The 72,089-nt window shown below is 40.5% G+C and overlaps 3 protein-coding genes across 3 annotated transcripts; all 3 read left to right on the top strand.

The window, feature by feature from the left end:
- Window positions 1-439: 439 nt before the first annotated feature.
- col4a3 (collagen, type IV, alpha 3) lies at window positions 440-37,737 on the top strand. Its single transcript, XM_067365259.1, has 50 exons — window positions 440-522; window positions 827-871; window positions 961-1,005; window positions 1,212-1,274; window positions 1,963-2,016; window positions 3,100-3,126; window positions 3,249-3,323; window positions 3,490-3,552; window positions 3,642-3,677; window positions 3,877-3,924; window positions 4,101-4,175; window positions 4,293-4,337; window positions 4,437-4,499; window positions 4,583-4,627; window positions 12,345-12,398; window positions 12,508-12,549; window positions 12,721-12,802; window positions 13,472-13,507; window positions 13,588-13,752; window positions 13,884-13,973; window positions 14,260-14,355; window positions 14,466-14,536; window positions 14,699-14,887; window positions 15,012-15,180; window positions 15,454-15,546; window positions 15,636-15,740; window positions 21,873-21,967; window positions 24,719-24,869; window positions 25,032-25,145; window positions 25,237-25,404; window positions 25,525-25,614; window positions 25,720-25,854; window positions 25,996-26,094; window positions 26,172-26,261; window positions 26,350-26,489; window positions 26,600-26,726; window positions 26,853-26,933; window positions 27,106-27,207; window positions 27,285-27,332; window positions 27,423-27,608; window positions 28,965-29,095; window positions 30,012-30,084; window positions 30,196-30,267; window positions 30,393-30,518; window positions 30,603-30,701; window positions 31,136-31,336; window positions 31,474-31,651; window positions 31,798-31,912; window positions 33,793-33,965; window positions 34,925-37,737. The coding sequence occupies exons 2-50, from the start codon at window positions 833-835 to the stop codon at window positions 35,007-35,009; spliced, it is 4,749 nt and encodes a 1,582-aa protein (XP_067221360.1). The 5' UTR covers window positions 440-522; window positions 827-832; the 3' UTR covers window positions 35,010-37,737.
- Window positions 37,738-39,193: 1,456 nt separating this feature from the next.
- On the top strand, window positions 39,194-41,060 carry sst1.2 (somatostatin 1, tandem duplicate 2). The gene is made up of 2 exons (XM_067365827.1): window positions 39,194-39,408; window positions 40,683-41,060. The coding sequence occupies exons 1-2, from the start codon at window positions 39,256-39,258 to the stop codon at window positions 40,890-40,892; spliced, it is 363 nt and encodes a 120-aa protein (XP_067221928.1). The 5' UTR covers window positions 39,194-39,255; the 3' UTR covers window positions 40,893-41,060.
- A 23,917-nt stretch (window positions 41,061-64,977) lies between these two features.
- Window positions 64,978-66,365, top strand: sst1.1 (somatostatin 1, tandem duplicate 1). Its single transcript, XM_067365528.1, has 2 exons — window positions 64,978-65,199; window positions 65,846-66,365. Exons 1-2 carry the CDS (start codon window positions 65,062-65,064, stop codon window positions 66,050-66,052), a joined length of 345 nt encoding a protein of 114 aa, XP_067221629.1. The 5' UTR covers window positions 64,978-65,061; the 3' UTR covers window positions 66,053-66,365.
- The last annotated feature ends 5,724 nt before the right edge of the window (window positions 66,366-72,089 follow it).

A 72,089-nucleotide genomic window follows, 5' to 3' on the forward strand; every position in this document is an offset into this window, starting at 1 on the left:
TCACAGACACATTCAGGGGACACCTTAGACTTATATTACATCTTTTTAAAAAAGTTCTAGGGCACCTTTAAGACTCGAGTGAAACAGATTTTAAAGGGGTCATGACATGGATTTTTTTTTAAGGTTTAGTTCAAAAATGAATATTCTGTCATTTATTACTCACTGTTACTCATATGCGTTTCCACACCTGTAAGACTCATCTTCGGAACACAAATTAAGATTTTTTTGATGAAATCTGAGAGGAATCTGACTCCTCCATAGACAGCAATTGAACCACGGTCCAGAAAGACATTGTTAAAAAAGTTGACGTGACTGCAGTGGTTCAACCTTAATATTAAACGATGAGAATACTTTTTATGCATAAAGACAAAACAAAAATAATTACTTTATTTAACAATATCTTCTCTCTCAATGATTCTTTCTTCCTCTCAGGGTCAAAGCGGGTCACGTGGTATAGATGGTGTAATTGGAAATCAGGGGCATCAAGGAAAGGAAGGCCCTTCTGGATATCCTGGTCCATATGTATGTTACATACGGCTGCTTTACAAGCACACAGTTTCAAAATATATCAAATGTACAAAATATAATACTAAATCTTACACAAGCTTTTAGAGAAACAATATAGAATTTCCCCTATATTTCGTCTCCACTGCTTATAGAGTTTTTCAGTCTTTGCTAGTCGCCTACAGACAAATATATTAAGGCATAATTTTCTTTTACCTGAACTGCTAAATGAGGACCAGAATTTGAGACATTATTATTGCAATACTTTGTGAAATTTGCTATATAACTAAAATTAACTTGACTTTTTTTTTTTATTACACAGGGAAATATGGGAAGGAAAGGCATCAATGGACCAAAAGGTTCTAGGGTACGGAGTGTGTGAGTGTTAATATATTTCCTGTGACACTTGCAGTATAATTGAACACTAGCCAATTTCTCTCTCGTTCTCTCAATAAGGGAACTTCAGGGAGCCCTGGATTCTTTGGCTCACCGGGACTACCGGTAAGTTTTTAGAATAGTTTTGGGAGCTTTTTACTTAATAACTTGCATTGGAATGTATCCAGTATCCATTTCTGTCCAAAATGCCTAAAAGAGGAAGACAGATGCTACTTATATGTCAAAAACTACTGTTTTGACTCCATCATTGCTGCTTTGACTAACATTTACAAAGAATATCATTTTGTGAATATCATGTTTTCTTCTTTCAGGGGATCCCTGGGAAAGAGGGGCCAAGGGGACTTCCTGGTGTCCCAGGATGCAATGGAACAAAGGTAATGCAGAAGTATGGTAAATGATAAATGTCATTATTTGTGAATAAATTGTGATAATTCCTTTAAAGGTGCTAAAGAGGATGTTTTGTTTTATAAATTTTTGCAATATTACTTGAAACTGTCTTTACTAACTGATATAAGACTATTTATTAGGTGCACTGAAAGTAATAATATTAATATTCATCATCTGTGCACGAGGTAGGGCCTTAAAAACATCAGCCAATCGTTTACGTGATCATCACGTAAACGATTGGCCCTCTGGCTTATCAATCACTGTCATTACGTTCCTTGTGAGAGACGTGCGCGGCTGCGCACTCCAGTAACTTTCCACACTCTACAGGCGCCGCATGCAATGTTTTTGTCAGGAGACAGGAGTAACAACTGCAGATTATGAGTTACCTGCGGTGAGTCCGACATAATGAATCCACTAACACGACACAGCGAATGCCAGTGGTAAACACTCGTGTTCCAATACTCGTGCACGAGTTTTGGGAGGCGTTCCCTCGAAACAAGCTGTGAAGGAGGAGGGTTGTTCTTACGCATGCGCTCATTTAAAAAACTCACTAACAGTCTTTGGATTCTCAGTCGACGAAAAGATCCTCTTTAGCACCTTTAACTGTACTAAAGCCTACCAACTGTCACTGTACCAATGGTCACTGTCTTTAATTGACTTGTGTTTTTCTTCCAGGGTGAGCCTGGTCCCCCAGGCTTTATAGGGAAGATGGGACCTCCTGGATTTCAGGTGAGTTCTGAAAACGAGTAAGCAAATGTAGTCAATAACTGATATCAAATCAGATATTAATATAACGTTTGGCTGAGGTAACGAAGGTTATATTCTAATATTTACAGAACGAACTCGGCGCGAGTTTCGTTTTTTTTTTCGTTAATAGAATAGGGAAGGAGTAGGATATACAGCGTAAGCGTTTTGAAGAATGCGGAAACCGGAAGTACGTTCAAGGCAATATTTTGTGTTTATAAAGCATATACAGTTGTATTTTTTTTTTTCGAAAATGACAGATCGTTTCTCTTGATAAGACCCTTATTCCTCATCTGGTATCGTTTAAAGCCCTTTGAAGCTGCACTGAAACTGTAATTTTGACCGTCTGGAGGCCATTGAAGTCCACTATAAGGAGAAAAATCCTGCAATGTTTTCATCAAAAACCTTCATTTCTTTTCGACTGAAGAAAGAAAGACATGAACATCTTGGATAAATTATCAGCAAAAGTTTATTTAAAAGTGGACTATTCCTTTAAGTACTTGCAATATCCCAAATGTTTGCAAATATTTAATATAATATTAATATAAGTTGTCTGTCAATTGCGTCACACCTGCGTTACATGATGATGGTTGATAATCTCATCCATGAACATGATTTTTTCCCGAGTCCTATCTCAATTCTTTTCCACCGGCTGTGAGGTGAAGACCACATGTCCGAAAATTCCATGCTCAAACTTGGCGTCATCAAGCTACGCCCTTGTTTTGGATAGGCCTCTACCGACCTCTAGCGGACAGAAAATATTACATATTGCACCTTTAATGAAAATGTTTAATGCACAACATGTAATGCACAACATATTAAAAAGATAATTATCAAGACGAATTTTGAAAATTCTGAAACCTCCACCTAAGTATGAACCTCTCGTAAAATGCCACAGAATGAATACTGACATGCTATAAATGTTTTGTACATTATATTTTCATTCATTAAAGATTAAAATGTGGGTGCTTTGGGAAATGAAAAAACGAAATGCTCTTGTATTTGGACCTTATTCTGATTTAGGCTGCTAATTTAAACCACAAACTTTTTTGTTGTTGTTGTCTTTAGGGGAGACCAGGAATCCAAGGACCTAAGGTGTGGTTTATTCGATAACTTCAGTACTTTAAGAAGTGTTAACATGCTTAATTGATTATTTAAACTAAAATGCACATGTAAATTATAATACTATGGTGACCATAAATTATTGTTAATTTTAGGGAGATAGCTATTTCTTCCTGGCCTCTGAACAAGTGAAAGGACTTTGTGGTCTTCCAGGCAGAGCTGGAGATAAAGTAAGATAATTCATTATAAGAATAAAGTGAAAAATTCAGATTGCTCATTTGGACAAGCACTTTTTTTTATAACTTTATGTAACATTAGTCTTATTCTCCATTCATTCTTGTTGTATTCTGTGTGAGTTTTTTGACTGAGATTTCTCTTTTGGTTGTGTATCTACAGGGTCAATCAGGGTTGCCAGGGTTCCCAGGACCAGATGGACCAGAAGGTCCTAGAGGTGCACCAGTAAGTTGTTCAGTGTTTTTATATCTCATTATGATTAGCATCATAATTACATTATTGTCATATTTTTTTAACTGTTTAATGATTTTTAGGGAATAGATGGCATTCCTGGATTACAAGGAGAGAAGGTTAGTTCTAACATGTCAGGCCAGTATTAAAGGCACAATATGTAAGATTTTTGGATTAAAAATGAATTAAAACCTCATCCCACCTTGCTTCATACTACAGTAATGTTAATAAATCTTTAATGCATTAACTCAATACTTTGGTATTTAGTATGTATGTATGTATGTGTGTGTGAATCTAGCATTTTTGTGTTACGTTTAGGGTCTCGAGGGTCGAAGCGTGGGAATACGTGGACCCACAGGTCAAAAGGTCAGAATTTTCATCTGTACTTTTAAGTTTGTGTACTATTACAAAACAAGTATGTCTGTCAACTACAGTATATGAATGTGCAGGATAAACCAGATGGATCATTTGATTTAAATTTAATAATGGTCTCTATAAGCTGATTTTATGAACTTGAAATGCATTGTGGGACTCTTTTGTAGGGGGAGAGGGGACCACCTGGTATACCAGGACAAAAAGGTGTAAAGTTATTTGTATCAGGACCAAAGGAGCCTAAGGTAACATTTCCCTTAAAAGTCATTCATTGTGGGTTTTATTTTATCTTATCTTATTAGACTGTAATATGAATTAATGTTTTGGGTTTTGTGAAAAATCACATCTCTTTTTGGTTTCAGGGTGACACTGGGGATCGTGGAGACACTGGATTCCCTGGGCAGACTGTGAGTAAACAAGACTGTTTTTGTTTTTTTGGTTTTTGCTATTGTTTAATTGGGATTGCTTTAAGTTCAATTTTAAAGCCCAACTACTCTATTCTACAGGGTCTTTGTGGTCCTCCTGGTCCTAAGGGGAAGAAAGGGGAAAGGGGAGAGCCTGGGGCTCCGGTAAATAACTAAAAAAAACTAAAAAACTAAATCTCACTCCTTTCACACTTTCAAACAATTTGTAAAGATGTATTGATTTTCAGGGGAAACCTGGAAAGGATGGGCTGCAAGGAGAGTTAGGCCTTAAGGTAAGCATAAAATCTTTTACAGTGGCCCCGCCAGAGAAATGCAAGGAAGTTTTTGGTTCCTAAATATTCTAATGTTATTTAAAGGGGTCATGCCATGGATTTTTTTTTGTTATCTTAAAGGTGCCCTAGAATGCTTTTTCACAAGGTGTAATATAAGTCTAAGGTGTCCCCTGAATGTGTCTGTGAAGTTTCAGCTCAAAATACCCCATAGATTTTTTTTTTTTTAATTCAGTTTTTTAACTGCCTATTTTGGGGCATAATTATAAATGTGCCAATTCAGCGCGTGTCTCCTTTAAATGCTCGTGCTCCCCGCCCCCAAGCTCACAACTCTATAATACATTGCATAAACAAAGTTTACACAGCTAATATAACCCTCAAAATGGATCTTTACAATTCCCTTTCGATACTTCACTCGTACTGCGTATGGGGAAAGGTCTCCTTTTTCCCCGTTACTGAAGCCTTTTTCAATAACGCAGTGTAACTGCATCGTCATTGGTTCACTCATAGACAAGTTGTTAAACCAATGACGGTGCGGCATAGCTGCGCGACCTATGGCGACAGAGCGCGCGAATATTCTCGCTGAAATGGGTGGGGTTTAGGGCTATATAAGCGGGTGTTTCGCCAAAGGATTTCAGTTTTCTCTCCTTCAGCGACGACTTCACATCGCTCCTCGCTGATCTCCGGCTGAAGCCTTCGCCGCCTGGAAGAAGCTCGCCTGGAAAGAAGCTCTCGCCGCCGTCGAAGAGGCTCCCGCAGCGGACTGCTGAGCTCGACGACAGACACGGTGAGTGCGTCGGCTGCCTGGGCAGACCCCATGCAGAGGCCGCGCTCACCGGGACCTAGTGTTCTCACTGTGAGAACATGAGTCTCGCCTCTCTGCGCTCGCGGATCGCTTTCTTCAGTGAAGGCGATCTCGCCGCTCGTGCCCTCCCGTCTTCTTCCTCCCGCGAGCCGGCTAGGAAGAGACAGCGGGGCAGAGCGGCCCAGTGCATGGAGTTGGATGACGTCACGCCGGCTTCCCCGCGTGCCTCACCCTCTCCCCCGAGAGAGCGTTCCCCCGTCCTGTTCTCCTGCCCTGAGCTGCGTCCCTCGGCAGATTCGAGCGACCTCATCTCTTTTGGCGGTTCTGAGGATGAGCCGCTTGATGACTTCATGTCTCTCGCGGCCTCTGAAACCGAAGGTTGGGCTGGTGATTCTGACCCTGCCCGCCTTCCCTCGCTGGAGCCCATTGACTGCAAGCCGGGTATGGATGCCGAGCTCTTCCGCATCCTCTCGAAAGCAGTAGAGGTTTTGGACCTCGAATGGGCGTTGCCAGAGGAGCCATCATGGAGCAGGCTCGATGAGTGGTTCCTGCCGAGTTCCCGCCAGGCCCTTCGTCAACGCGCGGCACCGTTTTTCCCAGAGGTTCACAACGAGCTGACGAAGTCGTGGTGCGCCCCATATTCTGCCCGCCTATGTACTACACATTATTCAGCTCTTACCTCTGTGGATGGCTCTGAAGAGAAGGGTTACGAGCATCTACCGCCCCTGGACGAAGCGGTGTCCACTCACCTCTGTCCCCCCACAGCTGTGGGTTGGAAAACTAAGAGGGCCCTTCCATCTAAGCCCTGCAGGACCACTTCTGCCCTGGCTGGCAGAGCATATACGTCCGCGGGCCAGGCTGCCTCAGCGCTGCACGCCATGGCTATTCTCCAGGTGTTTCAAGCGAAGCTCCTCCGTTCTCTGGATGAGTCCGGCATCGATGCACCTGCCTTCCATGACCTCCGCAGCGCCACTGACTTAGCCCTGTGTGCCACAAAGGCCACAGCTCAGGCCATTGAACGATCCATGGCCAGCCTGGTCGTGCTTGAGCGCCATTTGTGGCTCAACCTGATCGAGATTAAGGAGATGGACAAGACGGCCTTTTTGGATGCCCCGGTCTCTCCTTCTGGTCTCTTCGGGCCAGCAGTAGAGGGCTTTACGGAGCGTTTTACTGCAGCACAAAAGTCATCTCAGGCTATGTGACACTTCCTGCCTAAACGCTCTAGCTCCACGTCTGCTTCCAGCCGCCCCAAGTCTGCGCCAGCTCAGCAGAACAAACCTGCTCAATCAACACGGACGATGTTCATGTCCTCCGAGCCGAAGTCACGTCTCTTCTGAGGAAAGGAGCTATAGAAATAGTCTCCCCCTCAGAGAGCAATTCGGGGTTCTACAGCCGTTATTTTCTAGTTCCCAAAAAAGATGGCGGTCTCAGACCCATCTTAGATCTCAGGCTCTTGAACCTCTCCCTCATGAGACGGAAGTTCAAGATGCTAACGCTGAAGCAGATCCTCACGCAGGTTTGCCCCGGGGACTGGTTCTGCTCACTGGACCTGAAAGATGCATACTTTCACATCCAGATAGCCCCCCATCACAGGCGAATCTTGAGATTCGCATTCGAGGGTGTGGCTTACCAATATACGGTCCTTCCATTCGGACTGTCCCTAGCTCCTCGCACTTTTACCAAGTGCATGAACGCGGCGCTTTCCCCACTGAGACAGATGGGAATCCGGGTTCTCAATTACCTCGACGACTTGCTCATCCTAGCCCAGTCACGAGCTGAGCTGGAGCATCACAGATCCGTGATACTTGGAGTGCCTGGGTCTCAGGGTCAACTTTGCCAAGAGCTCACTGCTCCCCAGCCAGCGTATAACATTCCTGGGTGCGGTTTTTGACTCAGTCCGTATGACGGCTGTAGTCTCTCCAGAGCGCGCTCTGGCCATTCAGCAGCTCGCGGCATCGGTCAGGAACAGAGCCTATTTCCCTCTGAAGTTTTTCCAGAGAATGCTAGGGCTGATGGCTTCCGCCTCCCCGGTTCTGCAGCTCGGCCTTCTTCGGATGCAGCCTCTGCAGTACTGGTTGAAGTTCCGGGTCCCTCCTCACGCCTGGCAGCACGGCCGCCTGCGTCTCAGGGTCATTCAGGCCTGTTTGGCAGCTCTGAAACCGTGGATGAACGCTGTATGCTTCAGCCAAGGGGTACCCCTACAGGCGGTGTCTAGAAGGACGGTGCTCTCAACGGATGCGTCCAACACAGGTTGGGGCGCTCTTTGCAAGGGCAGACCGGCCTTAGGCTCGTGGTCTCACGAGGAATGCCATCTGCACATCAACTGCCTCGAGATGTTGGCAGTGATTCGAGCCCTTCATGCATTCCAGGCACACCTGACAGGGCGCCACGTCTTAGTCCAGTCGGACAGCATGACAGTGGTGTCATACATAAATCACCAGGGCGGTCTTTCGTCCAGCCGCTTATGCGCTCTGGCGAAGCGTCTTCTGGAATGGGCATCACCAAGGTTTCAGTCCCTCTGGGAGACTCGCATACCCGGGAGAACAAACTTGGGAGCAGACATGCTATCTCGGAGCAATGTCCCCTCAGACGAGTGGATGCTCCACCCCCAGACGGTTCTCATGATCTGGGAGTTCTTCGGAAAGGCACAGGTAGACCTCTTCACTTCAGAAGGCAACTCTCACTGCCCAATTTATTTCTCGAAGGAGGAAGATGCGCTGGCCCATGTCTGGCCCAGCACCCTCCTTTACGCTTTTCCCCCGATCACTCTGATCCCACAGGTCATCAGACGAATCAGGGAAGACAAGCACAGAGTCCTCCTGGTGGCCCCGCTCTGGAGGAGCCAAGTTTGGTCCTCAGAACTGTTCAGGCTTTCCAAAAAAGCTCCGTGGCCGATCCCCCTGAGATGGGACCTCCTCTCTCAGGCGAACAGGACGATTTGGCATCCCCAGCCAGAACTCTGGGCTCTGCACCTCTGGTCCCTCGACGGGAGCCTGTTAACCTCCCCAGGGACGTGTTGAATACCATTTCTCAGGCGAGAGCTCCATCCACGAGACGCCTCTACGCCCAGAAATGGTCGGTCTTTGTTGACTGGTGTTCTACACGCAACATAGACCCAGTGGAGTGTGACGTATCTCCGATACTGTCTTTCCTCCAGGAGCGTTTGGATCTGGGTCGCACCCCTTCAACCCTCAAAGTTTACGTAGCAGCCATTGCAGCGTTTCACGCTCCTATTGCTGGCCAGTCAGTGGGACGAAACAACCTCGTGGTGCGTTTCTTGAGAGGTTCTAGGCGATTAAATCCTCCTCGTCCTCTCACTGCTCCCACCTGGGACCTCTCTTTGGTCCTCAGAGCTCTTAAAGGGCCTCCCTTTGAGCCACTGCGTTCAGCTGACCTCAGGCCCCTGACGCTCAAAACCGCTCTGCTACTTGCACTAGCGTCGGTTAAGTGAGTTGGTGACTTGCAGGCCCTCTCCGTGAGCCCTGCATGCCTTGAGTTTGGGCCCAACGACTCCAAAGTCGTTTTGAAACCTAGGCATGGCTACGTCCCTAAGGTGCTCTCGACTCCATTCAGAGCACAGGTTATTTCCCTCTCAGCGCTTCCTCCCTCGTCGGACGAGCGAGAGTTGGAACTACTCTGCCCTGTCAGGGCATTAAGGACCTACGTTGATCGATCACAGCCTTTTCGGCAATCTGATCAGCTCTTTATCTGCTTTGGTAGCCGCACCAAGGGGTCTTCGGTCTCAAAGCAACGTCTTTCGCGTTGGTTAGTCGACGCTATTGCTCTTTGTTACTCCTCTATGGGCCTCGACTGCCCCATAGGAGTTAGAGCTCACTCTACTAGAGGAATGGCTTCCTCTTGGGCCTGGTCTAGTGGAGTTTCGATTAAAGACATCTGTGAGGCGGCCGGCTGGTCCTCGCCGTCCACTTTTGTCAGATTTTATCATTTGGACATCCCGACCTTACAAGCTCGGGTCCTCTCGGTATGATCCAGCGGCCTCTATCAAGCTCCACTTCATGCCACTCTGGGAGTTAACTCCCTTTTTGTAGTGTAACGAGGGTTTGACGGCTCCGGCCTTCTCACTTGTCCTCTGGTTCCCTCACGGTGCCCAAGACAAGTCCAGTCGTTCCCTGCCGTGGCACAGCGCGGTTGAATTCGTTCCCCATACGCAGTACGAGTGAAGTATCGAAAGGGAACGTACTCGGTTACTAATGTAACCTCGGTTCCCTGAGATACGGAACGAGTACTGTGTTACATGCCGTGCCACGAGGCTGCGGCTTCAGTGTCGTCGCTTCAGTCAAATGACCTGAAATCCTATGGCGAAACGCCCGCTTATATAGCCCTAAACCCCGCCCATTTCGGCGGGAATATTCGTGCGCTCTGTCGCCATAGGTCGCGCAGCTATGCCGCGCCGTCATTGGTTCAATCATAGACAAGATGCAATTACACTGCGTTATTGAAAAAGGCTTCAGTAACGGGGAAAAAGGAGACCTTTCCCCATACGCAGTACTCGTTCCGTATCTCAGGGAACCGAGGTTACGTTAGTAACCGAGTACGTTCATCATGCAGCATCAGATCATGTTAGTATAGTGTTTATTTGGATGTTTACATTTGATTCTGAATGAGTTTGAGGCTGTGCTCCATGGCTAAAGCTAACATTACACACTGTTGGAGAGATTTATAAAGAATGAAGTTGTGTTTATGCATTATACAGACTGCAAGATGGAAATAACGACAGTCTTGTCTCCGTCAATACACTAATAAACGATGGTAACTTCAACCACATTTAACAGTACATTAACAACATGCTAACGAAACATTTAGAAAGACAGATTACAAATATCACTAAAAATATCATGATATCATGGATCATGTCAATTATTGCTCCATCTGCCATTTTTCGCTGTTGTTCTTGCTTGCTTATCTGCATTACGTCTGATGATTCGGCTGTGATGCTCCAGACATTAATACTGGCTTGTCTAATGCCTTGAACATGGGCTGGCATGCAAAAGTTGGGGTCATACATATTAATGATCCTGACTGTTGCGTCACAGTCGGTGTTATGTTGAAATTCACCTGTTTTTAAGAGGTCTTTTGCACAAATCAAATTTACATAAGAAGGAGGAAACAATGGTGTTTGAGACTCACTGTATGTCATTTCCATGTACAGAACTCTAATTATTTAACTATGCCGATGTAAATTAAATTTTCAATTCTAGGGTACCTTTAATATATTCCTTGAGGTTCACTTATACTGTTAGTACAAAAAACTAATATGCAGAAAAATGTTCTTATTTAGTTATTTATTTTCACAGCGAGTACCACCGTAGGTACACCGTCCGAGACATATCATAATTTACAGGAAAAAATTAAAAATGAAGCTAAAATTAACTTATTCATATTTCTATTTATTTGCATAAAGTTAAACATATCACTGGACACACCTATATTCTGTCACCATCTGTCACTGTTGCTTGTGTCACCGGAAATCGCCAGCTCTCCATTGAAATGAATGGGATTGCTGGTAGTGTGAACGTAGCTTACGTGGCTGAACGCCATTGTGTCTTGCTCTAGAAGCAGTCATTTTCAAATGTATTTGTCCATGTGCTTTCATAGATCCCACAATATCCAAACAAACCATTTTTGGAGCTTGGTTATTTTGAATGCTTTGATTATTATAAGGAGTAAGTTTTAAGCTTTGAAACTGACAGGATGTTTTAATGGTACAAAGTAGGGATACACCGATATCAGCCGCCGATATTTATCAGCCGATTTTTATCAGCCGATTTTTGCTCAATTTACAACCATCGGCATATAGGCTGTAGCAGGAAAAAGGCAGATATAACAAACCAATGGTTTATAATTAACCGCGTGAAGGCGCTGAGCTTTATAATGTCTGTTGCTGATCCTAGCGCTGCTGTCTTTGCTTTAATGTTAAACACATAACAAAAGCTCACACACTATTCTTGACTAAATATCTTCTGTAACGTTCATGTAGCGGACCCCATCCGAATGATGACCAAAAATTTACTGATGTTTTATAAAGTTTTTTGCGTCTGTTTTAACTCCAAACAAATCACCACAAAAGCTAAACAATACAGAGCACAAGAAGTGCGCATTAAACTCTCTCTCCGTTGCATTATCATCAACATACAGCGAATTACTCAAAACACTTATTACAACTAACAGTTAACAAATACATACAGATCTCATACCTTTTCGGGGATGCTTAATAAACAGACAAACTTTAAATCTGCAAAACTACGTGCACTTCTTATCAGACCGTATGAGAACATCAATCAAAATAAGAGTCCCGCCTTAGTAAGGGAGATCTCATACATATTTAAACTTACAAAAAATGTTAAAAAATGTTTACAAAAACAAATTAAAAGATTAATCACAAAGTCTGTTACAATAAAGAAGGATTAGTATGTATGTAATTTATACAGTGAAGAATGTGCAGTGCTATTTTACATTTGTTTACTTTATTTCTGTACCTGAAAACTATTAAACCTACCTAGAAATCACTGTTTATTTCATATGTATCTATGTAGGCCTGCTGAATGTTAAATGGATCCAATCCATGTTCATTAAAAAATATTTGATGCTGCAATAAACCTGCTAGTATATTTTAATGCAGGTATTTTTGAACTTTTCTTATTTAAAACACAATCTATTTTGATGGGAAAATTTCAAAAAGAGGAAGTGACAAATATCGGTAACCGGTATCAATAACTCTTTGTTAATATCGGTGTCGGACCCGAAAAATCATATCGGTGCATCCCTAGTACAAGGATCAAAAGATCAAGGAAAAATTTATTTCTTTTTTCATGACCTCTTTAAATTCAATAAAATATTTTGATAGATCGATAATAGATGTTTATTATGACCAAGAGTTTTGTTTTGACCTCCTAGGGAGAGCTTGGAGATGTTGGATATCCAGGAGCTATTGGGATAGAAGGGGAAATGGTATCTATCTGTCTGTTTGTAAATAAAAAAAAATATTATTATTATTAACCTTCCTTTCAATTCTCTTTTACTTGAATTCATTCATCTGTTTCTTTTTTTGTGTCTTCAGGGACCGAAGGGTGACCCCGGTGCCCCTGGTGTTCCTGGAGAGGTAGTGATACTTTCACTCATGGCAATCTCCAGATGTTTAATCTCACTTTGCCTGTGACATTGAAACTGTTTATTGTACTTCATTAGCTGATGAAGTAATAATAATATCTGTCTCTTTATATTAATAAAAACTTATTTATGAAGTGTTATTTAAATATGATTTGTATTTTAGTTCATTATAATAAATGAGATGATCAAAGGTCAAAAAGGTAATCCCGGGCCACCAGGACCTCCTGGTCTACAAGGTAGTGAAGGTTAGTAACCAAATTAATAAAAAATAACTTTCATGCTAAAAAGGACCACCAACAAAACCAGCTAAATATGCCATGAAATGGTTTTATTTCTTTTGTTAATAGGCTCAAAACTTTTGACTGTAAATGCAATATTCAAACACAAAACATGGCTTAGTTAATGTAATAATGTACTTTACTGTTCAAAAGTTTGTTGTTGCTTTGTTGTTGTTGTTGTTTTGAAGAAAAAGAAGGAAATAATGCTTTTATTCAGCAAGGATGCATTACATTGATTAAAAATGTCAGTAAGCAACTATTTTCAACCTTGATAGTAATAAGAAATATTTCTTATTGTGACACTGAAGACTGAAGCAATGATGCTGAAATTGCAGCTTAATTATCACAAGAATAAATTATTTTAAAATATATTAGAATAGAAAACTGGTATTTAAATGATAAGAATACTTCACCATATTGCTGTTTTACTGTATTTTCAATCAAACGAATGCAGCCTTGTTGAGCATAATTTATGTTTTTTGAAAAAAAAAAATACAAAAAAAAAAAAAAAACTAAATCCACCCTAAACTTTCCAATGGAAGTGTATATAATAATAAATTATAACTAATAATAATTATTCTATTTTTACTAAGTCAAAGTATATAACCAAATGTTATCTTTGATATCATTTTAAAGGTTTCAGTGGTTTTCCTGGATCTCCAGGTCCCCCAGGTAAAATTGATGTATCTCTCTCTCTTTTTTGCACACACACATACACAAATGCTAAATTCCTCTTCGTTCAAATATGTCAGGGATCGCCATCCCAGGACCTAAAGGAATACAAGGTTTCCCAGGATTTAGAGGTTTGAAAGGGGAAAAAGGTGAACCTGCACCTGTCATCTCAGGACCCACAGGACATGATGGCCTACCAGGGGAACGAGGACCCCCTGGTGACCCTGGACCTCCAGGATCTAACCGTAACTGTTTTTTGTCAAAGACTGCCATCTTAAATGTATTTTATTAATCGAGCTTGACTGTTGTACATGACCGTTTGACAAGACACTGTTTGTTTGACATGACTGTTTGTGCTCCTCTCCTGCATCCCCAGAAGTCAAAGGTCGCTTGGGACTAAAAGGGCTCAAGGGTGACAAAGGCCTAACAGGCCCTGAGGGTCTGCGTGGAGATCCTGGAACACAAGGTGAGATTAACTCTTTTCATGGTGTACTGTATGTTAAAGGAATATTTCAGGTTCAGTGGTTAAATTAAGCTCAAGTTAACCTTTATTTATTACCACTGAAAATAATTTAGATCATTTGCAATCTCTTTCCTAGAGGACTTATTTTAAGGTAAGCATGGCACAAATGTTGTTCATATAGTTGAACCTAAAACATTCCTTTAAATAAAGCGTAGGTTACGTGAATGCATACAGTACAACCAATAAACGTGTTATTCACATAATGCTGTTTTCCGTCATTTTAATACAGGAGACCATGGAGAACTTTGCAGACTGTGTGCTGCTACTGCTGCTGACCCTGGACCTCCAGGACCACCTGGAGATCCAGGCGAACCTGGAGAGCCAGGTGATGTCATCATTATGTTGGCCTGAACACACTAGCAATCACATAACAATGCCTTTGCATTTGCCCAAAACACCTTAACAACAGACCTTAAATTCAAATTATTTGTGCAGGTCTTGGAGGAGTTCAAGGCAATAAAGGATCCAGAGGCTTCAGAGGTCCAGAGGGTCCACCAGGTCCTCCGGTCAGTTTCGCTACATACTGCCACTAAACCCAATCATCATCCTGATACAATAACTCAGCAAAAACTATTATTTGTCCACTCCAATTATTCAGTTGGTATTGCAAATAAAGGTTTCATATTCTCAAGAATAGTTACCTATGATGAATTATAATGTTTTCATAGGGTTCCTTTGGTCTTCCTGGATTTCCAGGGCCTCCAGGGCCCAAAGGAGATGTAGGGATGAGATCTGAGATTGGGGAGAAAGGAGATAAAGGAAACACAGGTGCAGTAGGACCATTGGGGGTAAATGGGCAAGATGGTATGCCGGGCACCCCTGGCTTCAAAGGACCACCAGGAGCAAAAGGAAACCCAGTTAGTACTTGGAACTTGTTGTAACCATAAACTCTTAGATAACTGCTATAACCTTGGTCTAAATTTGTGTAGCCAATTTTAAAGCCACAAGTTTGGATGTTGACAGAACTTAAACTTTTTCCAGAGTCCTCTAGGGCCTAAGGGCAATCAAGGAGATCCAGGGATTTGTGGGGAGCCTGGCTGCCCAGGTCCAATGGGCAGCCAAGGGTCAATGGGTGTTGGACAAGTAGGGGCACCTGGAGAGAAAGGAAGTTTGGGAGTTGTGGGCCGGCAAGGAAATCCTGGAGAACCAGGTATGAACTGATGTAATGTATGTTTAAATATGGGATGTTACTGAATGGTTTAACCTCAGGAAATATGCAGAGGGTGTTGAGGAACCTAAAGCTCACAGCGAGCTTCATCTAACTCTGGCTAGTAGACAAACTGTTAAAGCCCATCATCAGTAAGTTGGAATACAAATACAAAGCAGACACAGGCCTTCAAACAGTAGTAAAACCCAGTAGCAGGTGACCACTAGTGGTATGGAGGAGAAATTACAGACTAAATATTACAGTTGCATCCTACAGGTGAGAAAGGATCTCCAGGACCAGTACAAATGACACCTGGAAACCCGGGTGAGCCTGGATTGCCTGGTCTTCCTGGTCTACCAGGACCTCCAGGTAAGCAGAGGGGATAAAAGTCTTGAACAAATAGACTGAGAGCAGGATGTAGAATGGATAACCATGCATTAATGTACTGTATGTTTTAGGTAATGAAGGTTGTGCTGGGGTTCAAGGATTCCCGGGATTGTGCGGGTTAAAAGGAGAGAAAGGACTGTCAATGCCAGGAGTTCCTGGACTTACTGGTCCCAAAGGTGGGTGAGAAACTTAAACAAATAAAATAAGCCAACATAACAGCAAAGTTTGTTTCTGCTAACCCTATAAACTGCATTCCTTAGTTTCAAAATAAGATTCAAAATTATGGTTTTGCATCCGGTTTTTCCTTGGCTGTTTAAAGGTGCCCTAGAATTGAAAATTGAATTTACCTTGGCATAGTTAAATACCGTAAAAAACTTCAAATAATAGCCCAGGCTTCTATTTACCCAAATCGCCGAACTGCACCGGCTTGTATTTGAGACAGGCGTCTATAAGAGACAGGCCTTTAATTTAGTGTTGAGATGTTCAAGCATGACAGTAGGAGGTTACCACATTATATTACGTTTTATTTATAATTAATTTTAATGTGTTTAACAAATCATTTAATGTAAGAAATGTCTTTGGCTATTGGCAGCATAAAAACAAACAAACAACAACAAAAAAAAAAAAAAAAAAAACGAAACGATGTGACAGCAATGGGCAGAACAATATAAGTTACCGCTAAAATCCATCGAGCATATGAACTTTTTGCCCGAAACATATCAACAATAAAGAATGAAGGCTACCCTGTAAAACAACTGCAATCATGTGATAGAAAATTACTCTATTCATCACTATCATCATCCCCGCGATCCTCAATTACAAGTTCATTGGCGAATTCCTCCTCCACGTCGCTCTCCTCCACTTCTCCCTCTCCAGCCTCCGCTAACTCTGCCGGCCTTGCTTGCACTAACAGCTCTCGCCCAGATGCGCACGGCTCTCCCTCTTTGAAACAATGGATAAGGTGATCCTCACTTCCATCAGAAGCTACTGTCAGGCCACATACCTAAGGATAACATCCCGAAGTTAATGAAATATATTATCTCCTCATTCTCCCTCGCACACACACGCGCGCGCAAGCATACCTTAAAGGAATTTTTCAGCCGCTCCGTATCCAGCTTTTCCCACGCTTGAAGTACCCAGGAAACCAACAAGCGACGAGCTGGGGCCCTCATATTTCCTCCAGCTGTGTACTCTTTGTCCACATCCCCTGCCATCCAGTTGTCATAGGACTCATGCAGGCTGGCTTTGAATGGTTGGTTCCATACAACGTCAGGGGCCTGTATGTACTTTGTACAGCCACCGGGTATCACAGCCGTGGTTATGTTGTAGCCCCTTTTGAGCTCAGCTTTGGTCGCTGCGCTGATATGACAGCGATATGAATCCCAGGCTAGGAGACGAGGGGCGAAGTTGAGCTTTCCCACCACTCTCTGAAGCCAGTCTGCAGTCAGCTCCTCGTTCATCCATCCATTTTTGGACGTGGCCACCACCACCCCACTGATATTTTGCATTAATTTCACCTCCTTGATCCCCCCTTTGAAGACAATGTACGGTTTCAATTTGGTCCCGTCTGCTTTCGCAGCCAACACCACAGTTAAGTGGCTCTTCTCATGGCCTGTGGTTTTCAGTGGAACACTGCGTGCACCTCTTGCATCCACCGTTGTAGAGCCCACCATATCAAACCACACCGCTGTTTCGTCCATGGCTATAATGTTTTTCGGTTGTATTTTCTTTGCCTTAATAATCCGCGTTGTATATGTGACAAAATTTACCAGTTTCTCAGTGAAGTGCTTGGCGTCTTTCTGGGCCACAGTTGTGCGTCTTCTGACTGAAAAGTCGTTGCGCCTCAGGAATTTGTCCAGCCAGCCAGCGCTCGCAGTAAAACTCTCCTCATCCCTGCCGTCACTCACTGTTGCATACACTTCTTTTGCCTTGGCCCTGATCATTTTACGTGAGACTCTGAGATGCTTTGCCCGCATGCTGTGGATCCACTCACACACGCTCACCTCCAGCTCTTCACTGGCCTTCTTCCTCCCTCCACCTCGCAGTCTGGCCCTTTTGTCGTCTTCCTCGGACAGACGTTGCAGTTCAGCTTTATTTTTACGCCATTCTCGCACTCTCTTTGGATCAACCGAGAAATGTCTTGCCGCTGCTTCTCCCGAATTTTGTTCGGCAAATTTGACAACTGTCAGCTTAAATGTCAAATCATACTTTTTTCTTTTTGTCTCCATGGTGGTATTGAGAGAATTAAGAAAAACTGAAGACTAAAAGAAAGTTCGTTAACCTCTTTTTTTATGTTGCCATAGTGATGAGTCGTTCATGAACTGTTGTTGTGTCTGTCACGTGAAATCTAATCAAAACATAGAACAGACGATCTGACGGGTTTGAGAAGATCAAATACAACCCGATACTAAAAAAACAGACCAGGCCTCTATTTGAGACCGGCCTTTATTTACCCAAACCTGTCGTCACACCAGGCGTTTAAAAGAGACAGGCGTCTATTTGGGACTCGGCTACTATTTGAAGTTTTACGGTAATTAGAGTTCAGTACATGGAAATGACATACAGTGGTGTGAAAAAGTGCTTGCACCCTTCCTGATTTGTTTCTTTTTTTGCAGGTTTGTCACACTTTAATGTTTCAGATCATCAAACAAATTTAAATATGAATCAAAGATAACACAAGCAAACACAACATGCAGTTTTTAAATGAAGGTTTTTATTAAGAAGGGAAAACAAAATCCTAACCCACATGGCCCTGTGTGAAAAAGTGCTTGCCCACTAAAGTTAATAAATGGTTGGGTCACCCTTAGCAGCAACAACTGCAATCAAGCGTTTGCAATAACTTGCAATGAGTCTGTTACAGTGCTGTGGAAATTTGGCCCACTCTTCTTTGCAGAATTGTTGTAAGTCAACTACATTGGAGGGTTTTCGAGCATGAACCGCCTTTTTTTAGGTCATGCCACAGCATTTCAACAGGATTGAGGTAATGACTTTGACTAGGCCACTCCAAAGTCTTCATTTTTCTTCAGCCATTCAGAGGTGGACTTGTTGGTGTGTTTTGGATCATTGTTCTGCTCCAGAACCCAAGTTCACTTCAGCTTGAGGTCACGAACAGATGGCCGGACATTGTCCTTTTTTTTATTTTTTTGGTAGACAGCAGAATTCATGGTTCCACTTATGACAGCAAGTCTTCCAAGTCCTGAAGCAGCAAAACAGCCCCATTTTACTGTTGGTATGGTGTTCTTTTTCTAAAATGCTTTCCCTTATTTTAGTATTTTAAAGTCTTGGGGATCATTAAGATGTTTTCTGGCAAAACAGAGACAAGCCTTTGTTCTTTTTGCTCAGCAGTGGTTTTCATCTTGGAATTCTGCCATGCAGGCCATTTTGCCCAGTCTCTTTCTTATGATGGAGTCATGAACATTGACCTTAACTGAGGCAAGTGAGGCCTGCAGTTCTTTGGATGTTGTTGTGGGATCTTTTGTGACCTTTTCGATGAGTCGTTGCTGCGCTCTTGGGGTAATTTTGGTCAGCCGGCCACTCCTAGGAAGGTTCACCACTGTTTTATGTTTTCTCACTGTGGTTCGCTGGAGTCCCAAAGCTTTAGAAATGGCTTTATAACCTTTTCCAGACTGACAGATCTCAATTACTTTCTTTCTCATTTATTTCTGAATTTCTTGGGTGTGGCTAGAGAAACTGAACACAGGTGTGATAAACTACAGTTATGTTTTAACAGCGGGGGGCAAGCACTTTTTCACACTGGACCATGTGGGTTTGGATTTTGTTTTCCCTTCTTAATAAAAACCTTCATTTAAAAACTGCATGTTGTGTTTGCTTGTGTAATCTTTGATTCATATTTAAATTTGTTTGATGAAAACCATTAAAGTGTAACAAACATGCAAAAAAATTAAAAATCAGGAAGGGGGCAAGCACTTTTTCACACCACTGTACAGTGAGTCTCAAACACCAACGTTTCCTCCTTCATATGTAAATCTAATGCATGAAAAACACCATGGAAAAATAGGCGAATCACAAGCCTTTAGAGGCATTAGACAAGCCAGTATTAACGTCTGGAGATGCACAGCCGAATCATCAGACGTTATGCAGGTAAGCAAGCAAGGGCAATAGCGAAAATGGCAGATGGAGTGATAATAATCCATGTTATTATGATATTTTAGTGATATTTGTAAATTGTCTTTCTAAATGTTCGTTAGCATGTTGCTAATGTACTGCTAATGTGGTTAAAGTTACCATCATTTCTTACTGTATTCACGGAGACCAAAGCCATGTCATTATTTTCATTTTTAAATGCTTGCAGTCTGTATAATTCATAAATGCATCTTCATTCTTTATAAATCTCTCCAACAGTGTAGCATTAGCCCCTTTAGCCACGGAGCACAGCCTCAAACTCATTCAGAATCAAATGTAAACATCCATAAAAATAATTACCATACTTACATGATCTGATATGCAGCATCACAAACACTTTGTAAAGATCCATTTTGAGAGAGCTATGTGAACTTATTCTATTGTTTATACAATGTATTATGGACAGTGTTGGGCACGTTACTTTAAAAAGTAATTAGTTATAGTTACTATTTAATTCTCACAAATAGTAACAGAGTTAGTAACTGAGTTACATCATTATAAAAGTAACTAATTACCAGGGAAAGTAACTATTGTGTTACTTAAAAAAATAATAATAATAAAAATAAAAATTTGCCAAGTAAATTGAATGCCCCCATATTACATATAAGTCTGAGAATAAATTATTCTTGATGCGACTCCTGTCTCATGACATGAAATTTCTCTGTACTGTGTTGGTAGCCATTAAAGAACGTAGTTTAATATTTATGTTCAAATAGTCCTATGTTATGTTTTAAATCCATTTATTCGATTATGAAAAGTGAACAGCGTGAGTAATAAGATGCGCAAATATATCGGGAGACATGGAGTGGGTCAGACATGATTTTAAACACTTCCTTAAGTTTTGTTTTATAGAAAGCCTCTCTTTAAAGTGAATTTCGTCTTGTAAAAATTGTATCTTAATTTTAATCAATGTTTCATCAACCAATTGCTTGGATTTAATATATAACAAGCAAATATAGCAGACAATAAAATAATGACATGGAGGCGCGGGCGCGATCACTGGCGCGTGAACTGGAGCGCATATTATAGGCTAAATGAACCGAAACTCAGAGGCTGCTTGCCTCGCAGACATGAGAATTATACCTATAGAATGCTTGAAATATCTACTTTAACGAAAATGAAGTAATTAAACACGAAAAGAAAGAGGCTACTCTGATTATATAGCCTAATCCGAATGAAATGTGCGTTATCTCTCTAGGCGTGTCCATATGAGCAGATGATTAGCAATGAGAATCAGCAATGTCAACTTCATCTTTGCAGCCGACACTGATTCAGAAAACATTACTTTATTAATAAACAATTAAAATGTCTCCTTGCTGTTTTTTTCACACTCATAATCATTACTTTTGCCGGTTCTTTATGGCAATAGGCTATGCGTGCCCTTGAGTGCTATATAGCCTATATTATGTAAACGCTCCTTATGGTTTATTCTCTCCAGTATTTAAGAAATTAAATTAATATAAATGTGATTAGTCAACTAATAGCTTAAATGAACAACTACTAGTCGACTAGAAAAAAACTCATTTCACATATTTTCGATCAAGCATCAAAAAGGGTTTGAGCTCGTGCTTTGCGCGCATGCTCTGACAGACACACACAGCGCATCATACATTATTATCAATTTAAAATGATATTTGTGTATGACTAACCGCAGCACACACCAGAGAAAAAAACTTTGCAGGTCCTATGGTTGAGAGAGAGCTTACTCGGATGAAAACCGCTTCCGTGAGCTCAACTATAGTAACGCGGCATTTTTTTTTTTGTCAGTAACGCTAACGGCGTTGTAGCGGGAGAAAAAGTAATTCGTTTGATTACTCGTTACTGAAAAAAGTAACTGCGTTAGTAACACGCGTTATTTATAACGCCGTTAATACCATCACTGATTATGGAGTTGCTACTCTTGCCAACTTGGGGGAGGGGAGCACGAGCAGGGGACACGCAATGAATAACCGCATATTTAATTATGCCAAAATAGGCAGTTAAAACATTGTATAATAAAAACTATGTGGTATTTTGAGCTGAAACTTAACAGACACATTCTGAGGACACTTTAGACTTATATTACATCTTTTGAAATAATGTTCTGGGACACCTTTAATGTTGTGGATGGGTGTCTTTAAATGCTAGCACTCCTCTCTGATCTGAATTTCTTCTCATTATTGTAGGTGATAAGGGTGTGAAAGGAAAGCCAGGTCCACCTGGTTATGGAAGGGAAGGTAGCCCTGGCCCTCCAGGACCACCGGGAATGCCAGGCCTAAAGGTCAGAGACTTATATAGTGCCCAATTGAATGGACCAGTTTAATCATGTTTTATAGTGTGTTTTTGTTATTTTTGGAGCTTGACAGTCCTGGGGCCTCATTTATAAAACTTTGCGTACGCACTTTCAGGGCCTGTTTTGTGTGTACGCAAAGCCACTTCCGACGCATAAGTTGTGATTTATAAAAACAAACTTGACGGGAGAATTTGCGCACCTCCATGCAAACTCTGACCCATGCGTACGAACATTTTGGAGACAGGGCAGTTTGGCGACACCGATGGTGAGCTGTGGGACTGACGGCAAATGAAGGAAAACCACTTTAAAATTGCATCATGCGTCCTAATTATAAATACAATGCTTGTTTACAATAACAGTTTAAATAATAATAATAATAATAAAAAGATTTAAACTCACGTGGAGACAAGTTTTCATTTTGATATAGACATTTACATTATTATTACACTTTCACTAATGGCGATAAGTACTGCAATTACATTGTGCAGTCATTACACAGAAGTTAAACAAAAATGATATGAATTTAGATAGTAGATGTGCTACTTTTGATCACATTTCCTGTGACATGCTGTTTTAATGACAGCGAGGTGTGATAGGCGCACAATAATTCCTCTTTAAACTAAACTGCATATGTTTGGACAAAATATTTTAGCGAGAACGATGATCAGTGATGCACACTTAACTTCGATATTTACATTTACATTTACATTTAGTCATTTAGCAGACGCTTTTATCCAAAGCGACTTACAAATGAGAGTAGTAGAATCAATCAAATCAACATGAGAACAACAGTATGTAAGTGCTGAGTGAAGTCACAGTTATGTCAGTAAAGTGCTCATAGCGAATTTTTTTTTTTTTTTTTAAATAAATACACAGATAGATAGGAGAAGAATATTAGTCAAGGTAAGTGCTACTACTACTGGGTCAAGTGCTGACGAAAAAGATACGTCTTTAGCATTTTTTTGAAAATGGCTAGAGACTCAGCTGTTCGGATAGAGCGTGGTAGGTCATTCCACCAACCAGGAACAGACCCGGAGAAGGTCCGTGAGAGTGATTTTGTGCCCCTATGTGATGGCACCACAAGGCGCCGTTCACTTGCAGAATGCAGGTTTCTGGAGGGCGCATAAGTCTGAAGTAGTGAGTTAAGGTATAGCGGTGCAGAGTCAGCGGTCGTTCTGTAGGCAAACATCAGAGCCTTGAATTGGATGCGAGCAGCTACTGGTAGCCAGTGCAGACTGATGAAGAGAGGAGTGACGTGCGCTCTCTTTGGTTCGTTGAAGACCAGTTTTGCTGCAGCATTCTGGATTAGTTTCAGAGGCTTGACAGTGCATGCTGGAAGGCCAGCCAAGAGAGCATTACAGTAGTCCAGTCTGGATAGAACAAGAGCTTGGACAAGAATTTGTGTGGAATGTTCCGATAGGAAGGGTCTAATCTTCCTGATGTTGTACAAGGCAAATCTGCAGGACCGGGTCGTTGCTGCAACATGATCTGTGAAGGTTAGACAATCATCCATCACCACTCCAAGGTTTCTGGCTGTCCTGGAAGGAGTGATGGTTGAAGACCCAAGTTGAACTGAAAGGTTGTGATGAAGTGTTGGGTTTGCACCGATCACAAGCAGTTCCGTTTTTGCAAGGTTGAGTTGGAGGTGGTTGTCCTTCATATTATGGAAGACACTGCTGGATTGGGTGGTCGAACGGTCCGTTGTCCAGTTTGAATAGGTCCGATGATAACTGCTTACTGTACAACCGCAGCTGCATGGGGATGTTGATGTTATGTGAAGCCATCTTCAAACAATTACCACTGTATTTGAATGATATAATTTGAGGAAAATGGTAAGATTTGCATTTTTTTTTTTATTTTTAATACTTCAGTTACACGCAAAGTCAGACAATTGTATTTACACTGCAATAAATAATTAGGCCTATCTGTTTCCACTAAAAATAGCCTCTAAACATCCTAAAAGATATGTTCACCTTATCAGCAAAACTGCATAAATTTGATTAGAATTGTTTAAAACAATTAAAATACTATTTGGTCAGTGGAAATGTCTGAATCAGCTCTATTCTAAAACATTTATCTCAAGTATTTTATACTATTTTATTTTTATGTATTTTTTTATATATTCATTCTAAAACATAAAGAGGATATTGGATGATTTATAGTCCATATCTAATATTTTCCACTGTCTTGTACCTTTGACGGTGTTAACCATGGTGTCACGTGGATAGGAACGCGCATGGAAATGATATGCAGATGAGGTTATGCATAGTAAAACTAGGCATCATAAGCTCCATTTATGATGATTTGAGGGGGAGACAGGGTGGAGATGCACGTACGCACAATCTTCCACTGATTGGGATTTATAAAGGGATTTGTGCGCAGGTTCTGGCGTATGCATGGTTTTATAAATCAGATTTTTTTCATGCATACGCAGAATCTAGCTTTTTGCACGTACGTACACTTTTAGGATGAAATCTACGCAAAATTTATAAATGAGGCCCCTGGTCACTACATGCTTTTTTTGCACTAAAAAAGTAAATAACCGTACTCAAAATGACTTTGAGGCACAGAAGAAAGAAAGACAGATTTGGATTAAATGATGACAGAACTTTGCATCAAAGTGTTTGACATAAAGTTTCCCTCATTCAGCAGTGAAATTAGCAAAAACTCATTTAATTGAGATGACATGAGTACAGTTGTGTTTTATTGAATGAGAATAAATTTAATTTCCATCCACAGGGTGAAATAACATTTGGCTCCCCAGGGCCCAAGGGTCGGCAAGGCCTGCCAGGAGATGAAGGGTGCCTTGGGCTACCAGGAATCTCTGGCCCCCCTGGATCAACAGGATGTCCAGGTCAAAGGGGAAGGGATGGACCACCAGGAGACTGTGGTTGGTAGATTCCATGCCAATGCACTTAATTATACAAGCACAATTCTTCCCTAAAGAATATATAATATATATACACACACACATACACAAAATTATATATACAGTCTTTTCTATGTCTATTCCTTGCTCTCTCCATCTCTCACGTGCAGACTGTTCACACAGGTGCACAGGGTCTTGATGGTTTGACAGGAGAGGCCGGTGTTCCAGGATGCTGTTCGCCAGGAGCTAAAGGTGACGAAGGACCCTCAGGCATCAGAGGACTAGATGGACCCACTGGTAAGAAAAACCCACAATTGATGGTAAAAGTCACTATCGAGATACCAATTTGTTCAAATCACCACAATGGTGTCCACTGTATTGTCTTTAGGGCTGCAAGGGCTGAAGGGGCCACAGGGTGAAATTGGACCATGTGGACAGGGTTTACCTGGTTTAGCAGGAGTGCCTGGGATACCTGGGAAAATTGGACAGACTGGTTTGGTTGGGGTCCGGGGACCAAAAGGTTTCCAAGGTCGGGATGGTCCTCCAGGCTTTCCAGGTACTCAACATCCAAGTTTTTGGAACTTGGAGACTGGTCAAACAATTAATGACCAGATACTATTTACTTAAACACAGCAACCAGTTTAAGTTTTTTTCTAACTGATTTGTTTCGTTTCAGGTACACGGGGCAATCAGGGGAGTCCTGGAATGTTTGGTCCACCTGGAGTAGATGGAAATCCTGGACCACCAGGGCTCCAGGGACCAAAAGGTTCAAACATACACACATACAAATCTAGCAATGATTTTAAGGTGCTTTTTCTTTGATATTAGTGAAATTGATCATATTATAATGATGGTTATGGACTCTCATCAGGTTTAATGGGTAGGAATGGAGTGCCTGGTGACAAAGGAAAACCTGGGGAACCAGGAGATCCTGGGACCTGTGGTCCAAAGGGACTGCCATCAAATGTTATGTGTCCAGGGGATCCCGGTGACCCTGGCCTACCAGGTGACCCTTTCAACATCTGGTTTCCACTTCTGTTAAATATGCAAGCTAATATATCTATACATTCAGTTTGCCTGTAACCTAAACCCTGTTGATGGAACTGCAACCCTTCTCATTATATTTAACATCCTCTGTGTGTTTTAGGGCTTTTGGGTTTCCCTGGCTCTAAAGGGGAGTTAGGATTCCCAGGCGATTATGGAGAATGTGGGAAGAATGGAGTTCCAGGTGGTCCTGGTCCACCAGGTATAGATGCTGAAATCCAAAGCCTTGTTGTCCACATTAGAACATAGTCCATATGTATAAACCTTCTTTTTTGTCAGGCCCTCCTGGTGACCCTGGCCAGAATGGTCTTCCAGGAAATCGGGGTCTTAATGGAAACTTTGGGGATCCAGGAGTTATGGGGTTTCCAGGCAAGTTCTTACACATTCATCAACCTTTATTTTAACACCATGATGCTTCTGATGTCATTTCATAAATGCAAATGTGTTTTTGTCACAGGAGTAAAAGGTTTCAAAGGTTTACCTGGTCTTCGTGGGTTGACTGGGCCTCCTGGTGACCCAGGGCCAAATGGACCAAAAGGGATCAGAGGTGAACCCAGCCCTCCTGGGCCAGGACTTCCAGGACTACCTGGTGAGAAGGTATCAATTTCTATAATTCAATTCTCATTGTTGAAAAAAGTAGCACTTGCCTTCTATGGCAGCTGTAACCAGCTACCCATTCTCATGCTTTATTTTTCTTATTCTGTCAGGGTGAGCCAGGCTGTCCAGGGGTTAGAGGGGGAAATGGTGACAAGGGTATATGTGGGACAAATGGGCTACCAGGTTTTCCAGGGCTTCCTGGGGAAATTGGCGAAACTGGAGTACCAGGAGGTCCAGGTATTTATTTATAAAAATTTAATCCTTTTAATTCAAAACTCAAAGAAATATTTTTGATTATATTATTTCCAAAAAAACTATTTTCATCCCATCACATTATCCTGTTATCCAATGTCACATTGTCAGGACCTCCAGGAGCTCCTGGTGATGAGGGTTTAGATGGGTTTCCAGGTCCACCTGGATGTGAAGGGCCCTGTGGTCCACCAGGTACGATCCTAATCTAGCATTAAATGATCCCCTTCTGTATTGTATCTTGACTTGTAATGTAAAATGTAACTTACACGTAACCAACATCAAGAATACATATTCTGTAAAACATGAAGAATTCACACCACTGGTTTATTGTCTTTTCCAGTGATGTATCTCTATGTTTATTAAGGTGTTCCTGGTTCTGCTGGAGCTCCCGGTCCACAAGGACATCGGGGAGAAATAGGCAGAGATGGCATTCCAGGATCAGCTGGAGATAAAGGAGATAGAGGGTGTAAGATGTCACATACAAACACATACGTTCACATGAAGGAAAATTCTTATTAATCATTCTTGATTTTGTTGTTTTAGACACTACAAATGGGGATCCTGGCCCACCTGGTGTCAACGGAGAGAAAGGCAAGTCCATGCTTGGAAAGCATACCCTTCTAACATGCAGATCTTAATCAGTTATCCATGCTTACATTTTATGTGCATGTTTAATTTCAGGTACTAAAGGCTGTTCTGGAATCCCAGGGCCATGCGGGCCACCAGGTCCCTGCGGTCCAGCAGGAGATATTGGTCCCCCCGGAAAACCCGGAGAAATGGGGCCACAGGGGTGCCCAGGTCCACCTGGTGTCTGTATCAATGGCCCAAAAGGGGACCAAGGACCTAATGGACTACCTGGCCCACCAGGTGATTAGTCATCTTTGATTATTAGTGGTGCTTGCTAATTACTTTTGATAATACTTAGGGTCAACATTTTTTTTAATTCTTTGCCCTATTATACTTGCTATGGACATGAATGATACCTCACAATGTGAAGCTTGTTGAGGAGAGGTGTGCTATTGCTTTTCAAAGTGGTGAGACTTACCTGGTGGAGACTTACCCTGATTTTTACCTAGTGAATGATAAAGAAACAGAGAAAAACAGAGACTTGGGGAAGGGTTCTTTTGTAAACCTAAAGTCATGACATAACAACAACACATAAGACCCTAGCAACCACAATAACATACTAAAAGCCACTCAGAAGACCTTAGCAATTGCATTGCAATGGCATGGCAACCACCAGCAAAGTCTTGGCATTGTGGTAGGGAGTTTTTGTATGTCCAGATATCACTCTATACCCTAGTTTCACAGACAAGGCACAGACATGCTATTTCATGTATTCTGACTTATTTACACTGTTAAAGAGTTGGATTTTCATCCTTAACATGGCCAAATGAGCTGGACATATGACGGAGTATTTCTGTGCCAAAAATACTCTTCCAAATCCTCATAAACTTCAAGGTCTTTTTTTCGAGTATGGGCCTGTGTGACGACAAGAAGGTCGGAATTCCATGTACGGGCACTTCTCCCGGAAGAGCACGCCCATCAACGTGCTTCGTTCGGCTTTACGGAATTTGTCAGCAGCGCTATACAGGTCACAGGACTTCACGAAATCAGCAATGTCACCCAAGAAGTGTGTTTTTGGTTGTGAGGAAAAGATAATCATGTTTCCCATGACATCGATGCACTCTTTATATTTGTTATTAAAATAACCATAGAAGCAATCAGTTTTTATTGGTTAAAATTAATGGAGAATATCTTGTGTTTTTCTGTGGAGTGCTCGTCACTCTTTAGCTCCGCTCACACGGTACGCCTTCAGGAGCTCAGCTGTTTTCGAAAAGACTCAGTACAGTGTATGTATCTTTTATAAATATGATAAAACTAAAGACTTTTCGGAGATATGAAGGATGCACTACTATTCTATAGGTACTCAAGATTAACATGAGATTGTTAGGACTAGAGGTTAGCGCATAGTGTTAGTAGCGCCAATTACTTCACAAAGACTCACTGAAAATGTCAGAAACTGTTCAGCTTTTTATGTTCAAACTGAAGTTGGACAATGATGGAGAGACTCAAGAAGAAAAGGTAAAGCTTTAAGGTAAAGTTAATTATTAAAAATCCATAGGTCATTTTGAAAATTACCTTTAACCTTTTGAAAATTACTCTCAACATGCTATTAATTACTGATCATATCTCTTCTGTTGTTTCTGTGTTTAAATACAGGTCTCAGAGGACCACGTGGGCCTCCTGGCGACCCAGGTCCAGGCCTAAAGGGAGATAAAGGCTGCATCGGGCCCAAGGGGCCTGTGGGGCCACCTGGTTGTGCTGGTGATCAGGGTTTTTGTGGTGAACCAGTAAGTGGACACAAAAGGAGATACATGCAAACTCCGGTCAACTAGATCAATTTATTGATGTACTGTAGGCTTTTATGAAGTTGTTTCTTTTTAAGTTTTTAGATTTAAGTCTGCAGAACCAGGAAGAAATATTCCATAATAATGACTGTTTGCTGCAGAACCACTATTTTCAAAAGCATTTATAGTTACTATTTAAAGGATTAGTTCACTTTAAAATGAAAATTACCCCAAGCTTTATTCACCCTCAAGCCATCCTAGTTGTATATGACTTTCTTTATTCTGATGAACACAATCGGATTTATATTAATAAATATCCAAGCTTTATAATGGCAGTGAACAGGACCAACGAGTTTGAAGCTCAAGAAAGTGCATCCATCCATCATAAACGTACTCCACACGTCTCCGTGGGGTTAATAAAGGCCTTTTGAGGTGGAGCGATGCCATTTGTGTAAGAAAAATGTCCATATTTTACAAGTTATAAAGAAAAATATCTAGCTTCCACCAGACCGCCTTACATATTCATCTTCCACCAGACCACCTTACGAACAAAAAGTGTAAAGTGAACTAATCCTTTAAGATTTGAAAATGTGAATCAGTGTAATTTTAATTTATATACTATTATAGTATTTTTGTTATTAATACTTTGAATTGGCTTTTATTTTTATATTTTCATTATTTATTTTAGTTAGTTGCCAAGGCAATTTTGTTTAAGTTTTTCATCTAATATTTATATTTTATATAATTTCAGATTTATTTCAATTACCAAAAATTATTTTTAATAGTTTGACTTTTAGTTTGAGTTTTATTTAAGAATAACAGCACTGATGTGAATCTGATCCACATAGAGTTTTTGGCAGAATAAATTATGGAGTTTGTTTGTTAGATCCAGACATGGGATAAACTGTAATGTTTTCAGGGGAGAGATGGATATCCTGGTTTCAAGGGTCTGAAAGGAAATATGGGGCCAGAGGGTTGTGTTGGACCAGTTGGTAAGAAATCCTAATTAAAATGGAATTTAATGTAAAGAAATCTTCAATTAACTACACAGATTGACTGGTTGATAAATATTTTAAAATAGTTTTTCTATACTTTTATTATAGGCCAAAAAGGACATTGTGGTCCAATTGGGTTTTCTGGATTAAAAGGTTGTAAAGGACTTCCCGGATGTAAAGGTGATCTTTCATATACTGGCATACTAACATATTAAAAATGAAGCCATTGCATTTTGATGTGTCATATATATTATTTTACGAGCAAACCTGAACATTTCCCCCCTCTTTGTGATTATTTACTGTAGGGCCAAAAGGTGATGATGTTGTCAGTGAGGTCATCTATGTCCCCGGTGAGCCTGGTTTGCCTGGAAAAGTTGGGGAGAAAGGAGAACCAGGAGAACATGGACCTAAAGGATTACAAGGTCCAAAAGGTACAACGCCACAAACACAATGCTCTAATTTTCTCTGATGTTTAATGAATTCATCTTGTATTTGCATAATTCCCTACCTTTTAGGAGCACAAGGTCAGAAGGGAGGTATAGGTGCAGATGGAGGTATAGGTGCAGATGGGAGCCCTGGACCGAGGGGTAACACTGGCCCACAAGGACAACAAGGTAGGTCTTAAAAATGAAAATGACCTAGAAGTTTGGACTTTTCTATTTAAACTTTAGCTAATTGTACACTACCATACAAAATTATTAGGTTGGTAAGATTTTGTATGTTTTTGAAAGAAGTCTCTTAAGCTCATCAATTCTGGGTTTACAGTATTTATTTAGTAATATTGTTAAATATTATTGCTATTACAAATAACTGTTTTCTAAAATGTAATTTATTCATGTATTGACAAAGCTGAATTCTTTGAATAGAAAGTTCAAAAGAACAGCATTTATTTGCAATAGTTTTTTTTTTTTTTTTTTTTTTTGCATTTTTAAATGTCTTTACTGTTAATTGCGATCAGTTTAAGTATCCATTAAAACTTGAAGTCCAAAAATCCCAATGAAAAAGTAAAATGCCATCATGTAAAAACAAACCTTCTTTGCCTCCGAAGGTCCTCGTGGTTTGTCAGGCGAAGTGGGTGCCAAGGGCTCACGGGGTCCACCTGGGGAACGGAAAAATGATGGATTCTTTTTTACCAAGCATAGCCAGACAACAAATCTACCAGTCTGTCCTAGTGGGTCAAAACATATGTACTTTGGATATTCACTTCTCTTCATCAACGGCAATAACCGCGGGCATGGACAAGACCTAGGCATGAAACACAGACAGAACATTTATATGATAACACGCATACAAATGCACACAATGCAAATGGAATCATTTACACACACAACAATTCTGAGCACAGCAATTCAGATTTTCACAATCTGTGTGCTTGTGTGTTTATAGGAACTCTGGGAAGCTGTTTGCCAGTGTTCTCCACCATGCCTTTCCTGGTCTGTAATCATAACGACACTTGTCGCTACGCCTCTCGAAATGATTACTCCTATTGGCTGTCTACAGACACGCCGATGCCCGCCGACGAGGCATTAATTTCTGGTGATTCACTGGGACAGTATATCAGCAGGTAAACACAAAGCCTGTGTTCCCTCTGTAGGAGGTCACGCAAGTCAGTTTGTATTAAACTGAAAGACATCTGTGGATAGATAATATGATAGTAATATGAATAAAAACAGAGGAGATCAACTCTCTCTCTCTCTCTCTTACTCAAAGGTGTGCTGTGTGTGAGGCACCAGCTAATGTAATAGCAATTCACAGCCAGACCATTGATATCCCAAAATGTCCTACAGGATGGCTTCCACTATGGCAAGGTTATTCCTTTGTAATGGTAAGTGGCAGCCATTATTTACAAAGTATGGCAATAAAGACATCATAAGATCAGAACCAAAGATTTAATCCATGTTTGTTAGCTTAGAGGTAATTTATATTAGTGTACTGCTAAAAGTTGACAAAATAAACAATTAACATCTAGAATTCTTAATTAAAATGAAAGCAAAAACTTGTACTCCAAGAAATGTAAAAATCCTAGGTCAGTTTAATAGATACTGAGATGGAATATCACAGGAATAAATACAATTGTAATTATTTTTAATTTATTAAAAAAGAAAAACTGAAAAATCACATGGTCCTAAGTATTCAGACCCTTTGCTCAGTATTTGGTAGAAGCACCCTTTTGATCTAAAACAGCCATGAGTCTTTTTGGGAAAGATGCAACAAGTTTTTCACACCTGGATTTGGGGATCCTCTGCCATTCCTCCTTGCAGATCCTCTCCAGTTCTGTCAGGTTGGATGGTAAACGTTGGTGGACAGCCATTTTTAGGTCTCTCCAGAGATGCTCAATTGGGTTTAAGTCAGGGCTCTGGCTGGGCCATTCAAGAACAATCACGGAGTTGTTGTTAAGCCACTCCTTCATTATTTTAGCTGTGTGCTTAGGGTCATTGTCTTGTTGGAAGGTAAACCTTCGGCCCTGTCTGAGGTCCTGAGCACTCTGGAGAAGGTTTTCGTCCAGGATATCCCTGTACTTGGCCGCATTTATCTTTCCCTCAATTGCAACCAGTCGTCCTGTCCCTGAAGCTGAAAAACACCCCCACAGCATGATGCTGCCACCACCATGCTTCACTGTTGGGACTAAATTGGACAGGTGATGAGCAGTGCCTGGTTTTCTCCACACATACCGCTTAGAATTAAAGCCAAAAAGTTACATCTTGGTCTCATCAGACCAGAGAATCGTATTTCTCACCATTTTGGAGTCCACTCCATGCAGGCTTTCATGTGTCTTGCACTGAGGAGAGGCTTCTGTCGGGCCACTCTGCCATAAAGCCCTGACTGGTGGAGGGCTGCAGTGATGGTTGACTTTCTACAACTTTCTCCCATCTCCCGACTGTATCTCTGGAGCTCAGCCACGGTGATCTTTGGGTTCTTCTTTACCTCTCTCACCAAGGCTCTTCTCCCCCGATAGCTCAGTTTGGCCGGACGGCCAGCTCTAGGAAGGGTTCTGGTCATCCCACACGTCTTTCATTTAAGGATTATGGTGGCCACTGTGCTCTTAGGTACCTTACGTGCAGCAGAAATTTTTTTGTAACCTTGGCCAGATCTGTGCCTTGCCACAATTCTGTCTCTGAGCTCTTCAGGCAGTTCCTTTGACCTCATGATTCTCATTTGCTCTGACATGCACTGTGAGCTGTAAGGTCTTATATAGACAGGTATGTGGCTTTCCTAATCAAGTCCAATCAGTATAATCAAACACAGCTGGACTCAAATGAAGGTGAAGAAACATCTCAAGGATGATCAGAAGAAATGGACAGCACCTGAGTTAAATATATGAGTGTCACAGCAAAGGGTCTGAATACTTAGGACCATGTGATATTTCAGTTTTTCTTTTTTAATAAATCTGAAAAAATGTCAACAATTCTGTGTTTTTCTGTCAATATGGGAATATGGGGTGCTGTGTGTACATTAATGAGGAAAAGAAATTAACTTGATTTTAGCAAATGGCTGCAATATAACTAAGAGTGAAAAATGTATACTGAATACTTTCCATACCCACTGTATATATATATATATATATATATATATATATATATATATATATATATATATATATATATATATATATGGCCTTTTAACATTAAAAACCATTTTAAAAAATCAAAAACATTAAAAAATCTGCTTCCTCTCTCTGTGCTTGTTCTGGTTTATTTTTCCTAGCAAACCGGAGCAGGTGCAGAAGGTTCCGGACAGCCACTGGTCTCACCTGGATCCTGTCTGGAAGAATTCCGGAAGATTCCATTCATAGAGTGTCATGGTCGTGGCACCTGTAACTTCTATCCTGATTCCTTCAGCTACTGGCTTGCATCACTTGACCCTAGCAAAATGTTCAGGTACAAGAGTTTAGAAACTTAAAATTTTTATTGAATCTGCTTTAGATTACATGGGTGATTCTTAAATGGGGGGAGGGGGGAATAAAGTTTTCACAAATTAGATTTGACTGTGCAAAGTCAATCTTCACGATTCACTGCTTGGATCATGACTGGCATAGTTTTTAAAACACTGTTATATTAAAGGATTAGTTCACTTTGAAATGAAAATTACCCCATGATTTACTCAGCCTCAAGCCATTCTAGGTGTATATGACTTTCTTCTTTCAGACGACTACAATCAAAGTTATATTAATAATCACTTTGATGCTCATAAGCTTTATAATGGCAGTGCACGGAAACCACCTGTAATAAAGGCCTTCTGAAGCGAGGCGATGCATTTGTGTAAGAAAAATATCGATATTTAATAAAGTAAAATATGTTATATGTTATATGTTATAAAGTAAAATAACTAGCTTCCACTCGCCACACCGCCTTACGTATTCAACGTAGGGAAAAGTTTACTTACTTTTTTCCGTAAGTTGAATACGGAAGGCGTTGGATGTTGCATAAGCATTTTGAAGTACGAGAGGCATTACACTTTCTTTGTACGTTGAATACAGAAGGCGGTCTGGTGGATGCTAATTATTTTACATTATAACATGTTAAATATGGACATTTTTCTTACACAAGTGCATCGCTTCACTTCAGAAGGCCATTATAAACCCACCTGGAGCACGTTTATGATGGATGGATGCACTTTTTTGAGTTTCAAACAGGTGGTTTCCGTGCACTGCCATTGTAAAGCTTGGGAGCATCAGGGTGATTATTATTGTATTTGTCTGAAAGACGAAAGTCATATACACCTAGGATGGCTTGAGGATGAGTAAATCATGGGGTAATTTTTTAATTTTAAAGTGAACTAATCCTTTAAAGAAAAAATAACATCACAAATTAACCTTTAACCTTTTCTCTTTCCTCAGTATGCCAGTCCCCAAGACAGCAAGACAGAAAGAGATTATCAGCCGCTGTCAGGTCTGCATGAAGCAGCTTTATGGTCAGAGCTGACCTTGGTATGAAACTTGAACTATAAACTTTCACTTGTCAGTTTTCCATGACTTGTGTAATGTAGGTAGGATCCGTGAAGTCAGCCCTCAAGTGTTTCACCTGGAAACTCTGGAAATGAGTTGTCATTATGTGATTCAGTTAATGAGTGGAATGATACAGTTATGGGTAGAGCAACTATTCATTTTTTAAATGCTTTTCAGTCAATCAGAACCTTTGGACAAGTTAAGGCTGGAATACATTACACAACTTTTGCTCAGATTTGCAATTTTAGATGAGCAACAATAGTTGCCGAAAATTCTCCAGTCTGCAGATTTTGGGCAGTCGGAGTTGACCGAAATTTTACAGAAAATTTCATACTGTATGATGGGCACAGACTCTTTGTTCTTTGTTTTAGATTTGATTTATCCTAAATCCAAGGTACAGTACAAGCCCAGTGTTTGTCATTGTTTTCAGAATTCTCTGTGTCTTGGCCAGCACTTATCAATGTGTTTCTCTCAAATGTACTCTAACTTATAATTTTGAAGTCCAATTTAGGATTTGGTGGACTTCAGTTCAGCTACTTCTCATTACTAAACAGCTTTCATGCTCTAAAGTGTAACTATTTTTAATTAGTAGTTAAGTATGAATGACTTTTGTGTGTGGGAAAAGCAGTTGTGAGCCATTAGAAAATCCTAAGAAAATGGGAACCCTAAGATAATGAGAATGAGCATTGCGTCTGTTTTGCTGACGCTTATGGGGAAAACTCCTGTTTTTCTGAATCCTGAAGCCTGTTCGGTTCAAGTCTGGTGTTTCAGCCTGCCACAAAAGGCGGGGTTGACTGCCTATACAGTTGGTAGTCAGCCAACCTAATTCGTCGTTAGAGCCGCCAAATGTGATCATGCCACTCGCAGTAGATGAGGGGTGCTGATCTTTGCGGGTGAAGAGCACAGGAGACTCAGGAGGCACTGAGGGGAGAGTGAGGCACTGCTCAGGCTGGTGGCTGAGCTTCTTCTTTTGCTGAAGTAACATTGTTCCGCTGAAGGAGTAAGATTCTGACTGACAGCGTTTCTGTATGACTTATATAGGCAGTCAACCCTGCCCTTTTTGGCCTGAAATACCATTTCTACCAGAAAGACTGAGGAGCAAAATAACTTATGATTTAAACACAATTTATTAACAACCAGAAAGTTATACAACGGGATAAAGTTCTTTGGCGTAGGCCCCGTCCGTAGCACGCATCCAAATGGTTGTAGGCTCGGCGTATCCTGCCTGGAATGAAGGCAGGGGCGAAGCCGACCCCCCACATGGATATGGACAGGGACCATCCTGGTGGTGGTGGGGAGGATGGAGGTGGAGATCTGCGAACTCAGATAAGTGTAAGTGCCGATGCTTTATACCAAGGTGTTCCATAAAGATTGGTTAGATGTGATCTAATGAATGACGTAACATTAGAGTCTTCCCGGCAGAACTTACGCTAGAGCTTACATTTGTCTGTGCAGCGGCACAGATGTGAACCAATCAGGCTTCAGGATTCAGAGAAAACAGTTTTCCCCATAAGTGTCAAAACTAATGCAATGCGAGTGAACCGCGTCAAAAGGAAACCCTTTTTTTTTTTCCTAGCAAGATTCAAGCATGCATTGAAAAACATGCACTCACTGAATAATAGTTTGAGCTCAGGTTGCTCATATTGAGCAAAAACTGTATATTTAATTCAGTATTTAAAATGAATAGAAATAGAAAAGTTAATCTACACTTTAGCAGTGCTACTGAGAAATAGTTTAGTAATTAAAGTTTAAATACTTTAATTTTAAATGTTAACTAATACACATTAATCTCTTCCTGACTAACACTCTATATTAAATACGAACAAATACTAAAAAATATTGTCTTAATGTGTTACTAATTTAGTAAACAAATAGTAATATAGCAAATAATTGTCAGTCTTCCAAGTTCCAAATTTGTTTTATAATATACATCCTTTAAGGAATTGCCTAAATATCTTGAATTAAAATTCAGTAGATCTCGGCTTAAGTAGTTTGGATATGTCTGAAACATTGTGTGCAATAGTCAGTGTAGTCTGCTTTATTATACAAATATGTTGCTATACATCTGCTTGCTTTTGGAACTTTGTTCAAGGAAAAGTCTGTTTCTTAGTGTACAAAATTGTTGAATTCACATTAGTTTGTGCAAAGCTTTTTTGAAATATGCTTTTGGTGCTGAGGTCTTGCAAAACATATTTATGCTTGTTCATATTTAACTCAGAGTGACTCGGAGTTAATGGTGCTATTAGTCAGATGAATGAAATGTTCATTTATTATGTATTATGTGTAGCCATTATGTGAATTCACAAAACGCTCATCATAGCATTGCATTAAGGAGATTTCCTGATGACTCATATTCAATTTAAACAGGAATTGTAATTAATTATGACATTATGACAAGCTTATCAATGAGTGTAGTCTTAAAAACACTTATACAGAAAATATGAAACTTTCCTTCATTGTATAATCTGCTTTGTTGCAGGTCTGTTCCACTCAGTCAGGTATTACTTTTTTTTGTTGTTGTTGTTTTTTTCCCTGTACTGAGCGATAGAAATCAGAATTGGCTGAAAGTGTGATTTGTGTGTCTATATGAATCACAAATACTGTGTTTTGCGGTTTCATAATTGCAACTAAAAACATGATTGCACACATTTGGTTTTGAAGTTATTGGTCTTTTTTTGGCTGCAGTGTTTAATAGCTTGAGAACTGTATAATTGAAAATGCTATAATGTTTTTTGGTCTAAAACAATGTGTATATATTGAATATTTCTGTAGAAAATGTATGTTTAATTGGCCTAATGATACTTTTTTGTCCCCTTAATTCAAAGTAATGATTGTGTTTGGACATGTAGTAACATTGCACTAATTGAATAAATCATATTTTGGATGAAGATCTATCTATCTATCTATCTATCTATCTATCTATCTATCTATCTATCTATCTATCTATCTATCTATCTATCTATCTATCTATCTATCTATCTATCTATCTATCTATCTATCTATCTATCTATCTATCTATCTATCTATCTATCTATCTATCTATCATCCCCACTTTTAATCTAAGTTTTATGTAACCTGGTTTTGAGATTTGTTTGCCTTTTCTAAGTCATGACTACTTAAGGCTGACCACAAGATGTCAGGGCAGAATCTCTTTTTGACTGCCTAATGCAAATGTTTTTGTGTTACTTTTCACTGCTTTTGAGTTTGGCTTTGAAAAGTCTCTAAACATTTGTTATCAAAATTCACTATTTTTTGTAGTAGGTGGTGTTCTTTTAATGAAATCATTTAAAGATCTAATCGAATGTGACATTACTGGAAATGTGAGCTCACACTCAAAAGCACAAGTGCCACCTTTTCTAATTAAATGCTACAACTTGGAACTTAAAATGGTCAAAAATCCAAATAAATTCATATTTTTGAAGGCAATCTGTAAGAGAAAAGAGCAGAAAAGGAACAGCTCATCACCATGTTGTTCTGGATGGCTTCTAAATAGTTGAACTTGCACATAATAAAAGAGCCTAATCCCAAATTCAAAAATGATATTCTGGTCTCAAATAAATGGCTTGAGGGGTTTAAGATTCATATAAACAAAAGTGATGCTTGTCTTTGTGTAATACAGTAATATGTCTTCTATTGTAAATATTTATTACATTTGGGCTTTGATATTTATATATCTTTGAATCTTAATTCAGAATTCACAAATCATTAAATTCATTCTTTGATCTTTTCAATGGGAAAGGAAGATGTCACCGGCAGCGCAAACGCACGTACTTCTTGTGTTAACACTTCAAGAAAAGACACATTAAACTCTTCACTCAGAGTCAATTAAGTTTATAAAACCTTTTATCCTTCGCTTCTGCCGTGGCGTGTGCTTCAAAGCGAGGGAGACGCAAACCCAGGCATTTCTCTGTTGTATTTGTTTTAGATTAGCTGAACAAACCCGAATCCATTCAGTCTAATGCTTTTATTGTAGCTCTCATTGTCAAGTCGCAATTCGTTCATTTGCCTTATCTTAATGAGAGTGTCTCCCATTAGTGTGGGACCAGAAGAATCTTAATGCTTTATGACATCACAATCCACCATTGCCCAGCAACCTGGGCAGCTGTCAGTCAATAATACGAGTGAAGGGAGAGTTTAAAAAGAGCGCTTGGGATTCCCGAGGGTCCAGAACCAGAACCACAGCTCCGAAGAGACACTCCGTGAACGGAAAACAGAGGTTTGAGATGAGACTGTGTGAGTTGCAGTGTTATTTGGCCCTGTTGGGTCTGTCTCTTGTGCTGTGTGGTCGCAGTGCAAACTCCCAGCTAGAACCGGACCTGGACTTCCGCCATCGCAGACTTCTGCAGAGAGCACGGGCGATTGGACAGGCTACACAGGTGAGCCTCGAATGCACATTGACACATCTGCTAACAGGGAAACGTTCTCACAACTTTCTGGCAAGGTTCTCTCAAAATTATGAACAAACATTTATCTGGTCTTTAATAACATCAAAACATTAACACAAAAATGTTATTTATACATCATTCATGGAATGTTTTTTTGAAACATTTAAGTTGGACATTAGTCTGTTTTTAAAAAAAATTATATTACTTGCTACTTTTTTCAGATGGTGCAGAGAACATTCAAAAGTAACGTTCCCGCAATACTTGCAAAATAATCAAATAAAGAAAACATTTCCTTAATGTTTCTTGTTCACATAACCAAGACATAAACATTTTTTTTTTTTTTTTGAACATTATGAGAACATTCAGAAATAATGTTTTAATAACTTAATGGGGAAATTAATGGGAACAAAACGTTCCTAGAACATTTCTGTTACCGGGATGGTCTAGATTTACCAGCTAGCTGTTCAAATGAGTTCTAGTTTTCCATTATCTGCATGTTCAGTGCTGCCATCCCACACTCAAATTTAACCAACATTAAACTGTAGTTGTTGTGAGCACACATTAATGGAGAGTTTACCCCCCCAAAAAATGTCATTTACTCACCCTCATGTCAGTACAAACCTGTACTGACTGGCTTTCTACTGCGGAATACTAAATACAATGGGGTTCAAAACAACATCGGACCCCATCGACTTATAAGAAGGCTTTTTTTTTTTTTTTTAATATCTTCTTTTGTGTTCTGCAGAAAAAATGAATGATATATTTAACAGTAAATAATGACAATTTCATAGTTCAATTTTTGAACTATCCCTTTGCATCAAAACAGGAGGACTATTTAAGTTTTAGTTTGTTTAATGCTCTAGTTCATTCTACTTTTAATAGACATTTAAATGGGAAATTACTACAAACACCTTCTAATTCTATAGGAAGACATCATTACTTCCCGTCCCTCTCTCTCCTTTTCCTTTTAACTCCCACATGTTTCTAAATGACCCTCTGTTTTTCTCATTTACATCTTGGCAAGTAAATGCATTATCTTTTACTATACAGGAACTCTAATGGGATACATTTAGCTCTAATCAAAACACACATTCCACTATAAATACAAATGGGCTTTTCTCTTTTAGCCTTAGTCACCTCATGTATACCTTAATCTAAATGAATGCACCCCATTAACTTTACCAGGCAGTGTTTATTATCCAAATAAAAGGGAAAGTGAGGGGGGAAATGAATTGAAATGTTAATCCCATCATTTCTTTTCTCAGGACTGGACCAAGAAAGACATTGAAGAACTTCTCTCCCTGCTCTCCATGCCTGAAATGGAGATGCGCGAGAATGATATATCAACGGTGGATGAAAACGAGGACCTACGTGTGGAGCTAGAGCGTTCCGCAGAGAGCTCGAACCACATTCCCGCTCGGGAACGTAAAGCGGGATGCAAAAACTTCTACTGGAAGGGCTTCACTTCCTGCTGAGGCCCTCACTTGAAGTTGCCAACTAACACCCTCTCAAATCTCTTGCTAACCTTACTGCTGTGGTCAAACCACCAGTTAATTGGTTCTGTCCGCCAATCGACTGATGTGAAGTTAATAAACTACGAAATAAAGAATAAAATTAAAAGGGCTTTTTTTGTGGTGGATTATGTGAATATGGTGATGAGGTATACATTTAGTATGCTGTCTTTTCTTTGAACTATTTGTGCAGGGAACATTAGCTTTAATGTTGTGTGTGGGTGTGGGTGTGTGTGATGTCATGGTGGTGAGGTGATTAGTGGTAATTAACAGGCATTAGGGATTATTTCGATCATTTCTGTTTATCATGGTGACAGGCACGACACACCAATATGATTAAGAATGACAAAAGAGGGGGAACGAGAAACACTCTCGGAACATCCTTATGGTGTTGTACTTGATGAATGCTAATGTTTAACTTCTTGGACTATTACAAATAAACGTTCAAAGAATTGTATATTGTGATTAAAATATAATGTTAGGAAAATACTAACATTATCTCTTCAAGAAAACTAGACATGTTAACGTTAAACATAGCAAATTACTGTTCCTACGACGTTAGCTGGGGTCCCCCTTTCCGTCAGTAAAACCCACGTGTCCTCATCTCGCACGAATAACTGATGGAACATATTTGAAGAGAACAAATAACTCACGCGCATCATTTGCAGGCTGGTTTCTCTCGCACACACTCTCCGGTTTGATGTGTTCTTCATTAGCGTGTTATTGTCTGTGAAAACAGACACTGCTCCATGACTCGAGCTCCGTCCCTTCAGGCTCGCGCACGAACGCGCAGACAGGGTGGAAAAAGCTGTTAGGCAGTTGTAATTGTTATTTAATTATGGTCCTGAAAGCACCGCAAATATTTCAACACATCTGGACTGTTTGATTAGCAAGCCTGAGAAGAGACTTCGTCAGGCATTATGAACGGCTCTCTGCTGCCGTGTTTACCGAGTACACACATTTTCTCAAGTGTGTGTCTGTGTGTTTATGCGTCATGCTCATTTTACTTACAGATATTGACTAGCTTGCGTTAGAATAACCATATTGTATGTACATATATAGTGTGTTTATGTGACATTTTCTATAGTTACTTGTTTTTGTAGGCCTACTTATTTTCTACATTGGCTCAAACAATTTTTGATTTTGTAATATCTGCTAGTAAGAAATGAGATTAAATGGAAAGCAAATGAGACTTTAAAGTCTCCTGCTTCTCAGATGTTTCTCCTGAGTAGGCTAAATGACTCCTGCTGTAATCCCAATAATGTCTCAAACTCTACTCAGATACCATAATCTGCAATCAAATGTCTGAAATTCAATATGGACTCAAATCAAATTCTACCACCCTGTTGAAAAAAACAACATATGCTGGTAAGGTAGGTTTTGAAGCTGGGATGCTGGTCCTAAGCTGGTCCATGCTGGTCCTATGCTGGTCCATGCTGGTCAAGTGCTGGTCCTAAGATGGACCATGCTGGTCCTATGCTGGTCCATGCTGGTCAAGTGCTGGTCCTAAGATGGACCATGCTGGTCCTATGCTGGTCCATGCTGGTCAAGTGCTGGACCATGCTGGTCAAGTGCTGGTCCTAAGATGGACCATGCTGGTCAAGTGCTGGTCCTAAGATGGACCATGCTGGTCAAGTGCTGGTCCTAAGCTGGTCCATGCTGGTCCTATGCTGGTCAAGTGCTGGTCCTAAGCTGGTCCATGCTGGTCCTATGCTGGTCAAGTGCTGGTCCTAAGCTGGTCCATGCTGGTCCTATGCTGGTCCATGCTGGTCAAGTGCTGGTCTTAAGATGGTCCATGCTGGTTAAGTGCTGGTCCTAAGCTGGTCCATGCTGGTCCTATGCTGGTCCATGCTGGTCAAGTGCTGGTCCTAAGCTGGTCCATGCTGGTCCTATGCTGGTCCATGCTGGTCAAGTGCTGGTCCTAAGCTGGTCCATGCTGGTCAAGTGCTGGTCCTAAGCTGGTCCATGCTGGTCAAGTGCTGGTCCTAAGCTGGTCCATGCTGGTCAAGTGCTGGTCCTAAGCTGGTCCATGCTGGTCAAGTGCTGGTCCTAAGCTGGTCCATGCTGGTCCTATGCTGGTCCATGCTGGTCAAGTGCTTGTCCTAAGCTGGTCCATGCTGGTCCTATGCTGGTCCATGCTGGTCAAGTGCTTGTCCTAAGCTGGTCCATGCTGGTCCTAAGATGGTCCATGCTGGTCAAGTGCTTGTCCTAAGCTGGTCCATGCTGGTCCTAAGATGGACCATGCTGGTCAAGTGCTGGTCCTAAGCTGGTCCATGCTGGTCCTATGCTGGTCCATGCTGGTCAAGTGCTTGTCCTAAGCTGGTCCATGCTGGTCCTAAGATCGACCATGCTGGTCAAGTGCTGGTCCTAAGCTGGACCATCATAGGACCAGTACTTGACCAGCATAAACCAGCTCAAACCAACATCCCAGCTTCAAAACCTACCTTACCAGCATATGCTTTTTTTTTTTCAACAGGGCAATGTAAACTTATATATTATATCAATAACTATGTGTTCATTTTTATAGTTATTTTATATATGTAATTTTATAATTGTAATAGTTATTATTTTTTTTATTTTTTTTTTATGGAAAAAGTCACCAGAGCTATAAAAGAGCCATAATAATTTTCCTCTGGATATTAAGGTAGATTAGCAATAATATCTCTCTCACGCACACATGCACCCACACAAAGATTTTCCATGTTATTCCCTCATAATGCCCCTCGTCCAGCTAAAACAAAACACAAATATCAGAAAATCCTTCTGTTGCGAGGAAAACAATAGGCCCAAAGCATGAATTGAGTGTATCTTCGCTGTCCACACAGCTCTAGCAAAGCCAGTGACGTGTCACGCTCTCCAAACAAAAGACTCGTTACTGTCATTCACGACCTTCTGCGTGTAAAATTAAGTGATGAGAAGTTGGCAGACAGCCAAAGTCATTCCAATTCATTGCAGTACAGCTTATGTATGGTATTTTGTTACTTAACTATTCTTTAATTTCAATCTGGTCATATGGAGATACACTAGCCACTGTATCTACAGCTGTCAATCAAACCAATTAGTTGTGCTACACTGAACGTGATGAGTCATCATGTCAGCTGGTTAATTCCTCTTTACTCACTGCCTGCCTGCCTGCCCACAACCAACTGTTATTTCTCATGGAGACATATTTCATTTGGTTTAGGTTTAGCACAAATATTAGCAAATGTTGAGCAACGTGATGCTGCAAAACTGCTGTTGAGCTGACGCAAAAGTAAAAAGCAATTTTAAATCTGCTTTGGTGAGAGCATAGTTCACCCAAAAGTGAAAATTTGATGTTTATCTGCTTACCCCCAGGGCATCCAAGATGTAGGTGACTTTGTTTCTTCAGTAGAACACAAATGATGATTTTTAACTCCAACCATTGCAGACTGTCAGTTGTATAATGCATGTCAATGGAAACTCCATCTATAAGAGTAAAAAAAAAAACATGCACAGACAAATCCAAATGAAACCCTGTGGCTTGTGACAACACATTGATGTCCTAAGACACGAAACGATCGGTTTGTGCGAGAAACCGAACAGTATTTATATATATATATATTTTTTACCTCTAATACACCACTATGTCCAACTGCCTTGAGCATCCGGTTGGTAAGGTCTGAAAACGCATTCTGATGACGGAACTGATGTCTCGCGCTATTTACTGCTGCCAAACAACATAACAATAGTAATTGTAATTAGCTTTATTTATAATAATTTGTATATTATTATTATTATTCTTTTATTTTATAAATAACAAAAGCAGCAACAACAACAATAATAATAACTGTTAAAAACACTAGAAGTTTATGGTATGTTCTTATTTAGACAAATATTAAGATAAATTTGAGTGTATAAGTGGGTGTGAATATGTAGGCCCACATGAGGGCATTAGTCTGTGAACAACGCAGGCAATCATCAAAGAATTATGCAAACAACACAAATCACAATCACTCATCCATTTCAGAGAGAAACAGCACGGCTTCTTAAACACAGTGGTCTGTGCGTTTAAGTGTTTATGTGTGCTTTGAGAAAACCAGCATGTCGTCTGCGCACACTGAGCTGGTCCATTAGCCTTTGAGGCCTTAAACACTCCCTACCATTCATCCCATAAACTCCATTTAACTTTCTCCCCACTGCTAGGCCACCTATAAAGATCTCTCTAGCATGTGTGTGTGTGTGTTGATGCTGATGGAAGCTGACTGAACTGATGACAGATAGTGGGACTCTCACCGAGAGAGAGAGAGAGATCTCTCTCAGGTCAAAATATTTAAAGGGTTAGTTCAAAAGTTCAAAAATTATGACATCATTTACTGGCAACTGATTTAAAAAAAATCAATTTGATAAAGTATGAATTAAAGGTGCCATTGAATGAAAAGGCGAAAAGGCGAATTTCAACATAACACCAACTGTTACGTAACAGTCGGGGTGTACGCCCTAATATTTGCATATGACAGCCCTTGTTCCCAACATTATGAAAGGCATTAGACAAGGGCAGAACGTCTGGATGTGCACAGCTGAATCATTAGACTAGGTAAGCAAGCAAGAACAATAGCGAAAAATGGCAGATGGAGCAATAATAACTGACATGATCCATGATTACATGATATTTTTAGTGATATTTGTAAATTGTCTTTCTAAATGTTTCGTTAGCATGTTGCTAATGTACTGTTAAATGTGGTTAAAGTTACCATCGTTTCTTACTGTATTCACGGAGACAAGAGCCATTGCTATTTTCATTTTTAACCCTTTGAGCGGTACGGTCCCACATATGGGATTTTTATTTCAGTGCCCCTGGGCGTACGGTACCACATATGGGATTTCGAACGTTCAGCGACGTCACATAACTGCCAGATTCAAACAGTGCTTCCGCGTTCTGGCTACAAGAGGGACGCGCGCAGCTCTTGTCATATATCACAGCTATGCAGTGTTTTCAGACACATAATGTTTATTTTAAGGTTTCAGACATTTAAATATGCATAAGCACCATTAAAACAATACATTAAGCATTTATAATATACACATTGATGTCCGACATCAGTGGAAGCAGCAATAACAAATATAATTTGGCGACTTTTATTCATATCAGACACACATAATGGGCCTAAGTAACTATAAAGTTTACTCTATTATTCTTCCAGTTCACCAGCCACTTACTTGCATATATTTCGGAAGAAAATTATGAATTAACCTGCTGTAAATCCGACTGACAGGACTCTGAACTGCAGCGCAAACTAAGATGGCGGCGCCCATCTCGCATTATAGATCAAGATAAAGATCATTTATAAAGGTTTTAAAACGACAAAGCACACTCACTTACACATATTTGAGGATCGGAATATCAGATAGTTGATGACATGGTAAGCAATTTTGCGAATATTTTAAATAAAAAAGGAAAAACTAAATAATAGCGATCCATCTGTCATACAGTGTTATTGTTGCTGCATTCAGCGCTCGTGACACGCAAGACGCGTCGCTATGGAAACATTAAAGGCGAACGTTCTAAAATAACGGTCGCCTTAAAAAAACTCACTCTGGGGGGGACAGTTAGAATATTTTAAACTCACGGTCGAAAGGGTTAAACACTTTCAGTCTGTATAATTCAGAAACACAACTTCATTCTTTATAAATCTCTTCAACAGTGTAGCATTAGCCGTTAGCCACGGAGCACAGCCTCAAACTCATTCAGAATCAAATGTAAACAATATAACAGTATAAAATACTCACATAATCCGACGCATGCATGCCGAATGCATGATGAACACTTTGTAAAGATCCATTTGAGGGTTATATTAGCTGTGTGAACTTTGTTTATGCACTGTTCAAGGCAAGCCCGAGCTCCGTGGACGTGGAGCACGAGAATTAAAGGGCCAGTAGCCCTGAATCGGCTCATTTATAATGATGCCCCAAAATAGGCAGTTAAAAAAATTAATTTAAAAAAATATGGGGTATTTTGAGCTGAAACTGCACAGACACATTCAGGGGACACCTTAGACTTATATTACATCTTTTTTAAAAAAGTTCTAGGGCACCTTTAAATTGCATGTAATATATTTCATATATAGATAGATGATAAACAAACACACACATACACTGGTCACTATTTATGATTTTCATTTAAATAAAGGTGGGGTAAGCCATATTTCAAAAACGCTGTTGGACATTGTTGATATTTGAAATCAACCCAAAAAACCCACCCCTATCTTCATTGCTCCGCCTCCAAAACTCACCCTCCAATCCTAACCACCCTGCTCCGAATCAGTCTTGAACCCCAGCCCGATCGCTGCGAGGCGAGTGCACTAACAATGCGCTAAACACCGCATTCTCTTGCGGTCGTCAGTGCGCAGTGGTTTAACTGCACGACTCTATTATACACGCATTGCGAGAGTGGATGTTTATTACAGCTGACACGCAACAAAATAATGCTTCACGCAGACGATGAAGGAACGACAAGGAAGCACAAAAAAATGAACGTACAGTACACAAGAGTAAATACAAACAAGAGTTCGTTGTTAGTCGCCATCAGCAATCAATGACACTCAAACCCAGTGTTACTCACATGTGAAGCGAAATCAAAGCAGCCTCCGCATCTGTTTTCAGGCCTTCCCGCTTAGCTCTCTCCAGCGCTGGAAAGCTTTTCTAATGTTAACACGGGTCCTAAAGCGCTTGCCCAGTCATAAACCTTCATTCCAGTGATATTCTTTTGAGCTCTTTTGTATTGTCTCTCATCTCTCTTTCTGCAGTTTTTCTTCAAATCTTCCTCTTGCTCATTCTCTTTCCTCGATCATTATATGCCCCTAATGCTGATTGGCTACAAGTTTGTTGTTGGTGTCAGCCCAGCTAACTTCCAAACAGTGTTTTTCTAAATATGGCTTACCCCACCTTTAAAAAAAATAAGTAATTTGTTTGAGTTGTCTACACTAATTGCGCTATATAGGCCTATGTTTTGCATTTACTAAAAAGAACCAGTTCATAAGAGTCATTTGTTTGAGAATCAGACTACACTGGTCACATTGTGTATTGGTATGTACGGACAGCACTGCAGCCCGTTGTTTATTCTCATTATTCCTCAGTACACAGTGTTTTTATGACATCACATCCAATAGAGACTGCAAACTCACATTCTCAACTCAGATAGTATGAAAATATAATTTCTTTTGGCGAGAGCCTGAAGATTCATCACAGGTGCTGCACCACAGCAGACAGCGGAGCGGAGCAGGAACACTGGTACGTGGTTTCTATTATAATAGTTGTGTGTGTTTTATCTGCATTACATAAGAGACCTTCATTTCTGCATCTTATTTGAAAGTTTTCTACCGCAGCAAAGTTCTAATGAGGTCCTGTATCTACTAAGAAAGTGTTCAGCGCAAGGCAGTGAAAAGCGTCGCCTCCCAGTCATTTTACACTGACATTAAATTAACTTCATTATCAGCACACTGCACCATCAGCAGGGAAACAACATTAGAGAAATGAGCCAGCACAAATATGTCCACTTCTGCCTCCAAATCCCCATTTAAACTCGCTTAAAGTGATCACACGGCTAGTTCTACCTCCTCTGTGACTCATATAGAAAATTACTGTAGGACAAACCGAAGCCAGACTGTACAGTCAACTGCTTCAGCTGTTAAACTGCAATATATTTACCTAAAACACTTTGGAGGGACTCCTCTATTGTTTTGCAATGTTTCTGTTTGGAAAAATTGTGTCGTTGAGGGTCAGTAAGATTATTTGGCCCTGTGCTTCAGTCATGACAATAATTCAACCCATAATCCAAAACAGAGCCTACAGAGTAGCCTAAATATATAGATATTAAATATTCAAATATAAAAAAGGAAATTAAAGAAATTAACCAGATATAATAATATTCAGTAGTACAACATTAAACAATATTTCATATTATATTGAATATTATTTCATATTTCAGATGTCTTTCTCAGATACTTTGCTACTGTCATGTTGCCAAGTGATGAGCTCACATTTAAATGATGACAACTGTTGTTTTCTCACACATTAATCTTGATACTTCTCTGACACATTTTTCATAAACATTAGCATGCTGGTGCAAGTATATACGAAGTTTAATATTATCATTGAATGCTTTGTTTTTGATTCACCAGTCCTCCTTAATGATGAATCACATTTTTAATGATTGAAACTTTTTTTTGATACATCAAATTGGACCATTTTAAATATAATTTTCCATATTTAATGCTGCATTGTTGTGCATCGTTTACATTTTGAATTACTTAATGAAGGCTATTATATTTTACATATTTTTTATGTTTTTATTTTGGTGCTCTGAGGCTGTGGAATAAAGTGTGTTATTTTCATCTTCACAACAACAGATTAAACTCATTAAATCACAGATGCTTGAAGCAGACTTGATGACTACATCCATGTTAAAATATTCTGTTGTGAAACCTATCATACTGTCCTATGGGAAAGCTAGTTTGACTATTTTGGAAAAGGAGATATAGAAAGAGCAAGGAAGAGAGACCACCTGACCTTCATTGAGAGAAGATACTGTATTTTCTTTGATATGCCTTCAAACCATTGTAAATACAAGGCGTTTCTCAATGTCAAGGAAGGATCCTCGGAAGCCAGAATTTCGAGGATGCTACGTCATCGACATCGGTCGAAGGTCTGTTCCAATGTCGAGGATCCTCAGAATTTCAAGCAAGGACTGAGTCATTCGTTCGAAAAATATCCCATATACAGGAAAGGATGCATATGTGTAGCCTTTGCGCTCTTCGTGCTCTCAAATCACCCACAATCCTATCCTATACGTCTCCGTGTAGAAAACAAGCAGCTGTTTACCGAAAGCGGACCTTTTCACTGACGTAATGATGCAATGACGTGCACTTGCTAGTCTGTTCCATTTACGTGTTCTCCGAATGCTAAAGAGGTGTCATGATCACCAGTGAGAGTGCCCTATCAGCCACTAGAGGGCACTCCATCCCGGACTCTTATTTCCACCCATTACATACACTACATATCCCATAACACACTGCCTGGACTCGTCATCACTTCATTGCACCCAGCTGCATTGTATCATGTCATTAGTGTCTGTCTATTTATAGTGAGCTGTTTCTGTCTTTGGTTGTGGTTCGTTGTTTAATGTCATGCGTATTCTGATTTCCCCGGTTGTCTGTTTTGGTTATTTTGTACCTGTTGTTTGGACTGATTTCATGGACTTTTAACCCTTGCCTGCTCTGTGGATTACGCTTTTGGATTACCCCTTTAATAAATCTCCGCTGCACTTGGATCTACCTTTTGTCTTCGTGTTTACCGTGACAGAACGAACCACCATGCAGAGATCCAGCAGCAGGAGACTCCGGTCATCAGTGGGGGCTGAGGAGGCTCAGGCCCTTTTGGCAACTCTTCGCCAGGGGAGAATGGGAGTGCGGACATTCGTCCAGAAGTTCTGGTCACGGGCGGAGGGGTATGGTCTCTCTGATGTGGTCCTCAAGGACGCAATTAATAACTGTCTTAATGATCCGGCCCGAGTCCGCTCCAGCCAGTGAGTCCGCTCCAGCCAGTGAGCCCGCTCCAGCCAGTGAGTCCGCTCCAGCCAGTGAGTCCACGCCAGTCCTGCAGGCTTTCCCTGTCAGTCCTGTGATGCACTCAGGGCAGCCCGAGCCCACTGCCGTCCCAGAGCATCCTGAGCCAGCTGCCGTCACCGAGCTGCCCGCTCTTCATGATACGGCCACGGAGGCCGTCACCGAGCTGCGCGCTCTCCCTGATACGGCCATGGAGCACACTTGTTCTGCCCTGCCGCCGCCGTCCAAGCCTTCTGCCTTGCCGTCTCTGCCCAGGCTACCTGAACTGTTGAGACCCGCCTAGTCTGTTCCTCAAGCACCGCCCTGGCACTCAGCCAGGAATTCAGACCTGCCAGTGCCCGCCTGGTCAGTTCCTCCAGCGCCACCCTGGCATTCAGCCAGGACTCCAGCACCGCTGGAACCAGCCTGGTCAATTCCTCCAACACCACCCTGGCACTCAGCCAGGACTCCAGCACCGCTGGAACCAGCCTGGTCAGTTCCTCCAGCACCGCCCTGGCTATCAGTTGGGGGCCCTGGATCTGGCCCGCCATCCCTCCCATAACACACGACTTATCCCATCCCTCTGTGGATTACGTTTTTGGATTACCCCTTTAATAAATCTCTGCTGCACTTGGATCTACCTTTTGTCTTTGTGTTTACCGTGACAAGAGGAGCCTCGCCTAGCCTCTGAAGGAAGTGACTTGGAAGGACCAGTCCTGCCAAGGAAGTATCCCTGACATTGAGAAACGCCTACAGTTTGATGTGTCACATCTCTCATTTCCATAAAGGGCAGACATGTATACTATAGGCAGACAGACACATTAACACACAGCCAGTTCGGTCAGTAGGTGGCTCACTGAGAGCCAGAGAAAGGCTAAGATGTGAGGGTATCAAGACATACAATCAAATCCCTGGCATGGCAGTCATGCTGTTCCATTTTGAAGTGGAACTCAACACTGAGTCTTGGATTGACGCTTTGGGGAACATCATCAGCGTGACCGGTGTCTGAAGCATGTGTGTAAACATGACAATTTTATTGGGGTCATGGACTGTCATAGAATATAGCATTTGCACGCAGCACATTCGTTTATTCAGCTCTCGAGGGAGCTGAATCTATTAATTGTGATGCATAAGCTCCACCCTGGCTGGACTCTCTCTCGAGGGATACGAGTCTAGAGTCATTTGCTAATGTTGAATGTGTCTAATTCTAAGGAATTAGAGGCAGAAAGAGTTGACGCAGGTGTTGTAATAATAATAATCTGCTTCTGCCCCTCTGCTGCCCCACATATAAGTGTTTGAGCCTTATTCCTCCTAGATTTCCACATTGAGGTATCGAGTAAAGGAGTTTAGCAACATGCAAGGATGCACCAGTTGAAGAGCTGCTTAGGAGCTATCTCTCTCCTAGTGTGGCATCCTCTGTAAAGGCTCCCATCTTGCCAATAAAATGAGCATGTTCAGCTCTTAAGAGGGCTGAATGTGCTCGCTGTTATGGGCCACTGTGAGTGAGCTCCCTATCTTAGGGTCTACAGTAGAATTATGCTCCCCTGTGAATAGGTTGCTTAGTAGATGCTCTAGTATGACCCATGTTCAATACTATAGTTAGCACTGTAGTCAAAAAATGAGGGTCCTGGCCCATCACAGTCTGATGACTGGAGGGAGTGCGTGGCCACTCATGCTTCAAGGAAAAAGTAGTTTGGGAGAGAAAATCAAATAGATGAGGTGAAGTAGTATTCCTCCTTCTCATCCCGAAACCCCCCCCCCCTCCTTGTTCTAAAACCTTGGGAACTGAATATGTAAATAAGTATGAATCACATTCAATGAATATGTAAATCAAAAAGGTGACAGTAGGAAGTGACATCATGGCAAACTGTGTCTGATTGTGGTGACAACTTCAAAAGGAATAAAATAAATTAAGCAATTAAGAAATGCATGTGACGAAAAACTGATAATTGCATAATTTTTAAACAAGCAAACTAGTTTTGGAGCTGTCGGCTGATTAGCATGAATTATATGCATGAATAGAAACTGGTTATGTTTTTATATTCCTGACACAGGAAAAAGAGATTTGATTTTATTTAAACTGCATAAAAGAATCACAGCAGTTAAATTGCAGACGATTCTTTGTTGCAAAAACGGAGATGAAAAGTTTTGAAAGCAATTTATTTCGAGACACTCAGGAGATCATTTTGACCTGCTCAAAGACATTCATAGGCACACACACTTGAGAGAAAGTATGTTCTCTCTGTCTGAGTTGAAGAGCTGATTAGCAGCGTGATGGTGGTTAGACAGGGTTCGGCGGGGCTATGTTTAAATATCAATGCTGAATGATTCCGCTGCCAGGTGCTCTTTTCTCTCGTCTCTGCCTGACTGCTCCACCACTAAATACCATTGATTCTTCTATTACACATTCGGGATGTATTGCTTCACAGAAGTACCATTTGTTTGAGACTGTGTGAGAAATACAGTGAAATACATATGATACATGTTATATCATAGGGCAGGTGCCTGAAGCATATGGTTTCAATGCATAGAACCTCTAAAATGTTGAATCATGCTCTTCATATACTGGATGCTGAGACGGTACAGTATATTTTACAGGAAGCATTAACTTTATGAATGAGAGAGAGCAAAAATATGTGCATATGTGCATGAGTATGCAATGTGATCTCAGTAGTGAAAAATTTTCCATTGACCCAAATTTACTAGTATTTCACTTTTAACTAATTAAATTAGCATATTTTATTTATTTACTATTTAGAGAACGTTTTAAAATCTGTCTGGGGGAAAAAATGTAACCTTTCAACACTCAACAGCAATTTAAAAATTAAAGAAGTTACTATAAACTGCTCTGTATTTTTAAAGCATTTTTTTCTTTAAAATCATTCAATGAGACAGAAAAGTTTCCCTAACTGAAGACTCATGCACATAATAAGTGATTCTAGCACACACATTTTTATGCTTAAAGGGATAGTTCACCCAAAAATGAAAATTTGATGTTTATCTGCTTACCCCCAGGGCATCCAAGATGTAGAGGACTTTTTTTCTTCAGTCGAACACAAATTATAATTTTTAACTGCAACCGCTGTTTCAGTCAAATAATAGCAGTGATTGACAGACGGCAGCGGTTGCAGTTAAAAATCATAATTTGCGTTCGACTGAAGAAAAAAAGTCACCTACATCTTGGATGCACTGGGGGTAAGCAGATAAACATCAAATTTTTGTTTTTGGGTGAACTATCCCTTTAAGACATCAGTGTATGGAGCTTCTAAAATGAAAACCTTTTTACATAGATTATGTAGAGGCTATGTGTTTACAAATGGAATTCAAAGGTTTTTTTTATTTTATTTTTTTAAAAGTGACGTGACATGAAGGCCAAGTATGGCAACCCATCCCAAGTTAGTGCACACACATTAGGAGCAGTGAGTAGTGAACACACACACACTGCAAACCGCAGACACACACACCCAGAGAAGTGGGCAGACATTGCTGTGGCACTCGGGGACCGATTGGGGGTTAGGTAGAGCATCTTATTATAAATGACATTAAAGGGTTATTTGATCCAAAAAAATTCTATCATTAATTACTCATCATCATGTCCACCCTCATCCTTTCGTTCATCTTTGAAACACAAATGTAGATATTTTTAATGAAATCTGAGAGCCTTCTGTCCCTCCATTGACAGTCCATGCAACTACAACTTTCAAGGTCCAGGAAATGTGGACATAAACCATGTGACTCCAGTGGTTTAACCTCAATTTTATGAAGTGACGTGAATGCTTTGTGTGAACTCTTTTATTAAATGTTTAATGTCATTATTACAGAAAACATTGCAGTTATGACTGTAACCATGGTTCCCTGAGAGGGAATGAGACGCTGCTTTGAAGACATTGTGGGAACGCCTCTGTGTGATTGTTTCATGAAGTACATGTGAAATCAGTCCAATGGCATGATGGAACGTCATAAGCTGGTGAATTCATGACTAGGAAACTATAAAGCACACCCAAACCAAACAGTGCTAACTTCTGATAGGCTGAAGCAAGTCGGTCACAGGCATGCAGGGAGTATGGCAAAGTGATGCAGCATCTCGTTCCATCTCAGGGAACCATGGTTACAGTTGTAACTTTCAAGGGAACTCACACTGCGTCTAAGATGCTGTGGGAACATCTGTACTCACGCCATCGCAGTACCAAGTGCCTGTCTGTGTGAAATCATAAGCACACACTAAGATAAAAGCACCCTGGACCCCGGAGTGGAGGTCAGATCTAGGTTATAAAACCTCACAAACGTGTGCAGCGAGGACCAACCTACGGCATCACAAATATCTTGGGGAGAATCTCCTGACAGCAAAGATTTAGAAGCAGCCATACTCCTGGTTGAGTGGTCCCGGACTATCCACTTGCTCATTGTCTGCTTAGATGCAGGGTACCCTTTCTTGGGAGACCCAAAACACACACATAACTGATCAGTCTTACGCCACAGGGCTCTGTGGATGTATGCATCTAATGCCCTGAATGGGCAAAGCAGACTCAATTTCTCATGGTCTGCAGTATGAAAAGGAGGAGGGCAAAAAGCCTGCAACACAATAAGAATCGCCGCATTAGTGGGGAACGTAACACTGCTTATGTTGTAGGATGACTTTTACTATGCCTGGTACAAAATTAAGGCAGGAAGGAGATACCGACAAAGGCTTGTAAGTCTCCTATTCTCTCTCTCGAGAGATGAAATAATGAGGAGGAAAACAGTCTTAAACTTCCTCGATGGACTCAAAGGGAGCCATGGAAAGGTCTTCCAGAACTACAACTAAATCCCAAGTCAGCACCCTAGAACATGCCACAGGCCTCAGCCTCAAAGTTCCACAGAGGAAACAAGTTACCCAAGGATGTCTTCCAACAGACATACCATCCACAGGAGTGTGGTAAGCAAAAATGGCCGCCACATACACCTTTAGTGTGGATGGGGATAAACCTGCAGTTAATCACTCTTGCAGGGATTCTAGAACTGTACCAACTGGGCAGTTTATTGGGTCTAGCAGGTGACCCCCACACCATGACCCCCAACACCGGCCCTTGGAAAAGGAACCAAGGTTTTTTCCACATGATGGAGAAAGAGCACTCTTCTTGGCATTCATGTGAGTGAGAACAACATCTTGATATTTTAAACGCTGTCTTGATTGAGCCAAAATCAGCCAATCGTCAAAATAATTTAATACCCGAATGCTCTGGAGTTGCAGCAGAGCTAGAGCTGCATCCACGCATTTTGTAAACATGCAGGGTGATAAAACTTGGCCGTAAGGAAGAACTCCATATTGTACACATTACGCAATATCTACTAAGGGAACCAGTCTCTGCTACTGATCTCGGTGCCCTGAAGCGGCGAACCGTCAGGGAACAAACAAACTGACCCCTCTGAGACCCTCATCAGAGGGAGCAAACATCCCAGCAGGATAGGCAGACACTGAGAAATGTGCTCGCTGGAGACCGCTGCGCCCTGAAGCACTCGAGGTGGCGGGGTTGACAGAACGGCCCCCTGAGGGCACCGAAGGGAGACGGGCAACGTATAATGAGATGTAATCCGTCTCACCCTGGAAGGGATTGCCCTCAGAAGCCCAATGCCACTGGCATCAGGACTTCTTCGCCAAAGCCTTCTTAGAGATAATAATGGTCCTCAGATCCTTCGAAGGCTTTGGCTGGGAGCGCTGCCCCGATCCCCAATCTATCTGCGGGGGAGCTTGGGTAGCAATGCTCAGCTTCTGCTGCTCTCTGTATGAGGAGCTCGTACTCGGCAGGGACTGCTCCTGCCCAGCAGTCCCAGGGACTTGAGAGTGGTGAGGAAGAAACTTCTGAAATTCCACAGCTTGCTTCTTTGCCTCCTGAAACCTCTCGATGACAGAGGTGACAGCATCACCGAAGAGGCCAGGAGGAGAGAGCGGGGTGTCCAGAAGATAGCTTTTGACTCGATCTTTGATGTTGGAAAGATTAAGTCATAAATGCCTCTTCTTGGCCACCAGGGCTGCCATAGAGCATTCTCATTGGTGGTCCGGAGAGATAAATCTGTAGCCCGACCCAGTTCCTTAATGGCGTCATGGCTAACTTCCTTGCCTTCATCTAAATCCCTAAGCAGGTCGGATTGATATGCTTGTAGGATCAACATAGTGTGTAAACATGTCACTGCCTGACCTGCCACAGAGTACGCTTTACCCACCAGTGCAGATGTGGTCCAAATAGGCTTGGTGGGTAACTTCAGGGCATTAAGGGACAATGCTGACTTGTGGGAAAGATAGCTAGCTAGCATCTCGTCTACCCTGGGCATTGCCCCATAACCATACTGTTTCAGTCCCTCTATGATCGAGTAAATAGATGTCTGGGGAATGAACACTTGATAGGAAACAGGTTTCTTCCACAACCTTGACACCTCAGTGTGGAGGTTGGGGAAAAACGGTAAGCCCTGGTGAGGAGGCTGTGATCTAGACATCAGGAAGCGTTCGTCTAATAGACTTTGCTGGCAAACCTCCTGTTTTTTGACTGGCCGATCGATGTTTAATCTGGCTACAGCATGAGTCACAACCTCCAAAAGCTCCTCATAAGTGTATGTGTTGGGTGGTGAGTCCTCAACCTCACCCGCTTCGATACTAGCAACTTTAGTTGTTAATATCGAAATTTACCTAATAACTCCTCAGAGCTGGATAGTTGCAGTACTGTTGCTCCACCAGGGTGGAAGAAACCACAGAGCGTGCTTCCAACCCCTGTGATGAAGCACTGGACCCAGCAGGTGAGGGCAGAGAAAAGGCGGTGGCCATCTCAAACCCCTCTGCAAGATCCATCTGCGAACAAGAGCCTTCGCTGTGCCTCAGCAGTAGTAGGACCCGAGCCACAGGGAATGCGAGCCGAGGCACCCTCCTCGAAGAGCGCCCTGTGGGAGTGGAGTGTTCTCAACTGTAACTGCTCTCAATGCTCACAAACAGCACCCTTGAGGGCTGCCTGAGCATGCTCCACTCCCAGACAAAAAACACAAAGCTTGTGTGTATCCCCACTCATGATGTGGCGAGGGCAGGGAGGAATACACTGCTTAAACTGCTGTTTGCTCACCATAATACTGTCTAATATCTATATTTAATATATAGAACAGACAACACCAAATAAAACAGACGATTTTAACAGAGAGCGTTTGCTGAAAACACAGAAGTTAGTGCTGTTTGGTTTGGGTGTGCTTCGGACTGATTTCATGATGCAATCACGCAGAAGCATTCCCACAGTGTCTTCAATGCAGCGTGAGTTCCCTTGAAAGGGAACTTTCTGCATTTTTACATTTTCAAAAAACATCAGTATGAATTATAGGCTGTTTTCCTCATGGGGACCAAAAAATGTCCCCACAAGGACAAGGATTTTAGATATTGCCATCTGGGGACACACACACACAAATTAGTCTACCATAACATCAACGTTTGGTCACTCATATTTCATACTTAATGAGCTTTGATGATAATTAAATTAATCTAAACAAAGATTGCAAATGATTTTACTTATGTTAGTCTGGATTTCATTTATTAATAAAACTGTCATTAAAAAGGTCATTCTTAGATAAAGATTTTCCATCATTTACTGATAAATGAGTGTCCCGCTATTGGGTGTCTAATTATTGAACCCACTCACCCGTGACGATACCCTTTGCAAAGGTTCAAGTTATCCAAGGATTCAAAAAGATTTTGTATGTATTTACATAAAATGGTTGAAGAGGCTGTCATTATGTATGAATTTTACATTTCATGATTTGTTAGAACCACAGTTACTACAGTGTTAATACAGTATATGCACAAATAACTACGGGAGGTAGGAGAGAATAAGATGAAGGCCTAAAACAGCAATTTGACCTTTAACGTAATTAAAAGACTTATGTGGTTGTTTCCAGTTTTAAAAATGTATGAACCACTCACATTTCTCATGCCTAATTCATTTAAACTTTGTTCATCTTTGTGTGATTTCTTGAAATTAGCCGGCAGATTATTAAAAATCTTTTGATGGTGACAGAGATAATAAGAATGGATCATAGAAGTATCATAATAAGTCTAACGAAAATTATTTTTATCATTTCATCAACCTAGAACAAGTGCAAAAAGAACACACCAGTGCAGTGGAACAGTCTGGCCCTAATTTCCCTCCAAGACCAGAAGCTTATATGTTTGGTGTTATGTATAAAGGATTTCAGCTTATGGATGTAATTCACATACATAAACACTCAGTTTTTGCCTCTTGGGTGATTAAACAGTGAAAACATCCCACAGGTATTGAAAAAAGGGAACCGAGTCACAAAGACCAAGATATTATAGGTATTTTAGTATAGATTCTTTAGCAACTGCATAGCAATGCCCTGGCAACAACCCACAACACTCTAGCATCATGGCAGTGAGTTTTGGACAGGAAAACGTCATTCACAATTTATTCCGAATAGAAAAATATATTTTTTGTGTTGTTGGTCTAATTGCAGGGGTGAATGAAATGCATTTATGCATTTGTGGTGAATCTCCATGTGTTTGCTTGGAGAATAACAGGTTCTCTGTTCACGTATGCTTCTGTGTGCTTGAATGTGTGTGTGGCTGCAAGTCATTTCACACTTTCATACACAAATTTCCACACTTTATATGTGTGTGTGAAAGTGAGGAAGGACAAAATGCCAGCGGAGGAGGATAAGCCTGCGAGGTGGACGAAGGGCAGGGTGAGTAATTCCTCCGAGTCTCTGACGAGCCCGAAACCTGACAGATGAATTTAAGAGCATGCAATTCAAATCAAAGCGTTTATTCATCTGATCTGCATCTGTGTCGGCATCTCTCTCTTTTATCGCCATCTTTCTTTCTCTGTATCTCTCTCCCTATCTTTATCTATTTTAATATATAAATTGTAAATTATAAAATATTTTTAAAAACAAATAAAAAATATATTTTTAAATAAAATTTTAAATTTTCTATCTATCAAGATAAAGAATATAATAAATTAGATATATAATTTATTGTTTTATATTTCTCTCTCGCTCTCTCTTTCATTTACTTCAATTCCTGGTTCATGAATAAATTAAAAAGATGAATGATACACTGGAGTAAATCTATTTATGAAAGGAAGGGAGAAGGTGGAGAAGCAGTTAAGGGAAGTGACAGGATGGAAGTGAAGAAAACAAAGGTTAAGGGAGGGAGGTAAAGACAGAAGAAAGGAGATGTGATTAAACTTAAAATTAATGGAGCGTACAATCTGCCGCTCCTCCAAACCCCACGCATCCACCTTGACACATCCTATTTTCCTAGCCAGATGGCCATCAAAGACTTCTTCATCACCTCTAACACCTCTAATATATATTAGGTATTTATATAGTAGGTATATATATATATATATATATATATATATATATATCTATATCTATATATATATATATATATATGTGTGTGTGTGTGTGTGTGTGTGTGTATGCATAGGTGACATGACACTTTGTTTTAAAATATGATTTAAACACTGCTGGACAAATCGTGGACAGGCCTGTCTGCCTCTTCGGAATGATGGACAGATGTGTCCAAATTGCTATGGCCACCTGGAGTTGCACTCAGCACCTGACCTCATTTTGTATTAGAGTGTGTGTGTGTGTGTGTGTGTGTTTGACAGGATAATGACCTTTCCAGTAAAACAGATGAGCCTTTGTAGCACCTCATCAGTCAAACATCTCCATGTTTCAAAAATTCCCAGTTCCCTCGAAAGTCTCTCTCTGTAAATTCCAATTGAAACTACAAGCAATTTAATTGGCAAACCATATAGAATGTTTTTTTGAATGGTTGCCAGGGTGTTGCTATGCAGTTGCTAACATGAATTGTTTCTGAGTACTTTTTAGCATGTTGCTTTTCTGTAGTTCTACCAGAAAGACTCAGGAGGCAAGATAACGAAACAATGATACTCATTACCAATCAAAAGATAAGGTTCTTTGGCATAGGTCCCGTCTGTAGCTCACATCATGAGGGTTGCGGACTTTGCGTTTCCTGCCTGAAGATGAAGCCGGGGCGTAGGACCCCCGGGGAAGTATGGACAGGGACCACCCTGCTGGTGGTGGGGAGGATGGAAGTAAAGGCTGGCGTCAGCATCTGCGAACTCAGACATGTGTAAATACCGATCTTTTATACTCCAAATGATTGATCAGATCTGAACTAATAAGTGACGTAACATTTGAGTCTCCCCGGCAGAGCTTCATTTCAATTTATGATCATTTTTTTTTGAGGACCTGATTGCCCATTAGTAAAGATGCTTGGCTAGATGCATTTGCTAGTCAAGCAAATGCAATTGAGATGAATGAAAATGTCAGCATATATTTATGTAAAAACTCACTGGTCGCTCTATGTATTTTGGTCAGTAGATATGGTTCAGACCCTTCTTTCGCCTGTTCTGGACATTATATTTCCACAACAGCCCATTTTCTTTGAGTTTTGCCAGAGTGCAGGTTGCAACACATAGAGAAAGTACTTTTAATTTGTGTTATCATTCATGTCTCAGGACAAGATAAATCCTAAGTTTCATACTTAATATATGGGGTTAAAAACAAGCATTACGTATGCCAGCTGTTGCGTAAGTATGAGCAATCACCCTTAGCAAGTGTTAATAATTAAAATTGCCAAACCTGAAGGCTGATTCACATTAGAACAAAAGTGACTGAGATACCAGTTGACTGCTGTTTGAAGCCCAATTCTGATTAAAGATTGGTTTTATGAAGCTTAAAATTAAAAATTCTTTGGTTTTGCATAGTTCATCAGAAAGGCCTTTTCTTGCTGCAGTCTAGGATTTCAGCCACTCAATTTTACCTTCAATCAGCACATTAATTATTATAAGAAAAAGCCAACATTCATTTAACAGAGAGAAAGAGAAAACGAGATTGTAACTTCAATAAACTGAAGCTTTATTTAAAATCATTTCAGGTTTGTTAACCCAGTTGAGAGCGTTTGGTCTGCATCTGCAAAAATTAAAGTACTTAAACTTATTTGAACACTTAATTAATATTAACATTAACATTATAGCAAAATTATATTCTTTTGAACTATTGTTTTATCATTAAAAACCTAACTTGTTTTGGTGAAATGATTTCTTTATTTAACATAAATGCCACTTTTTTTTTTTTTTTTTTTTTTTTTGCTTGAGTATCTGCAATAATGTTTATGAATCTAGTTATTCTCATGAAAGTTTATAAGCAGTTTGGTGGCCTCTGCCAGACTCTACAGCGCTAATAGAAATCATCGCCACCAGCCATGTGTCTAAATATGTTTGTAGTCTCAAACCGCCAGAGGCTACTGCGTGCGCTCCAAGCACACATGACTGCAATTAGCATTGAAAAATACAGGCTGTGAAAAATACTGTCGGTAAGTGTTAGTCTGAGATTCATTTGCACTTAACAGCGTGCGCAGCGTGCTGGTGTGCGAAAAATAGTAACTACGTGAATAATGCTGCTTCGGATACGTCCCAAGTCACCGGGTTCGCAGCCCATGTGCGGGTGCGACCATCACACCATCCCCATGGGTTCAACAGAATCATTGCGAGTTCTTCTTTAACACATCACGAATCAGAAGGCGCGCACGGCGTGGATCATGACTGGCCATTATCATCACTTAATCGGAGCTTGTGTCTTGATTAGAAGAACGCAGGCGACTGAGAACCCCCATGGAGGGAAGAGGCAAACATATCCACCCCGGCCGGGAGAAAGCACGAGGCTCTTCTCGGAAACCTTGACGTCAATGCGCACACGCATGAGACAGTGTAAACCAAACCACCATCAATTAATTTTTGGGCGACCTGCATGGGCAAATAGGTTACGAGAACCCATTTGAAACGAGCACTGGAATCTGACATAAGACTGTTATGATTGCAGTTTTTAATTCTTACTTTTTTATTTCCTATGCATCTTTTATGATACTTTTTATATTTTTTTTTAAATCCCTTTTATGCAAAGCTCTTTGAATTACCATTGTTTATGAAATGTGCTATTTAAAAACACTTTCCTTGCCAAAGAATAGACTTTATCAAACATAACACAAAAAGCTACTTATTTATGGAATCACAATTATTGGTATAACAAAGGCAGCACAATTGTGTGATATTGCTTTTAAAGTTAAATAGATCAACATGTAATATTTAGTAGCTAGTTTGGTTAAATTTAGTTACATTTTTCTATTTTTGCTTCTTCAAATTCTAAACAAACCCACCGCAGAATCGTTCAACAATATTAATGTTTCATTCCTGCATGATTCAATGTTTTTGAATGAATCAGTTGAATAAATGATTCAGTGAAACACTCATGAACACAGTCATATGGCTGCATCTGAAATCACAAACTCTTGAGTAGGTAGACTTTGCAAGTACTAAAAAAGTATGTTTTATACAGTATAAATGTGTGGTGTAATTGGGACGTACTACATTCGGCATGTTGTTATTATCATGTGACCTACCAGCATCAGTTGCTTTGCTTTGCTGCCATTCATAAATCCTCTCCCTTGACCTCATGGGATGGTAAAGTGTCAATCATATGCACACTTCAGAATCCGTGTATTTTTTTCTTTTATGAGTAGGCTATGCATTCAGACCTTTCTTTTGTCACATGCTGTTTTTCGTCTAGTATATAGTTGGGAAGTATGCGATTTTGGACACAGTCAATTTTTTCGTCCTTGAATGGATCAGCATTTTTGAGCGAATCAGTTGAATAGTGATTATAGAATCGCTCATTGAGTCAAAGGTTGCCACCTACTGGCATAACTGCAAGGTGCAAAAAGAGTCACAGAAAAATCCGATACGAAGACTCGCTGTCAAATTCGAGCTCCGGTGTTGTGCCGTATTTCGTCTTCCTGCCAAATTATTACCCCCTCGTTAAAGTTTCTACCTAATCTTAGCCCCACCCCTAATGCTAACCCCTCCCCCACACCTACTCCTAAACCTACCAATACTAGAGGGGTAATAATCTGGCAGGGGGTCAAAATTCAGCACAACACCTGAACTAACTTTTGTATAATTATATTCATTCTAATGGCCTATTCTTCTTCAAAACACAAAGAATATATTATGATATGATAATCTCTCTCATACACTTTCTGAATCTGAGCAATAAACACACACACATACAGTATGTTGGTTTTATATTAGTAAGCATATCTCTTAGATTCATTGGTTTTCTTGCAGAGACGGTGCTTGCTAAACCCTAACCCTAAACTTAACCCTCAAATAAACATGATTTGGCTGATTTATGAGGTTTTCAAATGAGGAGCGCCTTGAATGTCATCACAAGTCCGTTTTGGTCATGTTTCACTATATTTGTGTGAACATTTTCAACACTTCTCAATTACTTTTTTTTTAACTGTTCTAATTATTTTTTGTCTTACCACTTAAAGGGTTAGTTCACCCAAAAATGAAAATTCTGTCATTTATTACTCACCCTCATGCCGTTCCACACCTGTTAGACCTTCGTTCATCTTCGGAACGCAAATTAAGATATTTTTGTTGAAATCCATTGGCTCCTTGAGGCCTGCATAGCCAGCAATGACATTTCCTCTCTCAAGATGCATTAAGGTACTAAAAACATATTTAAATCAGTTCATGTGAGTACAGTGGTTCAATATTAATATTATAAAGCAACGAGAATATTTTTGGTGCGGCAAAAAAAAAAAAAAACTACTTATATAGTGATGGCCGATTTCAAAACACTGCTTCAGGAGGCTTCAGAGCATTGTGAATCAGCGTGTCGAATCAGCGGTTCGGAGCGCCAAAGTCACGTGATTTCAGCAGTTTGACACGCGATCCGAATCATGATTCGACACAGAAGAATCATAACACTCCGAAGCTTCCTGAAGCAGTGTTTTGAAATCAACCATCACTAAATAAGTCGTTATTTTGGTTTTTTGTTGGCGCACCGAAAATATTCTTGCTGCTTTATAATATTAATATTGAACCACTGTACTCACATGAACTGATTTAAATACGTTTTTAGTACCTTTATGGATCTTGAGAGAGGAAGTGACATTGCTGGCTATGGAGGCCTCACTGAGTCATCGGAAAATATCTTAATTTGTGTTTCGAAGATTAACGAAGGTCTTACGGGTGTGGAACGGCATGAAGGTGAGTATGACAGAATTTTCATTTTTGGGTGAACTAACCCTTTAACTTTTTAAACATAGGCTACCTTTACATTTTCATTAAGAATGCTATTCTGTAAGTGATTTCAGGTTTTACTATACTTGTGGGTCCCTACAGGTAAACTACAGAGACGAAATACAATATGACATAGTTTGTGTTCTGAGTTGAGTACGATCGCAGGTTAAATCGATCATTAATCCCTTTCACCTTCACTAGGTTTCACGCCCCTAATCGATGTCATCTTTGTCGCTCAGCATCACTCAAACGCACGCGGAGGAAACCCCCCTTGCCTCCTGACGTCAGTCGGATCGTTTAAAAGGCAACCTTGGAGGAATGATCTGCAACAGAAGGAGCAAAGTGAAGAGGCAACTTACAGTTAGAGCAGTGCTGCCCGACGCATCTCTCTCCTTTTACTTTTCCACCAAATCAATACTTTCAAAGATGCTCTCCACGCGTATCCAGTGCGCACTGGCGCTCTTGTCCCTCGCGCTCGCCGTCAGCAGCGTCTCAGCAGCACCATCAGACGCCAAACTCCGCCAACTTCTGCAGAGATCTCTCCTCAACCCGGCTGGAAAACAGGTAAATTACTTGAATTATTTGGGAAATTATATAGACGTTATAAATGACTTTAGATTGATTCTAAATGTTCATATTATCTCTGATAGGGTAGCAAACAAACAAAAGCACTGTCCGTGGTGCTGAAATTGACGGAAACATCTGCATCTGGAAAGTAGCAAAGTTCTACAATTTGTAAAGAATATATCGATTTATATCGTTTGAACTTACATAACGCTGATTATGATTAATATAATCTCAAGCTAACTTAAACCGATGCTCATGTTTTTCATGGTCCAGAACATTAGGAATCAGAAAAAGCTACAAATGTCAATGTCCCATGACAGAAACAAGACATAAATAAACATATGCAAGATAAAATAAGTATAGTTAAAGATTATAGCCTACATATAAAACACGGAAATATAGTCAGTGAATGACAGACGATTGAAGTTAAATAAGCAAAAGTTTCAAACCATTGTTTTATGTAACACAACGCTGGAGCAGTTGATATAAAACTAAATGAAAACTATTTGACAGTTATTCGCTAAGTAGAAACGTTCATTTCGATATTTCTCTCTTCGCTTAATCGGACGCACCGTGGCAACAAGTGATGTGAGTAACTACGCTAAAGTTTGTTTTTTCCTCTCTCTTTTCATTTCATTATCAGGAACTCGCAAGATACACACTTACAGATTTGCTCTCAGACCTCGTGCAAGCAGAAAACGAAGTGCTGGAGCCCGAGGATCTGTCTCGCGCTGTGGAGAAAGATGAAGTTCGTTTGGAGCTCGAGCGCGCCGCCGGTCCCATGCTGGCGCCTCGCGAGCGCAAAGCCGGATGCAAGAACTTCTTCTGGAAAACTTTCACATCGTGTTAATTTCTCATCGCAAAGCGTTTCCTTTTGACTTATTCTTTTTTTACTCCTTCATATTTCTTTTTTCCCGTCTTTCAAATATGCTTCATCCTATCCAAACTGTATATAAGAAAATAAAAGCGGTTATATTTGTCGTTTAAAAACGATGATAGCTCTCACTGACTATGTTTTTCGAGGCTATTGATGTGTCATCGGAAAGAATGTTTTACGAATGTGTGCAAATCTGCTTTTAATTGTACTTTAGCAGATATCACTATTTTTAATTGTTTGTTTGAATAAAATCTATGTTTCAGAGCCAATGCATAATGCAACTTTTTTCCTATCAACTTTAACACACAGACCATACAACACCACATTGCGCTTCATTATCTAGACGTTTAGTGTATAAAAGCCAAAGCATGGAAACCTGTATATATCTTATATAACCTGTATATAAGATATAACCCTTAATAAAGGAAGACCTCTTTCCAGAAAGAAGAAGATGTTTTATGTAGATGCATTCAACAATTAATAGCAACAATTAACAACAATTAATATAACAACAAAATAGATATGCAATGATAAATATGAAAAGTAGTGGCAGGTGTGAGCTTGGCAGCTTATCAATAAGCTTTAATTTATCGGTGACCTGCACTGTGTGGAATCTTTCAGAGCCATTTAAGAGCCAGAGAGAGCCAAAGTGACTGTGGAAGAAGGAGAGAAATGAGAAAGAGACTCTTGGCTGGTGAATCATAGAGGCTCTTAATAACCTTTGGTTTTCGGCATTAAGAGATTCAGTTAAGAAAGCTCTCAAACAATTATGGTTGTGTGTGTGTTCTTGTATATATGGTTTATGAGGACACAAATGGCATGGTATTAAAATGTAAACCCAATGACTTAAAAACACTTAAAAAAAATGCAAATAGTTTCCTGTGATGGGTAAGATTAGGGGTAGGGTTGTTGTAAGGGGATAGAATATACAGCTTAAAAACCATTATGGCTATGGAGAGTCCCCGTAAACCACATATACAAGTGTATATGTGTGTGTGTATTTCTGCCAGTTGACAGGTCTGTGTGTGTGTGTGTGTGTGTTTGTGTGTGTTATCTCCCTGTGCAGCCTGGGCTGTAGTGGAACACAAAATGTGAGACTGACAGCCAGGAAGAGCAGCCATCAGAAACAGGGACCACCGTTCTATATTATGAATGTGTCATGTTCAGTGTTTTTTCATTTGACACATATTTGGCCTCTGCTCTTACTGCTCTCATTCTGGGTATGTGCAGTTACATTTAAAACACTCTCATTATCTCTGACATTTACAGAAAATAAGGACATAGGAAGACAGCAGTTGCAATTCAGTATGGTTGTTTTACTGTCTCTTCTTCTCCTGGTCCCCCTGATTTCACACATCTCTTTTAAATGTATATACAAGGACAACCAGGAAACTATACGCTCATATTAAGAGTTTTGTGTGCATTCTTTTGCTTTTGTGAATTTGTTTGCCCTTGTATATTAGTGTAAATCATATACGCCAACTTAGTAATGTTATTTTGCAGCACAGTGTTAATTTTTTTTTTGCAATACTGTATTTTACAAGGAAACCTAGTGAATTGACCCTTCGCCCCCCTTAGTTACTGTGGCTTTGTCCGAAAAGCCATGGCGCTGTCACGCCACACACAGTGAAAAATACATCGCGGAGCAAAGAGGACACTGATAACACGTCGACAGACAAGACAGAGCAGGTTAATTATGATATTAAACAAAGTCCCAGCTTTCAAATTGTGTAATTTTTTAAGAAATTCGATAGATGTGGCTCTTTAATTTGTCGTGACAGATTGCTGTAGTGCCTCAGCTTAAGCGGCTCGTGAATTGGTCATCTCTTCCTTCCAGTCCATTTATAGCATCAAATAAACATGAATGAACATGAGAAGGAATGTTGTTTAAAACACGGAAAGACGTAAATACACACAATTTTTCAAGTTCAAATCCACTGAAGTTAATCTTCCAACTCCTGACTACTTTGTGGGACAAAATGGCGTATTAGGCATTATGATTGGTTAGATCACCTGTCAATCAAACTCCTGGCGAAGGGTCAATTCAGTATTTGTTCTCATTCAGGTCCATTATATATATATATATATATATATATATATATATATATATATATATATATATATATATATATATATATATATATATACATATATATATAATATATATATGGAAATGTTCCCATAAATGTTTGCATAAACTTGTCAGACATATTGTACAGGCATGTTTTTTATAAAAGAAATGAATAGAAAAGACAATTTTATATTTTATATATTATTTTTAACATATTGTGTAGCAACACCCTATTCTTTTATGGGGGTCCATATCCACCCCCCCACTTACGTCTCTTCTTTAGAAGACGTCAGTACCTACACCGCTCATACAAATACACACACAGACAAAAAAGAAAAACCTTTTAAACGGTTAACATTTTCATGTCACACGTCACACATTCTTGACATCTGCCTCTGAGCTTTTAAAGTGATTAGAAAGCCTTCAATGCACTTCAATATGACACTCTGCAGCATCTCCATTTATTAGAGCTAATTAAAGACTTTAAAAGAAGTCTTAAGAGTCTGTCGCATTTAATTCAATCTACAAGTGCCAATATTGCGTCCTAAAGTGGCTAATTCATTTTTAGGGGGTTGTGTGAAAAGGTACACAGATTTCCGGGGGCAACGGGTGGTGTCGGGTTGTTCTTTCTGCGTGTTTGATATTTCCTGCGGTGGCATTAATAGACAAAGAGTTTAAAAAGCCCAGCCTCATCTCTCTGCTTAATGACACCACACTTTCCGGAAGGAGCGAGGGTGGTGGATGTTGGTGTAAGTGAATGTGTGCTGTCATTTAAGAGTGTGCTTGTATGTGTGTTTCAGGGTATCATCTTAGAAATGAGATGGAAGAGAGATAGAAATGAAAGATAGCATAAACCATGAAGAAGAGTGAGATTAAGAGAGACAATGCAGAAGAGAAGTGAAACACAACAGTTTTGTTAGCACATCGTTTAGTACCTCATAAAATACTGTACAAATGCAGGAATCGCAAGAAGACGTGGAACTGATTCACATCTGAAATTCTTCACACTGCTGGAGCTTCATATAATTAAACAAGAGCAAAGACAATATTAGTTTAATGACGTAATATGGCCCCAGGTCCATTAGCCCCCAGTGGTTGAAGCAATTCTCAGAGAGCTTTAAATTTTCTGGTGTGTAAAAAATGTGTCTTCATTATGCAGTTTGTTTTGCTATAATTGTCTATATTTTGATTTTAAATCGCACTGTGTAATGTCTGTAATATGTGTGTGTTATGATTTCATACTTGAGCGATGATGACGATGATTATTTTGAGTAAACAAAAACATTAGCATGTTCATTCATCCAATTTACTGTTTTCTCTCTCACACACTAAACCAATTCCTTGTTTTGCTTACTTAACTTTAATTAAGTTGCCATAAAAACAAAATCTCTGCAAAGTGCCGATTATAAATTAAAATAACTGCAAATGAATGTGATAAAACATTGATATTTGTTGTTATGTGTAAACACTGAAGATTTGAGAAAAAAAGAAGATTTTTTGAGAGCCCCAAAGCTGAACAGCACGTTAGCTAGCAGGCTAGTGGAACCAAATAGTTTGCCCTTTGTTAACCTCGTAGCAACAACATAAAACTTATAATCAAATCTGTTGTTCGAAAACACAACAATAACAAATAATAATACATAATTAACAGGTTGTGATCCATAAACAACTGATTGTCCCGACAAAGTGGGAACTGCTTTGTCTTTCAGGAGGAGCTTTTGTGCTCTGCAAAATGTGCAACACAGATAAACGTTGGGGTTATAATGTTCAGGAACAGTGTTAAAAATAAATTTTAACCAGTTTTCTAAGTTTGAAAATGTTATGAATTTTTGTTTCGAATCAGTGGTTCGGATCGTGTATCAAACTGCCGAAGTCACGTGATTTCAGTAAACGAGGCTTCATTAGGTGTGTTCGAGCGGCTGACTTGAAGCAGTGGTTAATACTTTTGTCCGACTTGAGCTGGCGCTGAAGGCATGTGACTGTGACGTATGATTTCAAAGTACAGCGAGAGCGATTTGAGAGCAGCCATCTGAGTCAGCCAGCGCAGCATCTCAAGAGGAGCTGCGTGAGTTCTGATGACGACACAGCTGTTTCATGATTGGCCGGTTTCACCGCATGACAACGATCACATGTGTTTCATGTTTATTGTCACGCCTTCAGTTCCACTAATGCTCACAAATCTGTATTTTTATAACAGTTAAAGCTCTTTTCATGTAGTCACAAAGTTATATTGTGTCGTGTTTATCAAAATAAAACTGATAAAAAGCGTAGACCCCGCTACATTGGTATTTAAATAATATATGCTTATGTTGAACTTTATTCTTGTAAAAATACGCTGTAAGCTGTACATAAAGTATTGAATGAAAATGTATTTTTGAAAGATCGGTGTGTTAGTCAAATATTGCATTTATTTCACTTCAGCTGTGATAAAGTATGCAAGCGCAGTGCAATTGTCACTACGGGAAGCAGAAAGTGTCCGACTTCACGTCTCCATTTTCAGCTCCTCCCCGCCTGCACACGGCTACTCTCACCGATCGGTTGCATCCAGCTGCAGCCGATGTCGAACACACCTATTATGTCATAACTGCTTCAACTTTTCGCAATTTCAATGGGTCACCACTTCGGGGCGATGATCTCTGTGAACCCATGAATCCTGTGGATTCACTGAGCGGTGAAAAACTAAACAAGTGCCTATGTGTTTTACCTGATTTCTGAACAGTTTTATACATTTGTAGGTGTTTTAATTAGATATTAATTAAAATGAATAATAGGCTGCATCCGAAAATTTAAAAATGCTGCCTTTGGAGGACGCATTCCAAGGTAGGAAAGCATCAAGGTATGTCTGAATCCAATGTTAGCTTCACTTCCTGTCTCCTGAGATACCTTCATCTATTCGATATTTGAAGGTAGCATAGATGTATCCTTCACTGCCTTTGATATCCCACAATCCTACGCTTTCTATTCTGTGACAGTTGAGCTAGAAAGAGAATGATGGCGTCTGAAAGTTGTGGTTGCTGGTCAGTTTGTGTGTAAATGTACATTTTTGACAAACGTTGTCACTGACTCTGAACACTTTTTATTCAGACAATAGCATCAAGTCAGTTAAACTCCTGGGATATTGTTCTGGTCATTTAAGTAGCAGAGGGGGCTGTTAATCAGTTTCAGCTGTTTTGGTGTTAATGAAATTAACAATATGTGCACTAGATGGGCAACAATGAGACGACCCCCAAAACAGCAATGGTTTTACAGGTGGAAGCCACTGACATTAGTTTCCCTACTCAACTTTTCTGATTGTTTTTTACTAGTTTTTTCATTTGGCAAGGGTCAGTGTCACTACTGGTAGCATGAGGCGATACTTGGACCCTACAGAGGTTGCACAGGCAGTCCAACTCCTCCAGGATGGCACATCAATACGTGCTATTGCCAGAAGGTATGTATTGTGTCTCCCAGCACAATCTCAGGAGCATGGAGGAGATTCCAGGAGACAGGCAGTTACTCTAGGAAAGCTGGTCAAGGCCGTAGAAGGTCCATAACCCATCAGCAGGACCGGTATCTGCTCCTTTGTGCAAGGAGGAACAGGATGAGCACTGCCTACAGAATGACCTCCAGCAGGCCACTGGTGTGAATGTCTCTGACCAAACAATCAGAAATAGACTTCATGAGGGTGGCCTGAGGGCCTGACGTTCTCTAGTGGGCCCTGTGCTCACTGCCCGGCACCGTGGAGCTCGATTGGCATTTGATATTGAACACCAGAATTGGCAGGTCTGCTACCAGTGCCCTGTGCTTTTCACAGATGAGAGCAGATTCACCCTGAGCACATGTGACAGACGTGAAAGGGTCTGGAGAATTGGTGGCGAAAGATATGGTGCCTGTAACATCGTTCAGCATGACCGGTTTGGTGGTGGGTCAGGCCTCTACAGGCTAGACAATGGCACCCTG

This window comes from Chanodichthys erythropterus, chromosome 17 (assembly GCF_024489055.1).
Source record: "Chanodichthys erythropterus isolate Z2021 chromosome 17, ASM2448905v1, whole genome shotgun sequence".
NCBI lineage: Eukaryota > Metazoa > Chordata > Actinopteri > Cypriniformes > Xenocyprididae > Chanodichthys > Chanodichthys erythropterus.

Coding starts and splice junctions, on each gene's coding strand:
- col4a3 (XM_067365259.1), top strand. CDS start 833: ATGGGAAGGAAAGGCATCAATGGACCAAAAGGTTCTAGG. Junction 872..960: donor ATGGACCAAAAGGTTCTAGG/GTACGGAGTGTG, acceptor TCTCTCAATAAG/GGAACTTCAGGGAGCCCTGG. Junction 30,085..30,195: donor GGGTTGTGTTGGACCAGTTG/GTAAGAAATCCT, acceptor CTTTTATTATAG/GCCAAAAAGGACATTGTGGT.
- sst1.2 (XM_067365827.1), top strand. CDS start 39,256: ATGAGACTGTGTGAGTTGCAGTGTTATTTGGCCCTGTTGGGTCTGTCT. Junction 39,409..40,682: donor CGATTGGACAGGCTACACAG/GTGAGCCTCGAA, acceptor TTCTTTTCTCAG/GACTGGACCAAGAAAGACAT.
- sst1.1 (XM_067365528.1), top strand. CDS start 65,062: ATGCTCTCCACGCGTATCCAGTGCGCACTGGCGCTCTTGTCCCTCGCG. Junction 65,200..65,845: donor TCAACCCGGCTGGAAAACAG/GTAAATTACTTG, acceptor TTTCATTATCAG/GAACTCGCAAGATACACACT.